This window comes from Macrobrachium rosenbergii, chromosome 24 (genome assembly GCF_040412425.1).
Source record: "Macrobrachium rosenbergii isolate ZJJX-2024 chromosome 24, ASM4041242v1, whole genome shotgun sequence".
In the NCBI taxonomy this organism is placed as follows: Eukaryota; Metazoa; Arthropoda; class Malacostraca; order Decapoda; family Palaemonidae; genus Macrobrachium; species Macrobrachium rosenbergii.
The window spans coordinates 37,885,997-37,958,085 of NC_089764.1; the positions used below are offsets into that span (position 1 = coordinate 37,885,997).

At 42.1% G+C, this 72,089-nt stretch overlaps 2 protein-coding genes across 2 annotated transcripts; one reads left to right on the forward strand and one right to left on the reverse strand.

The window, feature by feature from the left end:
• Positions 1-22,038: 22,038 nt before the first annotated feature.
• Positions 22,039-40,372, forward strand: LOC136852031 (gastrula zinc finger protein XlCGF57.1-like). Its single transcript, XM_067126510.1, has 2 exons — positions 22,039-22,178; positions 36,466-40,372. Exon 2 carries the CDS (start codon positions 36,523-36,525, stop codon positions 37,702-37,704), a length of 1,182 nt encoding a protein of 393 aa, XP_066982611.1. The 5' UTR covers positions 22,039-22,178; positions 36,466-36,522; the 3' UTR covers positions 37,705-40,372.
• Positions 26,193-29,377, reverse strand: LOC136851857 (uncharacterized). The gene is made up of 4 exons (XM_067126170.1): positions 28,637-29,377; positions 27,500-28,550; positions 26,515-27,235; positions 26,193-26,403 (listed from the first exon to the last, which is right to left on the reverse strand). Exons 1-4 carry the CDS (start codon positions 29,375-29,377, stop codon positions 26,193-26,195), a joined length of 2,724 nt encoding a protein of 907 aa, XP_066982271.1.
• Positions 40,373-72,089: the final 31,717 nt, after the last annotated feature.

Consider the following 72,089-nt stretch of genomic DNA (forward strand, 5'->3'; position numbering starts at 1 on the left):
TTCTCGAGGGCAGCACTCCAGGCAGAAGCCACAGCACGCAGCTACTCATAAATCTGCAACCCAGGGGGCAGAAAGCATAATGCCAGGCCTCGAACACCAGTAGAGCCAGGCTATTTTCGAGCACTGGAAATAACACTGACTCATGCTGATAACAATCAGAGAAGACACAGGATCCCGTTCCTCAAATTTCCCCTGTCCTCGGCTCCCGGTAAGCCTCTTGCGCGGAAAGCAACGGGTTCTTTAGATGTAACCGGTACAGATGCCGGAGAGAGCCGTAGGCGCGAACAGGTGGCTGCGGTTCCAGGTGAACCGGTCTGGACGTCGGCGAACTGAACCGACGTAGATCGAGAAGTTCAGGCGAAGATGTAGTGGTCCTATGTCTCCGGGATGCTGTTTTTGTTGTACATTCGTCACCGTTAGAGAAAATGCAATTTATTACCGATGCAATGTTCGGACGATGCGGCTCCTATGATTTTCGGTCTGATGAAGGCGATGGCGCTGGCGGCATCTGGCTCTGTTTGGGCGACTGGCTCATCGCGGCTTCAAATCGAAAGAAAGTCACCGGAAGACTGCGTTGGTGGCAGACTTCTAGTAATTTTCGAAGTCGCTGTCAGTCCATTGGAATCGATGGCGCACGGTACCTTTCCATCCCGGGAGCGATCGGCAGCGCTGCGCCGGGTCGGCCTCACGGAAGGCGTGCTCGGTGAAGAATGGATGGTCTGCTGGTATTTCATTGCTGGAAGATTTGTTTCAGGAAGGTTACGTCTCAGCCCTCCGGGCGGACAGTGAATCTCTCTCTCTGTCAAAGGATCTAGGTGATGGCGATCTGCGGCGATTTCTGCTCTTCGAACGACTAGTGTTCGACGCCGATCTTGTCAGATGAAACAGTGTCGAGCACTGGCGGCATCATCTGAGGCTGGGAGGAATTCTCTTATCTTCGGTTCTTCGAAAATCAGTTATAAACCGAATATTCGAATCAACTCGGACAACATGACCCTGGCGTACCTCAGAAAACAGGAAGTGCTCGTTCTGGTCTATTCGCAAAGTCTGCTGTGAATGCGTCGAGTGCGTTCTCCTTCAAATGGCGGTCGAAAAACATCTGTGAACGGTCTTCGACAGTCAGACTCTGCAACGCGGAAATGATCGAGGCTTTGAAGCGGGGCATCCCCTGATGGTTCCTGCTGCAACGTCGGGTGACAAGGAGCATACTGTGCTGCTGCTCGATCTTGTTCCGAGGGCAATAACAGATGCCCTGCGAGACTGGAAGAATGCTGGTTCTGTGCCTTTACACTTTCAGGCTCGCTTGAGGCATCGGGGAAGTTCAATGACTCCGAAAGAACTTGAGGATATCGCCCCCTTTAACATCAGCGGAGATGATTCTGAGGTCATGACGATAACAGTAGTTTCCCCAGGGCGCTTTCAGTAGTGAATCTTCAGGCAACCTTTTGAGGAAGGTACCACCAAACATCTGCTCTGAGGTATCTTGACTGCATTCAGGTATCGTTGGTGGCAGTTTCAGACCGGTAACTGAAGCGCGCCAGGCTCTGTTGGCGCCGGTGGTGGAGTCGTAGAGGAATTTCACCACAACCTCTGTATCCTGCTATTTTGACTGAGGAGAATTAAAGCTTCATCAAAGGTTTAAACGTAAATCAGCGATTTTAGCAGCGGACAACAGACGCTATGATCTTTCTATGATCTTTGGTAGCTCTCCTAAGTTGCCTTAGTGAAATTTGGTCATTCTAAAATTCCTTATGTCTGAATTCGAGCGCTTGTCTGCATCTTTCAATGTCAGCCTGGCAGTACTGTGTTTCTGAAGGCCGTGATGTGATCTCTCTGACCTATGTTTCTTGTGGCCATTCCCACTGGCGGGTCACCAGTGAGGCTTGGATCTGGACAGGCTGAAGAAACCCTGTGCCTAATCAGAACTCTGTTACTGCAGAGAGACTTGAGGTAATAAGTCCTGGCGTCTGGCCAGAGGCTCACACTAATACAAGCGTTCTGAGCACCATTATAAATGCCCGATGTGTTGCCCTTTAGTATCTTTACACTCGTGTGGCTTTCGAAAAACTCCTGCCAATGGTGCCACTGTGGCTGTTTTTCACGACCACGTGAAACGTCTCTGTTGCTGCGCCAGAACTGCTGGACCTTTCGCAAGCGTCATTTGAGAACGGCGATATCATCCTCTTAATTTTGGTTGGGTGTGTTTTAAATATTTTTGATGGTATTGTTTATGATTTATTGGAATATCACGATGATGATGGGCTGATCATAGTTTATGTTATGACTTCGTAATAACAAACGATTAAGTGTTAACTCATTGCTACCTCAAGTAGATCATATGTCTGTCTGGCTGTAATTACGCTTCTCATCTAGTCACCAGCTTTACTAGTCAACACACTGTGAAACTCTAATCAAGCTGACAGATGAGCAGTAATCACGAATCGCTGTGCTAACAGTCAAGGAACAGGCGTCCAATACTACATATGTTTGTTTCCTAAAATCCTATTCTGTCTCTTCCCACCTCAATGGTCAGGATTCGGCTATATATATATCTGTCGGGTAAAATTATGCATGAACAAAATGATATTTTTATAATAAAATAAAGTTTGTTTCATACTTACCCTGCTTGAGCCTGCTATAATCATAATCACCCACCCTCCCCTCAGGAAACAGTAGCTCTAGAAAATCTGAATAGAAAATGGAATGGTTCTGATGCCTGCCTCCCCATGCCAGAATGAGTACTAACCACCTGGCCCCTTTGCGTTATTTTTAGTAAGTTTTTAATTTCTGTCGGTCCCTTGGAGAGCATACAGCTATATATATATCTGCCAGGTAAGTATGAACAAACTTTATTTTATTATAAAAATATCATTTTGTAGTACAACTGCTTTGAGTTTCCTCTGTTGCACCTTTTAAACACTTTTAACTGCCAATTTCTGTTTCAGTGCTGAATGACCTCATAGGTCCCAACATGGCCTTTCTATATTCTATTCTATTCTATTCTATTTGATACTGTGCTTAACTGCAGTACTTGCAAATCTCCAATCCTGTCACGTAACATATTTGGTTATAAGGTTCTTTGGCACCTGGCAGATTTTGATACAGGTCCTTGTACAAGATACTCCCAGCACATCCAGCATCACTCAAAGCTGACGACACTTCACTCCCGACATTCCATCCTGACACTCTCTCTCTCTCTCTCTCTCTCTCTCTCTCTCTCTCTCTCTCTCTCTCTCTCTCTCTCTCTCTCTCTCTCTCTCTCTCTCTCTCTCTCTCTCTCATTTGTCACTTTCCACCCTCATTCACTGAGGTTCACCTGATGAACCCTCTTTATATATTCCATTTCCCTGGTTCTGTGATCCATTCACTCCACATATAGCTCTTACTTACTATCAACACACTCCCACAAAATGGCCTACAATCCACATGCTTGGCAGCTCACACACAGGCAAATGACCATTCTGTCACAATTTCCACACACTCCCACGGCTCCTTGCATTTCATAATCTCTTGCTCTATGTCCCATCTTCCTGCACTTCCATCCTCAAACTCAAAGTCTTCTTCCATAACTCCAACACCTCATTCCACTTCAACCTCTCATTCTTCCATCTCATCTTTTCCTTCCACTTAGCATTGACAAACACTGCTACACAATCTATATGTGTAGAAACTCCTTCGTAGCATCTTTTTGCCGTTTAATAATAACTCTTCATCACTACTGTTTCCTGTTTCAGGCTGATGGGCATACATTGACACACTTTGGTTCTTTCCCATCTGTACGTCCCCTCAGACTCATTCTTTCTCTTATACTCATTTCCTCTTGCACTTGTCTCACCTGATCGATCCATCCTCTCTTTGTGACTTCATACACTCTTAATCGATCTGAGTGGGTCCAACAACTTGCAACCAATGCAGCTTATTGTATCCTACTTTTGCAAGTGGTATCTTTCTTACTATTTGCAAAGATCACTGATGTCCCTTTCACTCGAAATGGCCTTTTCTGATCTTGGAGTGCTTAGCTCTCTCTCTCTCTCTCTCTCTCTCTCTCTCTCTCCTCTCTCTCTCTCTCTCTCTCTCTCTCTCTCTCTCTCTCTCATTTCATTTACTCACTTCTGTCCTCCTTTTTCAGGTGGATGCAGTGCAGACCCTACTCTCATTTAATTTGTATCTAGTACTGTGTCTGCCATTTCTTGGTCTCCCTTTGCTTTACTCTTTTTTCCTATCCTTCTCTTTCCTATCTTTTAGCCTTCATTCTTCCCTACAACCGTCTTCCTACCGTTTACACCCCTCCTCCCTTCCCATAAAGCACGTTTTCCCCTCTTCATCATCATTCTGGTCAGGGTTGAGAATCTGTACCTGCCACCTTTCCTGTAGAGAGGCGGTTAGGTACATCAGTGCACCTCTTGAAATGCACTGTAGAGCATTACTTGAGGCACGCCGTCCCTTCTATGGCCCCAGCTGCCACTAACCCCTTTCATTTCTTTACTGTACTCTGTTCGTATTCTCCTCTAGTCTTACTTACCCTCTCCTGACAATTGTTTCACAGTGCAACTGCTTTGAGGTTTCCTCATATTGCGCCTTTCAGACACCTCTTACTGTCAACTTTTCCTTTCGGCACGGGTACTGTGATCCAAGCGCGCTGGACGACTCAAATCCTATATGGTATATTGACTAGATCAATCGCAACCAAAAGAGAGCATAAAAGTATTAATATTTTTGCGCAGAAATATTTACCTCAAAAAGTTCAAGCGAAGACACAGTGCATTAGTTCCCTACAGCAATTCTCTTTGTATTTTATATTTTACTTACATTTTTATCTATTTATTCATTTGTTATTTGTTTTTATATATTTTCTGATAACAGCATTCTATCTTATGTATTTCCTGTTATCTTCCTGTTGCTTCTTCAAATAAACCTAATCTTCCCTTCTTTGGAAACCTAGCAATTTCAGTTCTGTAGGATTCTTGTTCCATATGAATGGGTTCTCATCTTCTGAATAATAATAATAATAAACACTACAGGCAGTCCCTGGTTTACAACTGGGGTTCCGTTTTTACGCCGCATCGTAAACTGAAAAATCGTCAAAAATCGTAGGAAAACCTTACTTTTAATGCTTTGGGTGTATTGAAAATGATGTAAACTGCATTTTTTTTAGTTTTTCTTAAAAAAAAAAATCCAAATTTTGATTATTCTGCTGTTTTGGAGCCATATTTCTTCCGTCAGATCGGCATCACGACCAGCATTAAGCCAACCTGGAAACTCGCGTAGTAAACCGGGAAATATTTCCGATGAATATATTTGAAAAGTGCTCGTAACCTGGGCCTCGTAGCTGGACCGTTGTAAACCGGGGACTGCTACATTCAGTATTTATAGTTAATGCAAAAGTAGTGAGGACTGAAACTGTAGCTGTGACCTCCCACGGTGTTGAGAGGAGCACTGTCATGGAGACTTGCATGAACTGTGTTACATGGGATGCTTAGAAAATAGGTTAAAATTTTCTAGCCAACCTTTCATTCCTTTACTGTACCTCCTTTCCTTATTCTCCTCTCTCATCTTACTTTCCTCATCATCTCTAACAATTGATTCCTTAGTGCAACTGATTTTGGGGTTTTCCTTCTGTTGCACCTTGTGACCATTACTCTCAATTTTCCTTTCAGCACTGAATGACCTCTGTAGTCCCAGTGCTTGGCCTTGATCTAAATTGGATATTCTCTGCTATTCTTGGGATCGTGCTTAGTGTTCCCTTGATTATGGGTACAGGATTTCCACAGGCATATCATATCAACCTGTATTTTGATTTTCAGGTCTTGATACTTACTAATTTTTTCTCTTTCTCTCTCATCTACTCTGGTGTCCCATGGTATTGCGACCTCAATGAGTGATGCTTTCTTATTGGTTTTGTCAGTCAACGTCACGTCTGGTCTACTGGCACATGTCACCCTATCTGTTCTGATACCACAGTCCCAGAGGATCTTTACCCAACTGTTTCCTCCTCCCTCAGGTTGGTGTTCATATCATATTACTGCAAACTAGCTGAGTGTTTTCTTGCACAGGCTCCAGTGGAGGGCTTTTGCTACTGAATCATACCTCTTTTGTATTGGTTTGTGCAAGCGCGGACATTAAGCTTGCTATGGTTTAACTAGTCGTCTTTCATACTGCACTTCCTGCATGTGAGTGAGATGTTGTTTCCATATATTGTTCTTTGAATATACGGTTTCTTAGGGTCTGATCTTGTGCCGCTGTGCCCATTCCTTCTGTTTCCTTCTTCCCGTTCTCTCCTCATGCTTCGTACCATGTTTCATCACTGGCCAGTTCTTTAGTCAGTCTCATGTACTGTCCGTGCATTGGTTTGTTGTGCCATTCCTCTGCTCTGTTTTTCATTCTCCTGTCTCGTATATTTCTGGGTCTTTGTCTACTTTTATTGGTCCTTCTTCCCATGCGCTCCTCAGCCACTTGTTTTTCACTACTATTATTTCTGTTCAGGGGTCCGTGTCACCGGTGAAATAGATTACTGGTAAATTCCGTTGCTAGAATGCAGAGAAAGCTAAGTATAGATTACTACCCCCATAAGCAGCTCCACTAGATGGAGTGGGCGTGTATGGAAAAAGGAGTGAACTACAAAACACGGAACCTTATCTATAAATTCCCAATGTCCAAAAGTCCCCGCGAGAGAGGTGCGATACAGCCCCATGCACTACTACTTCGGACTGTATACAAACAACACTAGCCGCATTCCATGTGCTTTTACCTCACTAGAATGAGTTTATCAAAGAGGGAGAGAATGAAAAACGAGGGTGGGTCACCGGGTGACCACCGGGCCCCTCTCCAGAAATAGATTTTTCCCTTTGTCAAAAATCCTTTTTCTGGATCGGAATCCCGTGTCACCCGATAATGTAACAGAGAAATAAACATCATTCTTATCTAATAAAGACTAAATAGAAATGTTGAAACTAGAGAGAATTACCTGAACATAGTAGGAGTCCTCTAAGTTCATGTAATGAAAATAATGTAAGTGGTCACCGTCTAAGATCATGAGCTTAGAATAGCACCTGAATAGGCTTGTATTAAGAAAATACTTCCTGCCTAATAGCAGACCCAAAAGGATGGCTGTATTATGCAAATTTATCTTATATAGTGTCTTTTCTATCTTTACTATGATTCGCTTTTCAGAGCTCCATGATGTAGTCAACCCAGTTGGCGATATTCGTGTTGGAAGGATAGTGTCGCGGAATGTAAGGAAGTCTTTATTAAGATATCAATCAGAAATCGTTCGTCTAGATTCCAGGTTCTATTTTAGGTACCCGTCGACATGTTTGACCAGCTCGTTGGTCATCCTCTGGGCGTGGTTGCTCATTGACCGGTACTCATGCCCGATCGAGGATGGTAGTTCTTACATCGATTATGACCACGCGCATTTCTCAGAGGATTTCCTGCCACGCCCAAGAGGCTATCTTTAATCATGCCAGGACAGTCGTAACGAAATATGAAAAACATAATCACGAACATCGAAATAATTGGCCAACTACCGACCACCGCCATCTCGCCTCTTGGAAGCATTGCACATTGGGAACGAGAAACCAGCCCTCAATATTACGCAGGAAACCTTTCTCCTCCCACGGCCTTGGGAGACATGCACGAAAGCGATCCCCATAGCGAACATGCGAATCAAGTCGGCATCCGAGGATCAAAATTATGCCATTCATCCCAACACTACAAGCGCCGCTTCATACGCAAGACAAGTCTAGAAATGATGAACTGGGAAAAATAGGCTCCGCCCGAATTTTGTCTTGACAGCCAATCATAATTCAGCACCCGATCAAGACCAACGAGCTCGTTTCTTCAGACCTTCTGCAACCCGTCCAGGGATGACCAACGAGCTGGTCGAAACTATCGGCAATTTACCTAAAATGAAACCTGAATCTAGGCAGGCGATTTCTGATTGGATATTTTAATAAAAAAGACTTTATATTCGCACACTATCCTTTTCCAGCATGAATATTCGGCCAGTTGCTGACTAACATTGCTGAGCCTGAAAAAATCATAAGAGAGATAGAAAAGACACTATATGAGATAAATTCGCATAATACAGCCATCTTCAATAGAACTTGTTTAAAGAGGTCTACTCCCTTCATATATTATTATTATTATTATTATTATTATTATTATTATTATTATTATTCAGAAGATGACCCCATTCATATGGAACAAGCCACCTGGGGCCAATGACATGAAATTCAAGCTTCCAAAGAATATTATGGTGTTCATTGAAAGAAGTAACAGAAGGTAAAAATGGGAAATACGGAAGAGGAAGAGATCAGTTATTAGAAAAACAGATAAAGTAATAAATTAAGAAATAAATAAAGATATAAGTAAAATATCAAAATAAAAGTTGAATTGTATTGGGGTTGTCAATTCTCAGCAGGGAGGCTGTTGTTCCACAGTCATAGCTAACGATGTATATTTACTGTCCCAAGAAACTCGTATTAATTATGATAATTCCACAGGTAGTCGACTGAACCTGTTGCAGATGGCCCCCAAGGATGCCACCCCTGAAGTCCTTCAAGATGGCGACCCAGCAGAGTCTATGAGGACATTAACAATATCTTCAGGAAGGTCTTGGGAGAGTACACCAAGACCTGAGGTCATTCTGTAAGTATGGGACATTAAATTAAGTTTATTGACATCATGCAGCATTTGTCAGAGTTTTGGGATCTTTCATAGCACTGAATTAAAGTTAAAATGATCAGGATCTTTCATAGCACTGAATTAAAGCTAAGGTTATTTTGGCATTCCTGAAACTTCATGAAATAGTATACTGATTTTGCAAGGCATCTAATGCAGTACAGTACATCAGTCTAGTTCCTATAATGCTCTGGATGTTATCATTGGTAAATTATTATTGTTATTTTACTATTATAATCAGAATGAAGGCATCCTAGACTGACACATTATTATTTCTCACTTAAATCAACCAAATTAGCTGAAAATCACCTGTCTGATGTAGAATTTGTGTAAAAAATTTATTTTGAACTAACTAACAATTTGAAGTTCATTTCAATGAGTAATAAACAATTTGAAATCATTAAGCTTCATACATGTTTATTAGGTGGATGGGTATTGACAAAACTTTCTGCAGATGTTTAATAGTAAAATACTTTCAGGAATAATCGAAATAACTCTAATATTACTCTAAAGACAAGAAAATTAGATTTTATTATTGGCTCAAAAAGTCCTTGTAGATCTCATGTTCTTCATGGACTTGTCAGGCCAACTAGCCCAGTATTCAAATACAAGAACCGTGTAAAACATTTAAAATTAAGTTAGAAGACTGGATAATTGACCCGGTAGCTTTGCTAAAAAGCGATTTGAATAACATGTCTAAAATCTTAAGATTGGTTAAGGTTTACCATTATCACTTTTAAGTTTTAAGGTTGAGCCTCTGGAACTATCATTACTCCTGCAAGGCCCGCTTTGAAACAATGGGAAATGTGTGAATCTAGATGCAGTGGATGTGGGGTTAGATACCATTAGCACAAACAAAATAGGGGATCATTAAATGTTTAAGCGTGACTTTTATTCAGCAAAACACAGATCTGGATGATTTAGCTGAAATTCTTGAATGTCATGACTGCTGTGCCTCATAAGTAATGCTTGTGGCCAAGTGCTTGTACTGTTATGCTGTATAGCAAAATGAGTTTGCATTGAAGGCAAGATCGTTGCTTACACTGATGATGCCAATCTATCTGTGCCAATCCCATCTCTGGAGTGTAGACCTCTTGCTGCTGAATGAGTTTTAGTCGTCGTTTGCGTACCCTCCTTCAAAGCTGTCGAAAAGGAGACAAAATTATTACAGCACAGGAGCTTCTCCTTCACTGGGATCCGTAATTTCAGCACAGGGGGACTTCGGCTCCCTGGTGGACCCCTCAAGACGCATTTCATTTGAGGCAGCCAAGACCTTCTTTTCTGCCTAGACGTGAACATTTTTCAGGAACCTCTTCAAGCTCCTAGAGATTGTGGCTTTATCGATTGGTCAATGGGAGCTGTTTTCAAACAGGTGGAGCAGGCTAATCTCGCGAAAGGCGTCTTGGAAAAAATCACGGGATTCTGTCCTGCACCCGATGCTCGCTATCATGATGCGGCCGGCGAGAATTTCCTCTTCGCCATGGCCGCTCTGAAGAAGAGCTTGGTGCTACGTTCTTGTCTAAGGCTGTGACTTCCATGAGGCACGACTTTGATGTTAGCACCCCCTTTGACAAGGAGGGCCTCTTCCCAGAAGCAGTAGTGAAGAGCGTCCTGTCAGCCATGGATAAGAGGCGTCGTCATCACAATATATCTTCCACAAGACCGAGGAGCCTGCTCCGGCTCCTTTGACCAAGACGATTATCTCCTCTTAACAGGCATCCGTTTAGTAACTCCAGGTCAAACCTTACTCAAGGTCCGCTACAACTCTAGGGTCTAGGATTCTCCTCAAAGCCACAAGGTCGTCATGGTAAAAAAGTAGGATCCCTGTCCTCCATGCGCGGTGGGGCCAGACTCAACCTCTTTTGGGAGGAATGGAGAGACAGAGGGTGCGAATCAGTGGAGTAGTGCAAGTGCTCCAGCTAGGCTACGATCTGCGTTCGCCCAGCCCCTCCTCCTCTCTCCAATTCTCCCATTTCCTTGACAGCATACTCAAGAGGCTCAGTCAGGGATTTCGGCCCTAGAGATTGAAAGTCCGGTCTCTCTTAGGGAAGCGGTCATCAGTAGTGGAACGATATCAACCCCAGGGTTCTGGCCGCCTGTTGTAGTCCCCAAGTCATCAGGGTTGGAGGCCAGTTCGGCGTAAAGTGCTCTCAATATGTACTTAGTGAAAACCAAGTTCTCCATGGAAAACGAACCGCTCAGTTCTTCAGGCACTAGCTCGGGATTGGATGGTGACCCTGCGACATGGAAGGCGCTACTTCACATTCCAGTACATCAGGACTCCAGGAGGTATCTTCGCTTTGTTTTTAAGGACAGAGTTTACCAGTTCGGGCCCTCTGCTTCGGCCTGTCATGGCCCATAAGTGTTCTGAGATTCTTGCCCCGATAGGTCGTGGCTCCCACCTGGAGGAGTTCGGATCTCCTTCTGCCTAGACGACTGGCTACTCCGTTCATCATCAAGGGACTGCTGCATGGAGGACCTTCACAGAACCCTAAGGTTAGCTCGGGACTTAGGGATTCTGATAAACACGGAAAAGTGAGCTTGGTTCCTTCACAGAGGATTCTTTGTTTAGAGATGACTGGACAGTCTAGCTTTTAGGACTTTTCTGTCTCCCAAAGGGTCTCCTCCTGCCTTCAGGCGGTGGAGAGTTTCTTCTCTGGACAGTTGCTCCGCCCGTCAGTGGATGGCTCTCCTGGGAACTCTGTAGTCAATGGAGCAATTTGGGATTAGGCGCCTGCACATGAGGCCCTTACAGTTTTTCCTCAGAGACTCTTAGGACCAGAAGGACCGCGGACTCCATGAGGGTCTTCTTATTCCCCACGCCGTCAAGGGGCATCTTCTCTGGTGGAAGTCGCCGGAAAGACTTCCCGGAGGTCTGGATCTCCTCCCAAGACAACCATCCCTGCAGATGTTTTCAGGCAACGTCAAGTTGGGTGGGGAGCACATCTAGCCAACCTCAGGACGTCAGGAGTTTGGTTGGACGAACAGAAGAAGCTCCACATCAATGTCAAGGAACTGTTGGCATTCACCTCGCTCTCCAGGAATTTTCGACCCACGTCTCAGGCCAAGCAGTAGCTGTTCACGCCCGACAACTCGGACGGCTCTAGCCTACATCCGGAAACAGGGAGGTACCCATTCCTTCGCCCTGTTCAAAGCTGCGAGGACCTTCTTCTGTGGGCGGACAGCAACAGGGTGGCCCTGTTCCCTCGGTTTGTGCAGGAAAACTGAACGTCCTGGTGGACCAACTCAGCCGTCGGAACCAGACTCTCCCACGGAGTGGACCCTGCACCCGCAAGTGTGCCTAGATCTGTGGAATCTGTGGGGCACTCCCATAATAGATCTCTTCGCTACCTCCAGGAACCATCGTCTCCCAGTGTTCTGCTCACCAGTTCCAGACCCACTGACTCACTTGGTGGGACGCCATGCTCCTAGACTGGACGAACCTGTTTGCCTATGCCTTCCCTCCTTTCGGGCTCATCAGGCAGGTGATAAACAAAGTGAAATTCCATCAGCAGGTCGAGCTGATCCTCGTTGCCCCGTTCTGGCCAAGGAAGGAGTGGTTCCCGGACCTGCTAGATCTCCTGATAGACTTCCCGAGGCTTCTCCCTCAAAAGAAGTCGCTTCTCAGACAACCCCACCTGATGAAGTTCCACCAGGGATTGTCCACTCTCGCTCTGACAGGCTTCAGACTGTCAGGAAGCTCATCAGAGCGCGAGATTTTTCAAGAAAGGCTGCAGAGGCTATTGCGAGGTGCAGAAGGGACTCCTCGAGCAAATTATACCAATCCAAGTGGACAGTCTTCAGGAACTGGTGTAGAAAAAATAGTATCTCCTCTTCTTCGACGTCTATAACTCAACTTGTCGATTTTTCATTTACTTGAGGGATTCAAGAAAATTGATGCCATCAACCATCAGGGCTACAGAGCTATGCTGTCCTCCGTCTTCTACCATAGGGGTTAGACCTATCAAATAACCGAGACTTGTCAGACCTCCTCAAGTCCTTAGACACAGCTAAGGCCCCAAAACCTGCCCTTGCCTGGAATTTAGATGTAGTTTTGAGGTGGTTAATGTCTCCAAGGTACGAACCTTTAGATAGAAGGTCTTTCTCTTAGAGACCTCACTAAGAAATCCCTTTTTCTGGTTACTTTAGCAACGGCAAAGAGGGTTAGTGAAATACAAGCCATTGACAAGGAAGTGGGTTTTTCACAAGGTAATGCTGTTTGCTCGTTCACCTTGAATTTTCCAGCCAAGAACGAGTCTCCTTCCAACCCGTGGCCTCAGTCCTTTACCATTCAGAACCTCTCCGAAGTGGCTGGCCCTCAAGAATTGGAGGCTTCTTTGTGCCCAGTTAGAGCTATCAAAACTTACTTGGCCAGAACGGCCAGCATCAGAGGACGTTCCTCTAACCTGTGGTGTTCAGTGAAAGATCCAACCAGACCTTTATCCAAGAATGCCCTGGCTTTCTTCGTCAAGGAACTCATCTTAGAGGCGCACAAGCACATCAACGAAGAGGGACGACGCCTAGTCAAGTCTCACATTCACGAAGTGCGCTCAATAGCAACTTCAGTGGCCTTTCGTCATAATAAGTCACTTTCGCAGATCACACAGAGCACCTTCTGGAGGTCGGAAGTCGGTGTTTGCGTCTCACTACCTTAGGGAGGTTGAAGTTGCGTATCAGGACCTGTTTGCGTTAGGTCCCGTATCGGTAGCAGGCTTGGTTTTAGGGGAACACACTAGGGGTAGGTTTCTTATCTTTCCTTCCCCCTGTGGTTTTATGGTTGCTGAGTTAATGGGAAGCCAGGGGTGCTCAGTTCACCTGGAGTACCCTCCATTCTAGTTGAGCTGCCGAGGGTATAGGGAAGGGGGATGTATTTAACTATTTTTAGTTTTTTCAGTCTGGTTGCTTTCCAATTGCTCAGGGCAAGAGCAAAAGGAAGTCACCCCTTGTCTCAGTCAGCGGTGTACTTCCCTGACTGCTTGGGTTGTTATGGAGCAGAGTGGCTAGCAGTAGGCCTCTGCAGGTAATGGAGCTTCAACCAGCAGCAGTAACTCCCTGCAAAAGCCCATCTACCAGGTAAGGTGACTCCTGCCCTTTTGTTGGTATGGATCCTTAAGTTACCCATGGTTAGAGTTTGTTCTTTTTCTTTTTTTTTTTTGTGTATGTGTAACCTTTCAATAACTGGTACCTCATCCCCTGCCCTTCCACCTTAAATGTGGAATCAGCTTTTACAGTGTTTTGGTAAGTCATTATAATGAAAATGACATTTTATGATAAAATGATGTTTCATTATACTTACCAAAACACTGTAACGTAAAACCTCCTCCTCCCCGCAGGGGAGACATTATCTCAGGTTTTCACTAATTGTGTATACCGAGAATGAAACTGACCTGGGTTTATGGGTATGTCTCCTGCCACGCTACCCCCACCGGCATCCGGTGGGGTTGGATCTCCGCCAATTGTATCAGCGTTCCAAACAAAGTTTGAAAATTTATATCTCGGACGTGTCGATTTTAAAGAGATAAAAGCTTTTACAGTGTTTTGGTAAGTATAATGAAACATCATTTTATCATAAAAATGTCATTTTTTTTCATTCGTTAATCGCCCTTCAATTCTTAGAGGGCCTATTTCTACTCTTATTTTATTCATCTTTTTTGCATATGAATAAAAAATTTTAGGGTTTTGCTTGATATTTTGTAGGGTCTTTTCTTCAAGGTTCCATTTCTCATTTTCTTTTGATTGTATAATCTGTTCTGCATTTTCTATCTTACTTTTTAGTTCCATCACTTTCCATGCATTCTTTTCTTTTGCAAGACCTTTTTTCCACTTTCTAATTTTCTGGAACAAGATCCTTCTGTCTCTTGGAATTCGTGACTGATGTTTACTTTTTTTCTTGGTATATATTTTCCACTCTTTTCCTCTAATATTTTATATAATATATCGGTATTTACCTGTATATTATCACTTACAAATATGTTTTCCCATTCTTTGTTTAATTCTTCATTTATTTTTGACCAGTTTATATTCTTACTATAGAAATTGTATTTTCCAAATCCTTCCCATTTTTTCGTCTCTTGCTTTTCTCTGTTTTCATCTGTGTTGGAACGGACTGTTAGTTCTATGACATTATGGTCCGAAATACTCATGTTATAAACTATTATTTCTTTAATACAGTTCACCTCATTCACAAATACTAGGTCTAAAATATTATCCTTTCTTGTTGGCAGGTGATTTATTTGCTGAATTTTATGTTCTAGTAGCATATGTAATAGCTTTTCAAATTGCCTCTTATCCTGTGCGCTACTATTGCTCTCTTTTTTATATGTATAAATACAACCACAGTCTCCTATTCGTTCTTTCCATTCTACAAAAGGAAAGTTAAAGTCTCCGGATAGGAGTATAGTCCAGTCCTTGTGATTTTTACATATTTCATCCAATTTTCAATTATTATGTCAAACTCTTTAGTATTAGGGGGTCTGTATATTACAATGTTCACTAATTTTTCAGATTCAAATTCTACCGCTATTAATTCACATTCTGTGTTACTATATTTCTCACAGATTTTTCCTTGATTGACATCTCTCCCATATATCGCAGTTCCCCCTTGATTTCTATTTTTTCTATCTGATCTATAAGTTTGGAAACCCTTTATCTGGTCATCATTACCAGTCTCTTGGGAATACCAGGTTTCACTTATATTTAATATTTCTATTTTTTCATTTTGGGTTAGTTCTTCTAAGAACTCTATCTTTCTTTTTGAGTTACTCGAAACTAAACCCTGCGCGTTCATTATCTCCATTATCTAATATGGGTAATAATATGGATTTTCCCATGTCTCTTTCCTGTTCTGATATGTTGATCTTTTTTTCATTTCCAGAAATTCATACATTAAAAAATCCAACTTTTCCATTATATTTGATCTTCCAGCTTCATAATTATTCATTTTGTGCATAAACCTGCATTTATCTCCAAATCCGCACCATCCCCTAGCATCATAGATACATTGCTTGTTCCTTGTGCTATATCTAGGTGCTGATGCCTCATATCGTGGTGCTGACTTTTCATAATGTGTTGTTGGCTTGCTTTTTGCCTTCATCACATGATCTTTGTTCCTTCCTTTATTTGTTTCATTTTTACCTTGATTTTTTATATGTATTTGATTTTCATTTTGGTTTTTCATGGCTACAGGATGCATGTACCTACATTTCTTATTAAACCTACATCCATTTCCTTCTTTCCAGTTTCTACATATTTTTGGATGTAGATTGCTGCATTCCTCCTCATAGCTGTCTAGATATGCACATTTGCCATAGATCTCATAATTGTGGCATATCTTGGGATGTTTATAATGACATCTTTCACCAAACCTGCAATTCCCTCTTTTCAAAAGGGTGCATACTGTGTCTTTCTTTTCTTTTTTTTCTTGTTCTTTCCCATCAGTATGAAGATCCGGTACAACCTCTTTGGGATTTTTATTTTGATTTATCATGTCATAATTTATTTCTTCATATGTATGTTGCTGTATTGCCTCATATGTAGAATCTATGAGTTTCTCTGCATCCATACTCTTATCATGTTCTTTGTTTTCATTACTCTTTTCTCTCTCTTCAGTCTTATTTTCTTCTTTTCTATTTTCCTCTTCTCCGTCTTCTTCATCTTCTTCATCCTCCACAATCTGTAGATTAAGTCTTGATTTAATAACCTTGTCTATCCATACTAGACATGTTGAGCAAAATATTTTTGTGTCCTTATTTTTATTTTGCATTACTTCAGCACATGAAGGATGCATAGGCACATGGCAAGCATAGCATTTCCTAATCAGGTTTTGTGGATTTACAATGCTATACCACACTATACATAGTTTACATACTTTAGGCATCCGTTTGCCTATTGCATCAATCAATATATTCACTAATTTCACCATACTTATTTTCTTTGATGGTATGTGTTGATTTTTGTAGATTTTCTTTATAAGTCTTTTGATAACTTGAAGTTTCACTGGTATCCCTTCCATTATTTTCATTATATTTTCTACAGATTTGCTCCAGTTTGAAGGATCGTATCCTTTCAATATGTCTGTGAATGCTTTCGCATCTTTTTGGTCGACATAGCTATTCATCTCCACGATAAGCAGACCGAGTTCCCTGCCTGCCAATTCATCATACTGAATGTCACCGATGCAAGCAAGGTTTCTCCATCTTTTGCCACTGTTAGTTGACTCCTCCATGATTTTCAGATTTTAATAATTCACTCGAAAAAACAACTTATTAGACTGTTTATCACTCTAATCTGATATTAAGCTAATCACCGATAGTTCACGAACACTTTTAGCTATATTTCATTTGCTAATTGTATGTTAGACGCGTAATATCGGGTAGATTATTCAGATCAAGAACGACTACGTCTCACCGAGAGAATGTCACATCACAGGCAGAGAGAAGGAAAACACGTCAGCAACACATGACGGCCGAAAGCAAACTGGAATGTATACATCCGGGCAGGCGGGTATCCCCGCCTACCTGGAGGTAGTTACTGCCTAACCACCTTGCTCAAGAGTTTAACGGCCGTTTCCAGCCTACGCCTGAAAGCTATCCTAATGTAAAGGACCGAGGGTTTGTATATTGTGTCGGAACAATGGAATGTTTACATCCGGGCAGGCGGTACTCCCGCCTCCCGGACAGTAGTTAACTGCCTAACCACCTTGTTTGAAGTTCAACGGCCGTTTCCAGCCTATGCCTGAAAGTAATCCTAATGTAAAGGACCTCGGGTTTGTATAGTTAGGAAAAATACATTTGTTCATGAGACTTACCTGACACATATATATATAGCTGTATTCTCCGAAGGACCGACAGAAATTCAAAAACTTACGGCACACGCAGTGGGGCCAGGTGGTTAGTACCCATTCCCGCCGCTGGGAGGCCGGTATCAGGAACCATTCCCATTTTCTATTCAGATTTTCTCTGTCACCGGTACTGTCAACACCCGTTGTCAATACCTCCGTCGTTGGATTTCGAAAACTTTTGCCACTTGAGTATTCTGATTGTCTTTTGGTTTTTTGACTTTGGATTTGTGGATAGGCATACACTTTTGTGGACTGTTTTGATTTTGGCTTTGACTTTTCTTTGACTACGATGTCTGGATCTAGTTCGGCTAGTTTCAGGGTATGTGGTGTGAAGGAGTGTAAGGTGAGGCTACCGAAAGCTTCGGTAGATCCTCACACAGTATGCATGAGATGTAGAGGGCATGCTTGTTTGTTTGATGATCGCTGCAAGGAGTGTGAGTCTTTGCCTGATGCCTATTGGAAGGTTTATGATTCGTATGTGCGCAAGTTAGAGTGTGACAGAATCAGGAGGTCTTCCTCCAGGAGTGTGTCTGCTGGTGGGAGTCAGGGTAATATTTTGTCTCCTGTTCCTTCTGTAGACTTTGCTTCACCTATCCCTGTAGTGTTGCCTTCGGGCCCTGAGGTTGCGTCTGTGGAAGGTAATGCCCTTGCGGAGATTTTGAACTCCATACGTGCCTTGGAGTCAAAAGTGCTTGCAATAGAAAGTGTTGTGAAGTGCAGAGATCCCCCTAGTGTTGTGGAGGGGGCGTCAGATCGGCCCTATAATGCCTCTAGGCCTGGAAACTCTGCCGGACTCCCAGGACTCAGGGAGTGGGCAAGTCGAAAGCTGCAAGAGGGTTACGGGGACTCCCCACCGATCTGGCGTCCCTTCGGCAGGACCTGTTGTCGATTCCCAGGCTGCCAAGGATTGTGCTCGCGCACGCATCCTTAAGGATTGCTTCTCGTCCTCTGTAGCTTCTCCCCGCGCAAGGGGTTGAGCTCTCGGAAGGACTCTCGCGCTTGGAAGAGAAGCTTCGGAGAGGAGGACGCTTCACGTCCTCTTTCTCGGGGTGCGCTTGTTTCTTTGCCTGAGTGGTTCGACGTGTTGCCGCCGCAGAAGAGTTGTTTTCCGACGCGTCCACGTCGGGATGGGGAGCAACACTAGGGGGGGAGGAAGTGTCAGGCACCTGGAGAGGGGAACAGGTGTCATGGCACATCAATCTAAAAGAATTGGGAGCGATTCAGTTAGCCCTCCAATTCTTCGAAGATCAGGTTTCAGGCCGAGTGGTTCAGATCAACTCGGACAACACCACAGCCCTGGCGTACCTCAAGAAACAGGGAGGTACTCACTCTTGATCCCTGTTCTTGCTTGCAAGAGAGATCCTGCTATGGGCCCATTCTAGGCAGATTACGCTTCTCACAAGATTCGTGGCAGGAGTCGAGAACGTACACGCGGATCTTCTCAGTCGGCAGCGACAACTTCTTCTGACTGAGTGGACCCTGCACGAAGAGGTATGTCAGGAGCTCTGGAAGCTTTGGGGACGTCCCTTGGTAGACCTGTTTGCGACGTCGAGGACGAAAAGGCTGCCTCTGTACTGCTCTCCTGTGCTCGACCCAGGGGGCAGTAGCAGTAGATGCCCTCCTCTGGGACTGGAAGGGTCTGGACCTTTATGCCTTTCCCCCCTTCAAGATCCTGGGGGAAGTCATCAGGAAGTTTGCGGCTTCGGAAGGGTCAAGGATGACGTTAATCGCCCCTTTTTGGCCGTCGACAGAATGGTTCACAGAGGTCATGACATTCCTAGTGGACTTCCCAAGGATGCTTCCCATGAGAGTCGATCATCTCAGACAGCCCCACTTCGAGAGGTACCACAAAAACCTCCCCGCTCTGAGTCTGACTGCATTCAGACTATCGAAAAGTTGGTCAGAGTGAAGGGTTTTTCATGACCAGTGGCTAAGGCTATCGCCAGCGCCAGGAGAGCCTCCTCCAATGCGGTGTACCAGTCGAAGTGGGCCATCTTCAGGAGATGGTGTAAGGTCAAGGGGATTTCCTCAACCATGACCTCTGTGTCCCAGATAGCCGACTTCCTTTTTTATTTAAGGAAGGAACTAAAGCTGGCAGTACCTGCCATCAAAGATTATAGAAGTATGCTGTCAGCGGTCTTTAGGCATAGAGGCCTCGACCTAACAGACAACAAGGACCTTCACGATCTTTTAAGGTCTTTCGAAACCACTAAGGTGGCTCAGCCAAGGCTGCCTTCCTGGAATTTAGATGTAGTTCTGAAATTCCTTATGTCCAGTCGGTTCGAGCCTCTACATTCTGCAACCTTCAAGGACGTGTCTAGAAAAACTATTTTCCTAACTGCTCTGGCGACGGCGAAGAGAGTTAGTGAACTTCAGGCTATCAGTAAGCATATAGGTTTTAGAGGCCATAATGCAGTATGTTCTCTAAGCCCTATGTTTCTTGCAAAAAACGAGAACCCGTCTACCCCTTGGCCCAGGACCTTCGAGATTAAGGGTATGACGGAAATCCTTGGACAAGAACCAGAGAGAACCCTGTGTCCTGTCAGGGCTCTAAAATTTTACTTGCAGAAGACTCAGGAAAGTCGAGGTCCTTCGGACAATCTGTGGTGCTCTGTCAAGAGGCCAGATTTGCCTCTGTCCAAGAATGCACTGGCGTTCTTTTTAAGAAGCACCATTTTAGACGCACATTCCGACGTTCTAGACAGTGATTTGAGTCTTTTGAAAGTCAAGGCTCACGAAGTGAGAGCCATTGCTACCTCAGTGGCTTTCAGAGGAATATGTCTCTCAATGACATTCTGGGGCCACTTTTTGGCAAAGCAATTCGGTGTTGGCCAAGACTACCTTACTGACGTGAAGACGTCTTACGAGAATTGCTGTGCGCTAGGGCCTTACGTTTCTGCAAATACGATTTTGGGGCAGAGAGCGACACTCATCCTATCCTGTAGTAAATGGTTAGGTGTGTTTTTTATTTTGGTTATGGTGTTTTTTATGGTTGTTGGGTCGGCCACCGGGGGTGGACATCCCAGTCCTTAGCTTATGTTATGGCTTCATGACGTAGCTAGGCTTGGTCAGGTGGTTGTTTTTGTGTCGTTTGCCCTCATAGTAAGGTCATATGGTCTAATCACATTGTGGTCTCACCCCCGTTGACAGATCATCTAGAACTCACCAGCTATATAGGTCGCTACCTCGCTGGAGAGACTAGTAAAGCAGAAGCAGGCTTGGGTGACAGTAATCACAAAGTCAGCTATGCTAACAGGTAAGGAACCAAGGCATCAATCGCCTACATATGTTTGTTTTCCTAAATCCTATTCTGTCTCTTCCCACCTCCAATGGTGGGATTCAGCTATATATATATATCTGTCAGGTAAGTCTCATGAACAAAATGATATTTTAATAATAAAATAAAGTTTGTTCATACTTACCTGGCAGATATATATAATCATAGTGCCCACCCACCTCCCCTCAGGAGACAGTAGCACTAGAAAATCTGAATAGAAAATGGGAATGGTTTCTGATACCGCCTCCCAGCGGTGGGAATGGGTACTAACCACCTGCCCCCACTCGTGTGCCGTAAGTTTTGAAATTCTGTCGGTCCTTCAGAGAATACAGCTATATATATATCTGCCAGGTAAGTATGAACAAACTTTATTTTATTATTAAAATATCACATTTACTTTTAAAAATTGTTATGTTTCTGATGTTCGGTGTTACTTGGGGCCCCAGATTTTATGTATCCCTTGGTCAGTCACTCAATGCCGATGTTCGGGCCGGGAATATCGAGACGCCTCTTTACTGCTGATGCCTCCTGAACTTTGGGTGTAATGGTTTAGTTTCTGTTCCTCATATTTTTGTATTTGTCACGTTTTTCTGTAACTCTCTCTCTCTCTCTCTCTCTCTCTCTCTCTCTCTCTCTCTCTCTCTCTCTCTCTCTCTCTCTCTCTCTCTCTCTCTCCAGGTTGATTTCCCTTTTAGCGCCCTCTTGGGTTTATTAACACCTGTTGACTCTGTCCGTAATGAGGGTTTTCAGCCTGAAGTTTGAATGGAAGGGAAAAGGAAAATGGTATCCCTTCAGCAGCCCTGGTATTAAAATGCCTTCTTTAATTTTTTTTTACCAAATGTCCTTGACAAATGTTTCTCTTTGGGCCAGCACCACACTTCACTGCCCATATGACAGACTTCTTGTTGACCACAATGCTCTATGCAGCATCCCATTATAGGAAGCAGGGTATACAGTTAGGTCAGTTGGACTGTTCATTTGTCCTTAAAGATGGTCTGAAATAGAAGGACAGTTAAACAGGTTTAAAGGAGACCTGTAGTTATATGAAACATCAATTATTTTACTTCAACAGCCTGAGCAACGTTTGAAGTAGCGACTTATGGAAATACAGTGTGTTTGCTTTAGTCTGTAGGACATTATATATTGATAGATACTGAGGAAAACATTAATTCCTGTATAGTGATGTAAGCCTGATACACTTCCTGTATATTTATAATGATGTTTCTTTATCTTGCAGATACAGTAATTTGTGACGCACCAAATGCAGACTAGGTCAGAGGTCCTCAGAAAGTGAAGTTGAAGTACTTGATCATCAAGAAGGAAGTGTGTCTCTTGGTTTTGTTGGGAACGTGTTAGGACTGCTGTCTATTTTATTTTTCTGTAAGTATTTAAAAGATTATTTGTACGTTTACGAGTACTGTCGTTCATGTATGGTTTAAAGTTTAACTCTTGAGGTTAGGGAGATTCTAATTATTTAGGCTTAGCTCTCTTGGCATCAGAATTGAAAAAAGGAAATCATTTGTTCCCAAGGATACGAACCTTCGTATGTTATGTGGGAGTACAGACAGAACCAGAAATTTTTTACCATAGTGAATTTGAGAACTCTAACAGGGAATAAACCAATTACTTGCTCTTTATGTCAAAGTAGTTTTCTCATTCTGAAAGTCTCAAAATACACATCAGACATCATACTGGAGAGAAGCCATTCACTTTTTCAGATTGTCCAAAAAGTTATGCACGTTTGAATAGCCTGAAATTACACATGAAAATTCATACTGGAGAGACTGTGGCCTTTCATTTCCACTTAATGCCAAAAAGGTTTTGTTCCGACATGATATGCAAACCCTCGGTCCTTTACATTAGGAATTACTTTCAGCATAGGCTGGAAACGGCCATTAAACTCTTAAGCAAGGTGGTTAGGCAGTAACTACTGCCAGGTAGGCGGGAATACCCGCCTGCCCGGATGTAAACATTCCAGTTTGCTTTGGGCCGTCATGCGTTGCAGACGTGGTTTCGGATCTCCTTGCCTGACTGTCGTTAAGCTCTTATTATCCCAGTGGGATCTTAATGTATTTTTGTGTATATATTACGTATGTTTGATATTTATTAATTCAAACCCAAGATTTGTGATAACCTTGCATAGCTGTCGTTCCCCTGCACTGTGTCTTGGGTTGACAGCCAAGGATGTATTTAAAGGAGCGTAACCGAGTGGTAATGCTTCTCTCCAGTAGCCCTTTATTTAGATACCGAAGGCGTTCCCCTGTACAATCAGGAATATTAGATTGGGACGTAATATCTTCGCTCCCCTACATTGATTGGGACGTAAGAGTTTGCTTCCCTTCTTGGGCTTCCGCCCTCTGTGTACAAGGGCATGACTACTTCCTTCCTACATGTACTGAGTGTTGTTTTCGCCGCCTGCGGGGAGGGTGGGAGGTTGCAGGAGCTGTCTGTAAGTTAGACTTCCACGGCGCCCTTGGTGGCCTCCCCTCTGTCCTTTTCTCTCCCCGTAGGTTCTTCCTTTCTCTTCTTCGGCATAGATCTCTCTCCTTCACCCTCTTTGCTCACTCGTCCGGCGAAGACCACAAGGGGGGGCCATTGGGCCACCTCTTCTTGAGTACCTCCTCTCGCTGCGTAGGGCAATTCCATTTCCAGCGAGAGGAGTTTCCCTCTCTAATCATTTTTGCTTTTTCTTTCAGGTTGACAGTGAGCATCGCAGACACAGCAGTAGTTGGCTGGATATCTCGCATGAAGGAGTCCCGACGTTCATTAGTGTTGCTTCGGGATTGACCACAATACCTGGCTGGATGACATAATTCCATGTCGGGATAGTTCAGACTCAGTTCCCGCTGATGTGGATCGATTGCTGTCATTGCTGGCCTTCGTGTATGCTGTGACGATGCCTCTGGCATATCTGTGGTCCATCTGCTCCTGCTGTTCCCTGTATTACGCTCCTGTTAACACAACAACAGTCTCTGGGCAGCTCTTCCTGGTCTCCTGCCGCAGCCGTCCTTATCGTTCCTGTTGCTGCTGGTGACTTTCATGTGACGATCCTGGCTGTTGCAGTAGCTCCTGCCTTCCGAACCGCTTCCGTAGTATAATATCCAAGGAGGTGAAGGAGACGTCAGTTCTTCAAGCAGGAGTTTTATTAACTAAAACATACACAGCAGCACCGTAACCGTGCTTAGCAGTTACCGGCCACTAGAGCAATTCCAAAGCTCGAGTCTTAAGACAGGAAGACGAGGGAACAAGTAATTAGGATTGTTATCTGTTATTCCCCCCGCCCTCCTTTTTTGTTTTACTTCGTTAAACAAACAGTGATCTATACAAGTTACTGAGTATAACAAGATAAAAAATATAGCAAATATAAAATTGTTATCAAACCTATATGATACTATAAATAAAAACAATAGAATTTCACAATAAAAGAACCATAATAGTCTTAATAAAAGAACCACAATAGTCCACATCATATATAATATTCCATTGTATAAATATCTAAGAATTGCAAAAGAGATTACATATAGTACATTTAAAACCTGTTCCCCGTCTCTTTAATTTTAACATTTTCTAACCTGAACTCATCGTTTTTAAAATGAACAAGATTGTCTTCATTTAAAGCCATTCTAAATTTTCCCCTAACTAAGACATCCGCCAGGTCATCGCTCTCTTTATTTTCCTTTGTTAATATGTCTGCTATCATTTCTTTAGTATGCAGCCAACTATATGATTCTACTTCTTTACAAATTAGTTTCTCCTTCAGGTCTGCTACTGCGTTTCTTAACAATTTTCTTTCCACCTGTTTTGATGAGGCTATACTTTCCAGCGTTGGTCTGCTGTCCTTGAACAGTTTTACTGGGATGTTTCCTCCTTTTTCTCCAAACATAAGTTGTTCAATACTTTTGGCTAAATACACACTGTCATCTACCAATTTAGTCAAGTTCCTCGTTTCGGTGTCTTTGGCAGAATGGCAGACTTGTTTGATGGTTTTTGTTTTCGAATATATAGGAGCTACTGTATCAGTTTTCTTGTTTCCCATTAAAATCAAATTACCTCCAATTGATTTTGTGTCACATCTGTAACTCGCATCGCCGAGGCCATAAATTTTCAGGTCTTCTTTCTTCCCTATTTTACCGAACTTTATTTTGCTCTCTCTTGATTTAATTTTCTTCACTATCTTGTTCACCCTCTTTAGATCACCAATCGTAGCATTTTTATTTTTCATAGACATATTCAATCCAACAATAGCCAAGTCGGGTCGGACATTTTCCGCCAACCACTGGATTTTTCCTGCATACTTCCTGAAAACTTTATATTCAGTTTTTGTTAGCGGTTCGTCATTTCCAATTTTCCTTATTTCTTTAATTTCCTCAATAGATTGAGCATAATCCTCCATGCTTACTTCTATTCCTTTTCTTGTTTTAACTATATCAATACCTGTAAATCTGAATTCGGAGGCCTCCACCTTAGAAATCGTGAAATTCTTCATTAAAAGATCTTTGATCATATCCACAAATTCTCTCTTCCCTGAAATCGAAAAATCATCAACATGACATAAAATCATACCAAGTAATGATCTGCCGTCATGGAGGTAGTAGAAAGCACTATCTCCATGCAGTGTTTTCATTCCTCTTGCTTTAAAAATCTTGTCCACTTTAAGCCAAAATTTCCTACCTGCGTCTTCAAGCCCATAGATTGGCTTTTTCAGTTTCCAAATGATTCCTTCCTTTTTGACATCTTTGGGTGGTTCGACAAACACATCACGCTCCAGTTTTTCGGCCTGTAAGAAAGCTGCCGAAATGTCAACGCTCTCCAGTTCAAATCAATCATTAGCTGATACTGCAATGAAAGTCTTGAAAGACTCCCTCAAGGCGGTTGGGGAATCTGACTTTGGTTTCTCCGTTTCCTGGAATCCCCTAGCAACTAATCTTGCTTTTATTTTGGTCTTCTGCCCATCTTGCCTCTCTTTTTCAGTTATGACCCATCTTGATCCAATTTTCTCCTGTCCTGTATCTTTTACTTCTTCAAATGCTTCATAATACTGAAAATTTTCAAGTTCTTTTTCTTTAGCGTTTATAACTTCAGCCTCATGATGACGACTTTTTGGGACTTCTACTACATAAGTGGTTATTTCCTCTACCAAGCACTCATCATTTGACATTTTCATCCAGTAAGTGCCAATGTTATCTAGTTCGACATTTTCCTTCGTCTCTCTCACTTCAGTTTCTTCTTTTTCATTAATCAGATATTTCCATTCTTTTATTTCATTTTCGAAGTCAACTTCAACAATTTTACCTCCCTCTAGTTTTATCAAGCACACAAATTTGCGCTTTGAGTTAGGTTTGTTCACTTCAGTTACTTTTCCTTTGTGTTCCTCGCCATTCTTGAAGGTCATAATTATTCTTTTGCTTTTCTTGGTCTTACTTCAGACGGGAGGTGATCTTTCACGGTCATTTTGTCATAGTTCTCCTCTGCCAAATTATGTCCACCAACAACTGTTACTTCTTCTCTCTTTTCTAAGTTAATTTCCTCCCTCTCGGACTGGTCAGGAAGTGCTGCTTCATCCTTCGGTTCAATCTCATCTTCATTTTTCTCATTAGCTGAAGTCCTTAATGTTCCGTAAGGTTATAAATGACAAGAAGCTACTTTTTTCATATCTCCATTTGCTAAGATCCATACGCTTCTCCCTTCCATCTTTTCCACCGTAGCGGGACCAAACCATTGTTTTCCACCTTTGTGCTGGTAAAATACTTTCTCCCCAGGTGTATATAGGTAATCATTAAAAGACGCATTTCTTGAGTTTAAGGCAATTTTCAGCTTCTCGCCATATTCAATTTCTCTATACTTCTTATTCACTTCTTTTTGATTTTCAATATGTCTTCTGACTGCTTCTGACTCCGAGATTAAAGATTCGGTTGCAACATTTCCACTTGTGATACCAGGAACTACTACAGCTCTCCCAGTGAGTAACTGCAATGGGGCATATCCTTTCACTGTTATGTTAGTATTATGACACCAGGCCGCTTTTGAAACTGCTTCATCCAATGTAATTCTATTATTCTCTTCCATCACTTTCTTCACAGTTAGATCAGCGCTGTAATGATTTCGTTCGTTCACACCATTGCTCCAAGGGGAATATGTTGGGCCAAACCCGATAGTAATTCCCATTGCAGAAGCCAAACTTTCCATCTCCTTATTTTGAAATTCTGATCCGTTGTCTGCCCAGAATCCCTCAGTTGGATATCCGTATTTCTCGCACCAGTTCTGGGTGATGGCATGCAAAACAGTGACTGCTTCTTTGTTCTTTAGAACAACTCCACTTATTAATTTTGTGAAGGCGTCTACCATCCACAGAATGTAATCCTCCTTCACTTGCTTTAGGTCAACTGTGACCTTTTGATTAAATTCCGTCACTGTGGGAATGGCAACTTTTGGTATTCCTAATGATTTTTATACTTTTGGCAGGGTATACATTCACTAACAACTTTCTTAATAATCTTTTTGGTTCGGTTGGTTACTACTCTTGCCAGTGTGAACAAATGGAGGAGTTGAGTTTCTCCTTTATGACCAGATACCAGATGCACCCTTTTTACTCTTTTGTACTCTGATATCTCTTTATTGCTTTCCAGTTTTTTTAACAAACATTACAATCTCTTCTTCGCTACATTCTTTATTGGTTTCCAATACAACAGCAAGATGGTTACCTTTAGTGGTTATCAAATCTATTTCTAAGTTTGGAACCAAGCTCCTGATAACTAGTTTTTCCTTCCCTCTCTCATAATCCTGAGAGGCACTCCATTTCTGGAGTTGTTCTTTCGAGCACAAAAAAGGAATATTAGCTTCAACAGCATGAATTTGTACTCGTAGTCTACTGAACTCTGTTCCATTTTTCTTTCCTTTAATTATCAATGGAACTTCAAACACTTTGTAGCATTCATAAACTTTGCTTGGTCCAAATTTGAACTTTTTAGTTTCTATTCTTTTCACATTAACTTGCCCTTTTCCAAATTGATTTTTCTTCAGATATTCTTCTATCCATTTAATTCCTGCCACATTTTTGGGTGCACCATTGTCAATAATCATCTCGGTTTCATTTATTTCATCCGTAAAGTAAATTTCGGGCATTTCTACTTCTCTCTCATCTTCAACACTCACAAATCTAATATTACTTAATTTATTCAGACAGCATTCATTTCTGCACCTTTTCTCTCTCGATTCTGATCTCGGCCTCCTGCCGCCCTCCATTGGACGATTTTGCTGATTTCTTTCGAACTCTTCAGGATCCTCACTTCCCCTTTCCGGAGGTTCTCTTTGTTTGAAGGAGTCACTTCTGTTTCGACTTCTATCTCCTGATCGAGAGTTATATCTTCTACTCTGATATCTGCTTCTTGACTCTCTCATTCTTTGGCTTCTGTCACTTGAACGAGAGTATGGTCTCCTATTTCTTTCCATATCATTTGATCTAAATGTAGATCTTTGTCTATTTGTATAAAATACGCCCAATTCCTTTTCGGGTCTTTGGTTTTCTATCTTTAGTTCCTTGAACTCCTTTTTACATATTTCTATTGTTTCTTTATCTTCTACATTTTTTAGTAGTTTCATAATTGAAATTTTTTCTGTTGTTTCCAATTTAGACTTATCTAAAAACAAAACAGAAGTCCATAATTTCCACTGTGATCCAAAGTTTGCTCTATCCATTTTTACTAAAAGATTTTCAAATCTATTCAGATACTCTTCACCTGTTTCTTTATCTTTCTGTTCAAAATTTTGTATTTCAGAAACCAATTCAGACATTTTTTCCAAGATTGTTTTTCATATTTATATTTTAGCAAGTTTATCACGTCTTCAATGATAGTCACACTGTTTGTGTCTACTTTTTCTATAACTTCTCTTGATACAAATTCTGATAGTCCTATTATCTCTTTGTTTGTCTTTAAACTATCCACCAATTCGAAAAACTTTTGAATTGGAGGAATGGTTGTCTGTGCATTCCAAAGTCTTAATTGGTGGCAATAACTTTCAAAATCCTGGCCATTCGTCCAGATTGGTGCTTTCTGATTTTTAATTAAATTAACATGGTTATTTCCACTTCCAAAATGGTGTACCTCAAAATTTTTTTCAATGATTTTCAATAACTTGTCTAGTCTTTCATCTAAATCACTCTTTTCATACATTATCCTGTTTGTTTCTTTACCGAAATCCCAATTTTTGTGAAAATTTTTCTGATGCGAAATATTGGTCACTCTGTTTTTAAATAGCTTATTGCACTGTCTACAAATTCTAGCCTCATACCTTTGGTCCAACTGATTTTTCGCCACCTCAAAAAGTTCATTTGTTTCTAGCCACCGTTTTACCTGTTCCACTTCATCTAAATTCAACTCCCTATTTTCACACTTGCTCTCATCTCCATTTTCTTTATGTCCCAATACCGGGCCTTTACATTTATGACAAAATTTGAAAATAAAGTTTCCAGCATTGTCAATGGTTCCAAATTTAGCCAATCGGGTCAACTGGTTCATAAGCTCACTTTCATCTTCAATGTATCCTGGTAAGGTTACTGCAGAGTATTGTGAACTTTCCATCTTTTCCAAAAATGTATATCAACAATGTCCGACTATAAATGCTTTTCGCTTTCTAGTAGGTATTAACATCAGGGTTGAAGGTTTCTTCCAGAAGATCCCCAAACACTCTCAAACACTCCAAGCAACTGCAAATACTCGTAATTACCACTCTTCGGCTCACACAAGCCCTTTAGGCTCAGGTCGTCCGCCTCACCACGTATCACAGTTCAGCATCATCATAACAAATTTGGTTTCTTTCTTCTGTCCACGATATCTGCACCTTGAGACACTCTGGTCGACAGAACCACTACGCCCTTTTCAGTTCGTAAGTCGAAATCCGTTGGTTTTCCTTCTCACATACGGCTTCACACTTGCGGCAACCTCCTCACACGTAGAACTTCCGGAATACTCCCCATCCCCGATGTTCGGGAACTTTTTAGCTGCTCATCATTTTCTTTTATCTTTCCAAGTAAAATTCAGATCTCCAACACGATCGCCGCAGTCCCTTAAACCACGCTCTGCTACCATATAATATCCAAGGAGGTGAAGGAGACGTCAGTTCTTCAAGCAGGAGTTTTATTAACTAAAACATACACAGCAGCACCGTAACCGTGTTAAGCAGTTACCGGCCACTAGAGCAATTCCAAAGCTCGAGTCTTAAGACAGGAAGACGAGGGAACAAGTAATTAGGATTGTTATCTGTTACGTAGCTCCTGCATCGGCTGTCCTGATCATGCCGGCTGCCTCTCCTGGTGGTTGTGCCCGGGGCCACTTCCATTGTTTCCCTGCCAGCTGCCCTGGAGGTTACAATGTCCACAATCCTGTAGAAGATGTCGGCGTGAAGGTGAATGAAGTCGCCCTGTGGAAAATGATGTTCCTGGCCGTTGCAGTAGCTACTGCCTTCCGAACCGCTGCCGTAGCTCCTGCATCAGCTGTCCTGATCATGCCTGCTGCTTCTCCTGGTGGTCGTGTCCTGGGCCGCTTCCGTTGTGTTTCTGCCTGACTGCCCTGGAGCTTACCATGTTTTGTGTCCACCATCCTGTAGAAGATGTCGGAGTGGAGGTAAAGGAAGCCGTCCTGTAGAAGTAGCTTCCGTCTTCTTCATCTTATCTTCAGTTTTGTCTACTGCAGCGTCTTCCCTTCCTCTCCCGAGGTCCAATGGGGTCCCAGGAATCAGACAGACCTCCGTTGGCCAAAGGAGAGGAAGGCTGCTTCTTCCCCTTGATGCCCTTGGACGTCTAAGGACTGCCTCCTTTCGAGGAGCAGTGGGTCTCTCGTTGGCTCTTCCCGACCTTCGGGTAAGGAAACGGATTCGCATAGCCCTGTGTTTTGTGTTTTGGGAGCTGCGGGCGCGCAGACCTCAGTCTGCAATCCCGTTCCCAGTCCTAGAGGTTCTGCCTCTTAAGACGGGCTGCTTCGGATGCTCGTTCGTGAGCCACTCCAAGTGCTTGAGATTCTATGGAATATCGAGTATCCCGATCTTGTCTGGAGAATATTTCCTCGGCCCAGTTTGGGAGCAGTGCGAGAGAAAGGGCCAAGGTACCCAGGTGTCTCAGCCCTTCCCACCAGCACCACAAGCACTCCAAGTGCTTACCAGTGCTCGGTCGGGTTCCCAGCCTGGTGTCTCAGTCCTGGCGGTTCGAACACCAGAAGAAGAAGGGAAGAGATTCCCTTCGGGAGTCCTGTGGGACTTCTAAGGGACTGACTCTCTTCCAGAAGACAAGTCTCTCATTGGCTCTTGCCGCCCTTGGGCGGGAACCGATTCGCATTCTCCTGTGGGGTCTGGCGTTTCGGGGGTCGCGAGAGCATGGCCTCAAGAGGCCGCGCCCTCGTTGCCAGTCTTGGAAGTCTGCGTCTAAGACTGGTTCTGTGCCTGGCTCTTTCGATCTCTTAGGAAACTGAAAGCAGCCGCTCCCAATTTTTGGGAGTCTTGTGGGTAGCTCGAATTCTGTGAATCATGAGCGCTCTCCTGACGAGAGGTATGGGACAAGAGAAAGTGTCAAGACACCCAGGTGTCTGGGTGCCGAGATGCCAGGTGTCTGGGTACCGAGACACCAGGTGTTTCGATACTGCCCGCCAGCTGCTTCTGTTGCTCGGCCGGGTTTCATTCTTGTGTCTTGAACCTTAGGGTTCAAGCATGTGAGATAGCAGACACAGAATTCTCCTTTGAACCTTCTTCTCAAGGGACCTCGGCCTCGGAGTTTAGAGTTCGGGAAACTAGCAATAGTTCACGGCAGACGAGTTCCGCCCTGTGCAGTTCCGATTGTGTTCGCGCGATCAGCTTCCCCCCTGGTCGCCCTTACAAGACTGGCTCGGCTCGGCTTGCCTGCCTCGCCCAGCCCTTGGTTGCGCTTGCGAGACTGGCTCAGCTCAGCTCGACTCGCCCTGCCTGTCTCCTGTCCATCGCATACCTCCCAGGCTGGATCGCGTTTGCGCGATCGTCTTGGCTCGGTGCGGCTCCACTCAGCCCAACTCGGTTTTTTTCCAAATCGGGTTCTCAGCTCTGTTCGAGTGAACTTTTTTGCTCTTCCCAAGAAAGCACTTTGCCACGGTACAAGCGCTCTTCTTCCCTCGTGTAGCAGTAATCTCCTTTGGTCGGTTGATAATCGCTCATGGTCTGCCTCTCCTGATGGTTTTACTGGCAGGACAGGTAGGGGTACTCTTTCTCCTCACCTGTTCTCTTTTTCTCTCGGTTGTTCCAAGAGGCATGAGACAGACAGAGAGAGCTCTTCGGAGTTCGGCTTCCTGGTGTGCTCTGGGTGTCGGTCTCCCGATTGTCTTGTAGTACAGCCAGGTAGCTGAGGAGGGTTTCATGGGATCTGTCAAGGCTCCCTCCAAGGGCAGAGGCACAGGAGTTTCACGCTTCGGAAGCAGCGAGGGTCTGTCAAGTTGCGATCGCCCTCGTTTTTGGAGAACTTCACGCCGATTCATCAGTGCAAGGATTCCTGGGACAGGACCGCTACTCCCCCAATGAATAATCTTCATCACTCGCAGCCCTTGCAGTTTCCGAGGGGGCAAGAGTGTCGGGGGCCACCGCGGTCCTTATTTCCGAGAGCGTTCTCAACCAGATGAACTCGTTTCTTCAGAGAAGGAGTTCATTCAGGTCGACACACCAAGCTTCTCCCCTGCCTTGACAGAATACGAATTCTTCTTGCCTCAAATTGTCTGGCCGACTGCAGTTCTGTGGACAATTCTGGTGCTAAGAAGGATTTTGTCCCAATTCAGATCTCCGGTTTCATAAGTCCCGAGTTGGCTCGGCCCTTAGGAACAAACCTTACTTGGTTCTGCCTTTATCTTGCAGAGATTTGCCAGATACCTCGGTAATCAAGGTTCGTACCAGGGCACTGCCTTGTCCTTTGGACAGTGGCCAAGACCTTGGGGTCTTATTCATCTCGACTCAACCTCGAGTTCAAGCCAGCACCCCCCTCAACTCCTAAGAAGTCCCAGGCTTCGATAGAAGGTTGCGGAACATAGCCCCTCCTGCCCTTCTAGGAAAATGCGCATAACTGCGTCTCTTTCCACCCTCTTTCCCATAAGGGAGGAGGGAAGAAGGGAAGAGAGAAAAAGTATCGACCGGGAAGAAGTTCTCCTACTGCAGATTCCTGGATGAAATGATACTTATCAAGTCTCTGGAGCTGGCAGCGACATTGCCGAGACCTGGGAATGGTTTCCTTCAGGAGAAGTATCTATTTCCCTTAGGTCTCGGCAATTCTTTTCATCCCGCTTCCTCTTCCGTGCTCCCGATTCAGGAAATGCCAGCTCGGCTAGAGCTAATTGTCTCGGTATCCTGTCATCTTGTAGAAGCTTCCCCATGGCGGAGAATGGAAGTCTGCTTCCATTCCTCCTTCCTTCTTTCCTCTTCGAAGTATGAGGAAGAAGTTAGGCTAATGCTTGATTGAAGGAACCTTCGAATATGCTTGCATATTCCCCTCACATCGTGTGTCTACTTACGGATTCACCGATTGAGGAATAGGCACACACCTGTAAGACTTTGTCTTGAAGGTGTGGGACCAAGACGATTAGTACCTTCTCATCACCATCCTGGGCTCGAGGCAGCCTTCTGGCCTTCCGAGATTTCAGGATGAGTTTTGCGACACTCAGTGGTTTGTTGAACAAAAAACCACAGTAGCGGCATTTGTCGACAAACAAGAGGCAATCGTTTTTTCCTCCTGTTCCATCTGTTGACATTTGCAGGTACTCTAGTGTTCTATTGCACACTCGACATCTCAATTAGCCAGATGCATCCACGGTGGGGATGTATTGGCAGGCGAGCTTGGCCTCGGGTTTGAGTGATCGGGACGGAATGTGCTGCTCACTCGAAGATTCATGAAGAGATTGCTTGACTGAGAAATCCCTACCGTCTTTCAGTTGCCTCCCTACACAAGTCAGTAAGTTTTTCTTGCTCCTTCATACCAGACCCAGGGGCCACTATGGCGAGGCATGCTGTCTTTCTGGGAAACTTGATATCTACTTTTTTCCCTCTGTATTTGTCTGTTTCACTAGGGGTTCTCAAGCATTGCTCACCCCGAGTTACAGGCAAATGCCGGAAGACTTCGCCTCTTGCCCAACATGATAGCCATGGCATAGAGGAGAGTTCTGCTTGACCCAACCTCCTGTGGCAGCTACACAAGAAGCGGTTCTTCGGAAAGTACATCCCTGTGTGTTTGGGAGTGGGAGACCTTCCAGCTTCCCTTGCAAGCAAAGGCTTTCTCGCCGAGTGGCAGCGGCTATAGCTGGATGTCTCTTGAAGTTCTCTGCAACACTCACAGGGACTGGAGCCGTCTTCGCTGGTGGGTGTCGTTACAGAACTCCTTCTTGGGTCAGAGTCACTCCTCAAGTCTGGACTTCCTCATCTTCTCTGCCGAGGGTTGCTTCTTTCCCTTTCATTTGTGAGGAACATAGGCCCTTGCGACCTAGTCTTCTATCTGAAGTAGCCTCTCCTTAGTCAAGATTTAGCTACGGATGAGAAGCTTCTTCGGTCTTGCTGTCCCAGGGAGCTGTTCCCTGGGTGGCATGTGACTCTCATTTAGGGTCCCTGTCCCATGCTGCATGCACCCTTACGAGAGTCGTTGGATAGAGATGTGCCCTCGTAGGACCATCTCTCATCTTGCTCCACCCTTGGCGTAGAAAATGGAAAAGTAGGTGAAGGGGATCAGTACCTCGACTCCTCTGATGTCGTAGGTGGACTCCGAATCCTTCGGCATCTATTGTTGGGTTCGAGTTCTCCTTGTTCCCCTCCTCCTTGGACTTTGTATCGAAGATCCAGATCATTCGTTACTTTGTCCTTTTGGCAGCTGTGGTACTTTCTGAAAAGGCTCGACACTCCTAACCTGCATGTCGTCGACATTTTCGCTAGTATTCTCTCTCTCCCAAGGAAGAAGTGTCTAAGGACACATCTTCCTCTTGACTTCATGAAGCGATTGAAGGAGGTACTCAGCAGCTGACGACAACGATACTGGTACCTTCCACCCGAGAGCTCACGAAGCCGATGGCTTGGTCCATCCCTCGCATTCTGGAAGTTTCTGTTGGGCTGGAAGCAAGACGTGGTCTCATAGACCACACTCTTGTCTTCCTATGGTCTTGCCCACAGCCCCTTGGAACTTTTTTTCCTTGGCCCTGTGGTGGCTGCTCAACAAGTTGTGTTTTCTTACCTGGCTCCTTCAAGAGGACGAGTAGCATCTCACCTGTGTTTTCTTACCTGGCTCCTTCAAGAGGACGAGTAGCATCTCACCTAAGGTGTTGGTTCTGGAAGTGAGAAGGATTCCAAGAGTGACTGGCCTCTCTTCCTACTCCTTCCCCGTCCTCCAGCTTCTCCTTCGGGATGAGAATGACTCGAACCAACATGTGCTGGACATGGCGCTGATGCGGTAAGACTGCACATCGAGCACCCATTCTATTTTTCTCCTAGAATCATAGAAGCAATTCCGCTCCTTCCTCTAGCAAGGGGAGGAAGGAGAGTCTGGCAATAAGGGAAACCCTATCTCATCTTTTCCTCGCTGCCTCCGACTCTAAGATTCTTCCAGCCTATCTGACATTTGATCTTGCAGTTCCTACACTCTGATCAATACGTCAGAGGCTCAGGTACTCTTCCTCACCCTTTTGGCCAGGAGGAGTAGCCCAGGTGTGTAGAACTCCAGTCAGTTCAGGAGACTCACTCAGATTCCTCCCTCCAACCAGTGAGTTTTCCTAATGTAAAGGACTGAGGGTTTGTATATTGTGTCGGAACAAATCACAATTTGAAAGTAAATTGCATTTATTCCTAACTATACAAACATGAGGTCCTTTACATTACATATAGTGCCCAACTCATGCCACCCCTCAATCTGAACCTGGACCGAAAGGCAAACTGGAACGTTTACATCTGGGCAGGCGGGTATTCCCACCTACCTGGAGGTAGTTACTGCCTAACCACCCTGCTCAAGAGTTTAGCGGCCTTTTACAGCCTACGCTGAAAGTAATTCCTAATGTAAAGGACCTCAGGTTTGTATAGTTAGGAAAATTATAATTTACTTTAAAAAATTGTAATTTCATCATTCCTCTCCTCTCAAAATACAAATGAGAACCCATACTGGAGAGAAGCAGCCATTCACCTAGCCGAAGGAGTTTTTCTCTATCCCATTCTTAAAAGGCACATGGACGCTCATACTAGACAGAAATGATTTATATGCACTGGGTGTCCAAGTAGCCTTTTCATTAGAACCACCTCAAAATGCATATGCAATTCATATAAGCAAAAGGTCATTCTTCTGTAGACAGATTTATAATACTCCCAATTCATGAAGGAAAGATGCTGTTCATTTGATTGTCAAAATTAGAGTAAGTCGGGAATTTGTGGGAAAGGCAGAAGCTGTTGGTTGAATGTAAACCAACGTTGGCCCAAATAACATTGATTCCAAACAGAATCCAAGGATGCCATTTTATTTCTCGTGAGACAAATTGTGTCCAGATGATCATTGCATTGTGATATTTGTTTTCCCAGAGGATACGTATTTTAGAGTTGAAATGAGCATACTGTAAAACATGAAATTATTTTGAATTTCAAATTCTGTTTTTGTTATGAATGGTGCTATTCAGAACAAGTTTTTATCAGATTTTTTATTTTATTTCAGAGTATTCCAAGCAAAGGAAAATTTCAAGAGATCCTAACTAGGATTTGAGTATTGTAAATGGAACAGCCTGTGGAAATGTCATTAATCATAGAAGAGATGCAGAATTTGGAGGAGGATCTTCTTGAAAACACAGATGAAGACCCTTTATGTGCAGATCCCTTCTTAGAAGTCAAGGCAGAAGCAGAATTTTTTGACCATAGTATATTTGATGTGAACTGTTCACCCCAATCTATTAAGTACGAGGACAGCTCTCCAAGCTGTGATGGTGAAAGTGGAAAGGTCTGTATTGAAGAAGAAAATAGGCATTTGGTTGGAACAAAAGAATTTTCAAAGAGAAGCAACACAGTAGGAAAGCAAGTAACTTGTGCTGAATGCCAAAGGACATTTTCAAAGATGTGCCACCTGAAATCCCACATGAGAATTCACACAGGTGAGAAACCATATACTTGCTCTATATGTCAAAAGAGTTTTTCTCGTCAAAGTACTCTAAAAAGACACATGAGAACTCATACAGGTGAGAAACCATATACTTGCTCTATATGTCAAAGAACATTTTCTGGTCAAGATAATCTCAAAATACACATGATAACTCATACGGGAGAGAAGCCTTATACTTGTTCTATATGTCAAAGAAGTTTTTCTCGTCAAGGTTCCCTCAGAACACACATGATAACTCATACAGGAGAGAAACCATTCACTTGTTCTATATGTCAAGGAAGATTTTCTCATCAACAGAGTCTCAAAAATCACATGAAAACTCATACAGGAGAGAAACCTTATACTTGCTCTATGTGTCAAAGAAGATTTTCTCGTCAAGGTGATCTCAAAACACACACGAGAACTCATACGGGAGAGAAACCTTACACTTGCTCTTTATGTCCAAGAAGTTTTTCTCGTCGAAGTCGCCTCAGAATACACATGGTAACTCATACAGGAGAAAAACTTTTTACTTGCCCTATATGTCAGAGAAAATTTTCTTGTCAAAGTAATCTCAAATCACACTTAAAAACTCATACAGGAGAGAAACCTTATACTTGCTCTATGTGTCAAAGAAGATTTTCTCGTCAAGGTGATCTCAAAAACACACGAGAACTCATACGGGAGAGAAACCTTACACTTGCTCTTTATGTCCAAGAAGTTTTCTCGTCAAAGTCGCCTCAGAATACACATGGTAACTCATACAGGAGAAAAACTTTTTACTTGCCCTATATGTCAGAGAAAATTTTCTTGTCAAAGTAATCTCAAATCACACTTAAAAACTCATACAGGAGAGAAACCTTATACTTGCTCTATATGTCAAAAAAGTTTTTCTCATCTAAGCTATCTCAAAACACACATGAGAATTCATACAGGAGAGAAACCTTATACTTGCTCTGTATGTCAAAGAAGCTTTGCTCATCGAACTGGACTCAGAACACACATGAGAACTCATACAGGATAGAAACCTTATACTTGCTCTGTATGTCAAAGAAGATTTTCTCAATCAAGTCATTTCAAAGCACACGAGAATTCACACTAGACAGAAACGGTATACTTGATCTTTGTCCAGGTAGTTTTTCTAATTCTGAAATTCTCAAAGTACACACTGGAAGTCATTGTAGAGAGAGGACATTCTCCAGTCCTAATGTCAAAAATGTTGGACAATTTCAAGTGCTTTGAGATTACTCATGAAAATTCATAATATTTAGAGGGCAATTTAATGTACTGAATGCCAAAAAGGTTTTTAGTATTCCTCTGCTCTCAAAAACCTTATGTGAACCCTTACTGGAGAGAAGCCATTTACGTCTCATGAGTGCTAAAGGAGATATTGTGAATCGATGTCTCAAAAAATGTGTGAAAACTCATACTAGAAAGAAATCATATACACTATATGCACTTGGTTCCCAAGAGTTTTTTTTCATTAGGTCCATCTTAAAATGAATGTGTTAACTCGGAAGAAAGATGTCAGTCATTCTTCCACACAATGTTCAAGCAGTTTTTCGCATGTAGATTCATAACATATGTGAGAAATCACAGAGGACAGACACTGTTCTTTTACACTGCGTGTGATATTTTTGTCTTGTAATCTCCAGATCACAGTCATTGTTAATCTCCAAATCATAGCCATTGGTTCTGAATGCCAAAATAGTGTTTTCAAGTGTCAAAATGCACAAGCAAAGCCATTCGTCAGAGGTGATGTTCAGTTCTACTGACAGATTTATTAAGGTTTGCATCCCAAAGTAAGTTGCGGTGGGTATGGCAATAATTATTGTGAACTTAACTGCAAAATCCATAAAAAAAGGAACAGCAGCCTAAGGGACTATAAAAAGTAAAATCCTTATTTATATTTTTAGGATCCAATTAGTTTTTACAGGGAAGTTATTCTGATTCTGTGTTGTAGACAGTGCTATTGAGAGCATTTGTTTACTCTTTTTTTTTATATATTTTATTTCTGAGTATTCCAAACAGGAAAATTTGATCAGATCCTAATTAGGATTGAGTATTGTATATAGAACTTCCTGTGAAAGTGGAAGCTGAAAAATCATTACCGTTGCTCTTAATCAAAGAGCAGAAGGAGAATTTGGAGGAGAAGCTACTGAAAACACAAATGAGGGCTCTTTGTTTGCAGACCCTTTCTTAGAAGTCAAGGCAGAACCAGAATATTTTGACCATAGCGAATTTGATGCGACATTGTACTCATTGAACAACGTACAGTGCCAGGTGAAGAAATTTTGTGGTGCCTACTTCACTTTTCTTGTTCTTGCCTACTTTTTGTATGATTTCTAAATTAAGAATTAGTTTTGTCATTGGCTGGCATGAACTTTTCTTCCTTTTGTTATTAGGCATTATGCATATGCTCTTGTATATGTAGTTGTAAGCATGAATATTTCCGTGAAATGCCAGTCTTAGTGGAAGTAAAAAGATTGATTTCTTCATTAAACATCAATGAAAATTAGGTGCAGTTTTATTTGATTATTTTCTATATGTTCTTGGTTTTAATATTCTACAAAGAATGAGATAAAGCTTTAGGAAAATCTGGACACAGTAGACTGTATTACTTTTTTTTGCTTTAAGCTAACCAGTCAGAAGTGTGGAGCCAGGACTTGCTTTGTAAATGACTAAAGTACTGTATCATTCTGATTAAATTAAACCTCTTTTTTGCTTATTTTGGCCCTCTGGTAACATTACCAAAGAACTCTAGTCTTGCGATGTATTTGAGACTTCTATCAGTCATAATGTGAGATTAGGGTCAATGAAACGCTTTGCCAAAGATGGCCTTCACCCTCTGAATGAGTTAGATAGAAAGTCGTCAGTTCCTTCGGTCATCAGTTCATGAGGCAATTTTGCTTTCTTGTTAGTGAACTTTGAGAGAGAAAGAGAGTTTAGTTATGAGCGAGATTCGAGACCTTTCTCTCAAGGCCTTTTTTTGTGTCAGATTCAATCCTCTGGATATACTGTACATCAAGCTTTTTCAGAGATTATTTCAACGAACGTTAAGCAAACGGACGATGTCTTAAAAGCGTCCAGTCAGGAGACGGTTGTCGAATACCACATAGGCTTACTATGTAGATTTTCTGTATATATGAGTACCACATAGGCTTACTACGTAGACCTGCTATATATATGAATACCACATAGGCTTAATTGTAGACCTTCTATATATATGAATACCACATAGGCTTACTATGTAGACCTTCTACATATATGAATACCACATAGGCTTAATATGTAGACCTTCTACATATATGAATACCACATAGGATGCTATAAAATATAAAATAAAATAAAATGAAGTGTAAATTGTTTTTATTTATAACTTGATTGTACTGATTTGTTCGTTGGGAAAAAAAAGCATTTTTGTAATATGTTTTCATTGGTTGTAGTCTCCTTAAATGTACAAGGCATCAATGTACATTATAAATATACAGTTACTGTACTTAGTGTATTTTCATTATAAATATTACTCAATTTGAATGTATTTTTATACAATGATACAAAAGATCCTGTAATACTGTACAAGTATAGCAATTCATTGTATAATTGGAATCATATTACATAATATATAATTGAAATCATTATATTACATAATATACACCATTAAGACTCCAATATACAACTGTTATAATTTCTCTCGCACACTCCATAATCTTATATTAGCTGATTTTTACCTTTTCTTCTTCTTCATAATAAGAAGAATAACGGAGTAATGAGAGAGAGAGAGAGAGAGATCAGGGAATATTTATTCAAAGACTTCACAGACTTCTTATTACATAAAACCGATACAGAAAACAGAAAGACTTAGAAATCAGTCTGTTTAACAGACAGCTTAATGATTAATATATATATATATATATATATATATATATATATATATATATATATATATATATATATATATATATATATATATATATATATATATATATATATATATATATATATATATATATATATATATATATATATATATATATATATATAATATTTTCAATGTTGCCTTGTAATAAAACACTATTTATGATTTTGAAACCATATATTTACAGGGCACTTGTTTCTGTGTTCCCTGTTCACTGGTAGAATATGGACAGGTGAAAAGTTCAATGGAAAATCATCAAAAATCATGAAGGTGTGGCCTTGGGCTTTTAATGTTGGAGGTGGCGTTTCTTAAGAATTATTGAGTTTTACATCAAAAACCTTCAAAGTGGTTATTCTGCCATTTTTAGCATATTTTTGGCGATGGATCGGCGCGATCGACGCGTTTCTTGGTCATCTTCTTCAAAGCGGGTGAAATAATTGAATAGGTGTCAATGGCGTCCGTAATTTCAACGTCCTCCTGAACAGGTTCATATTGTTGGTTTGATTGCCTGATAGCAGATTCCAGCATGTGTTGTTTGTAATGATAATGATTGAAAAGTATCATATTTAGTTTGGCAGTTAATGAAAAGAACCTGTATTCTAATATAATAGTGTAATTTAGAACTTGATAATACAGTTTTTTGTGCTCTGTTATTCTTAGCAAGAATATCTACCTTTCGCGACATTTACATAAATGTCATGACAATTACTACACGGTATCTTGTAAAGATTTGTTTCCTTTTGTTATTTCAGTTGAGATAAGAGACAACTCTTTGTTTTGGGATAATGGAAAATGAAAGGTTTAAAACAAATGAGGTGCGCCCGGTGGGCTTTTGGATGTTTTCATGTTGGAAGCTTTATTTTGTTGTTGAAATCTATTTGTCTGTTTGAGAGGACCTCTGTGTATATTAATTTTGCATGTTTTGTAATAGCCCTCTCAAATAATGTGTGGTGCTAGGCAGACGTCATTTAGGTGTTAGCAGTTTCTCCATTGTAAATTCTTGATCCAAAATGCATTTAAACATATCCTAAGTCCTCTGACTTTTGTAGGTTGCACCCTACCAAAATGATTTTTAATGACATCATAGTAATTGTTTGAATGTTACTGGAACTAAAATCTGGTTTTTCTGATTACTGTAAATGCAGTTAATTTGTTCTGTTTTCTTATTAAAATCAGTACATCTAATGTAGTGTTTTCCGTCCTTTTCCCATTCTGTTTTAGATCTTTTATGGTTATTTAGCGAATTTAGCCTATTAAAAATTGTGTAAAGTCCCCAGCTATTGTCCCAGAAAGTGAAAGATATTTTCTACAAGTTTGTCTAAGTAACGTGAGATCATGTTATGGGGTTTGATAAGACGACAAAAGTTCTGTTTGAAATATTCCATGATAAAGTTTGCTTTTTGGGGTGATAGGGGTTTCTTCATATTTGCACATTTGTTTTTGTTTGTAAAATGTAACATTGAAAGAAAACACGTTGTTAGTTAAATAGGTTTAGTTTTAAGTTTTATCTATGCCAACTTGAAAATATTTCATTTATTATGGTTGTAATTTCAAATCTTCTAAGAAAAACAACACGTCGGCAATCGGGACTTTATTAATTTAAATGAATAACGTTTAGACTGAGCAGTTTGATTTTGTTTCATGGGGATGTTTAAACTATTAAATTTTTGTGTTGAAATTTTCTGCATGTTTAAATTTGGGAGGATGAGAAGGTTCTAATTATAAATAACAAGTTTAGAAAGCCATTTTGATAATTTTCTGAAAGAGTGTTTCATTTATTGATCATTAGTGATTAGGAATTGATCTTTATGTGTTTCGGGAGCATAAGGCAAAATGGGAAGATGGGTTGATTCTTTTATGTCTCTAGTAATTTTATGACCAGGGAAACAGTTATGGTTCTTTGATTTGTTAAACTGAGCAGCAATACTCTAGGATATTTCTAGTTTAATTTTTGGTCTCCGCATCGTTTAGAAGTTTTGATTTTTATTGATGTATGTCTTTTGTCTAACAGAACTATTTTCCCGTCTTTGTCATAATTTTGTTATGATGATATCCCCCTTTTTCTTAAGCTAACTAATGCATTTTGAATCTTTTAGTTGGAGCGAATTTTTGTTGTTATTTTGCTCCAAGACATTTAGCAAAATGCCTTTGAGACATATATCTTTCTTGTCATAGTTGTTTTTTGCAAAATGTTTATCAAAAGCAACTAGGAAATTAAGATTACTCTCGGGACCAGGTTTTAGATATAATGAAACTCCAAGATTTAAAACGGTCTGTTCTTCTGCAGTGAGGGGATGGTTAGAGAGATTCAGCACATTATTGGGAAGGCCAAGATTATTCCATACGCTGTTCCTAATCAGTCTTTTTAATTTGTAGCACAAATTTCTGGAGTGGGACTCACTGTTTTCAATAGCACCTGATAGCACAAAATATGAAAGATATCTGTACATACCATCATCCCTGCACATGAGGCGAAGTGACGTGGCTAGCTCATATTTTTTCTTCTGATCACATAGATGTCTTAATAAAATATTTAATTATTCTGTCTTGGAGGAATGTGCGGATGGAGTATGAAATGGGTCTGACGCAGCGCGATGTCCATCTGTGAATGCCGTCGGCAGCATACATTTTGGGAGAAACTGAAAATCCTAAAAGAGGCATTCTTGTAAAAATTTCTCTGATTCTTCCTTTTGCAAATAACCAAATGTACTAACAAATTTCGTATTTGATGGCTTGAAGATGTGCTTGACAGCTGGGTTGAAGCTTTTAATTTCAGCAAAACTGGCGAAAAAAACTGTGATGTTCCATAATGGGCAAAATGAATGTCTTTTCCTGTAATACTACAGTGTATTAGGTTATGAAAATATTGTTTCTTAGGCCAGAATCAACAAAAACACTATTTAAAGAAGTTTGAAACCATATTTATATTTATCAAAATTGTTTCTGTGCCCCTGTTCACTGGTAGAATATGGACAGGTGGAAAGTTACAATGGTATATATACAAAAACATGAAGGTGTGGCCTCAGTTTAACAAAAACATTTATAAAGAACCATAGGGGCATGTTAAAAAGATCCATAGAATTACTAGAGACAATCAAGGGTAAAATTCAATAAATCTCTCCCCTATTTTTAACGCCTCTCGAAAACACAGCAACTCAAGAAAGGGATTCCTTATTACGCCCCATAATAAAGCAGGGCTCTTTCATGTACAAATTATCAACTCAACAAGACTTGTTATCATGCCTAAAAGGAACCTTCTCAGGAATTGTCAAACATGCAGAAGATTTGTTACAAAAATTTAATAGTTTAAACATCCCCTCAAACAACATCAAACTGCTCAGTCTTGTTATCCGATTCATTATTTACTAAAGTAGGATTGCCGACGTGTTGTTTTTATTATAAAGTTACAACCATATGAAGACCATTTTCCTCTTGGCATAGATAAAATATTAAAATTTTTATCAACCTCTGTGTAACTAACAACGTGATTTTCTTTCAATGGTAATTTTACAAACAAAAATTTGGCTGTAGATGGTAAGTCCCCTATCACCCCTTCTAGCAAACTTTGTTTTTGGAATATTTCGAAACAGAACTTTTGTCGTCTATCAAACCCCATAACATGATCTGGCTTAGATAAATTTAGATGATATCTTTACTTTCTGGGACAAGGGGATTTTTAGGGGACTTTTTTGTTTTTTAATAGGCTAAATTCAGTAGTTTTAACCATAAAATTTAAAACAGAATGGGAAAAGGACGGAAAACTGCCGTTCCTAGATGTACTGATCATAAGAAAAAAACAGAACAGACAGATGGTTTGCATTTACAGTAAAAATAGAAAACCCAGTAATAAAAGCTGTATTAATCAACATTCATTTCTTAAGCTATTTCGACGTCTCCGTAAAAATCATGGTAGGGTGCAACCTATTCCTCAGAGGACTTAGGATATGTTCAAATGAGTACCTGGATCAAGAATTTAACACGATCCGCCAACACCTAACGCAACTGCTCTATCCACCACACATTATCGAGAGGGCTATTAATAAAGCAAATAAAATATACTACAGAGGTCCCATATCACAACAGACAAATAGATTTCAACAACAAAATAAAGCTTCCATACGATGAAAACATCCAAAAGGCCACCGAGCAACTCAGTTCTGATAATCCTTTCATTTTCCATTATCCCAAATCCATCGGGAGTTATCTCGTTAACGATATACTTAAATAACAAAAGGGAAGAAGCCGGATTTTACAAGATACCGTGTAGTAATTGTCATGACATTTATGTAGGCGAGAGACAGGTAGATCGCTTCTCGCAAAGAATAACAGAGCACAAAAGATCAGTACGTTATATATATCGAGAGTTCGGGAATTTTCCTACATATTAGAAATGTTGGGCATGTCATTAACTGTGAAGTCGGAGTTGGTTTTCAAGAGTTTTTGTCCGTACAAAAGAAAGATGCTGGAATCTGAATCATCAATCAAACCAACAATATGAACCTGTCAGGAGGACATTGGAAATCGGACGCCATTGACACCTTAATCCTCGCACCCGTTTTAAGAAGATGACCCAAGAAACGCTTAAAACCGTTACAAGATCCATCGCCATTTATAAGCTAATGAGGCTAAAAACCACTAGGGAATTTGGTCAATCTCCTCCTTCTTAAGAAACGCCACCTCCTTAACATCGGAGGCCAAAAAAGGCCACACCTTCATGTTTTTGTTTATATACCAAAAAACATATCCACCTGTCCATATTCTACCAGTGAACAGGGGCACAGAAACAAGTGCCCGAAATATATGGTTTCAATGTTTAAATAGTGTTTTATGGGCAGATACTTATTTTCATATTACACTGTAGTATTACATGGAAAAGACATTCATATATATATATATATATATATATATATATATATATATATATATATATATATATATATATATATTTTCAATGTTGCCTTGTAATGCATATATCCTCCTATGATTTTGACATATTTACTTGTTTTCATGTGTTGTATGTAATGATAATGATTGGTGAAGTATCATATTTAGTTTGGCATCAGATCTCAAAAGAACTAATGATTAAGTAACTTAATAGTGTAATTTAGAATTGATAATACAGTTTTAATAGTAACGTAGTTTAGAACGAATAATATCTTTCTCGACATTTAAAAAGCGTAGTATATGAACACGTGTGTGTCCAGCAAAGATTTGTTTCCTTTTCAATTGTCATCAGTTGAGATAAGAGACAACTCTTTGTTTTGGGTCGTGATGAAAGGTTTGGAAAACAAATGCAGGTTCGTCCCATACGGGCTCAAGACGAGTGATTTCATGTTGCTACATGCATTGTTCGAGTCACGTACGCCACTTTGAGAGAAAAAATATGTCTTGATTAATTACACCATGTTTTGTAAGATTGCGTTCAAAACGTTTTGCTAGGATGACGTCATTTTCCTTCTAGCAGTTTCTCCATTGTATCTCGCGCCCAAAATGCTTTAATGACGTCACCTCCCTGCTTCTAGAACTTTTGTATCTTGCACCCAAAATGCTTTAATGACATCATGTAATTGTTTCACGTGTTACTGGAATTCTAAAATCTGTTTCATTCTGATTTCTGAGACCAATTAATTTGGTTCTCTCTCAATCTCGTTATTAAAATGAGATTACTTTTAATGTAGTGTTTTGTGGTCAGGCCTTCAGTAGCATTAACTTTTGAGATCTGATTTAGCAAAGTTATTTAGTTTGTAATGGTGCCTGGTAAAAGTGTGTTTTGTGGTAATGCAGCTGCAGCAAGTGATTTACAGAGGTTTTCACAAGTTTGTGTAAGGTAACGTGAGTTGTACTTATTAATACCATGGTATGATAAGTTAGGAAATTTTGACCGAGTGAAATCATTATTGATAAATCTTAAGTGTATTTTTGTGTTTTCTGTTTGCAGTTTCTTCATATTTTCACATTTGTTTTATGTTTGTGATGTAACATTTATTTGCGTACCATTTTAAATATTTATTGGTAATTTAACATTGCATACTTGATTTAATATTTCATTTATTAAGATTTTCATTTCAAATCTTGAGTAATTCTTGGTAGTTTAAATTTTGCTTGATTAATTTAAATTCCTGATAAAGTTTTTGTGAATTAGTTTTGTTTCATAATTTAATTCAAGAATTAATTAAGTGTTGTGTTATTTTCAAGTAACAATAAATTTTTCAGATTGTGAATTCTAATTATAAACTTTGAATTTAGAAATAAATTTTTGTATTTAACATTTCTGAAAAAGTGTTTCATTTATTGATCACCAGTGATTAGGATTGATTGTGTGTGCATAAGGCAAAATGATGAACATGTTTTGTTCTTTTAGTTTTGCTAAAGTGAATTTAGACCAGGGAAACAGTTAGAGTTTTTTGATGGAGTGATGCCCTTCTACTCTAGAATATTTCTAGTTTAATTTTTGATAGCTCACACATATTCTGATAGACTTAGTTTGATTTTTCAAGTAATAAATAAGTTTTTTTTCTTAGGGGGCCACTGTTACCTTTAGAGTACTCAGTCATAATAATTAATGTTATGAGAGTTCAGGTATCTGGCTGAAGTGAGGTATTTTTTTGAATCTTGAGATTAGTTGTGTAGTAACCAGGTACTTGATATGCCAACGTCGCTGACAATATATATATATATATATATATATATATATATATATATATATATATATATATATATATATATGTATGTATCCTATATATATATATATATATATATATATATGGGCATATATATATATATATATATATATATAGTATCATATATATATATATATATATATATATATATATATATATATATATATATATATATATATATATATATATATATATATATATATATATATATATATATATATATACAGGTAGTCGTTGACTTACGACCTATACACTTGTGAACGACTGACCGACTTTCACGACGGCTATGACAATATAATATATATAATAAAATATTTAATTTTATATTTTGAGAAAATACGTCGAGCGCTCGTATGATACTTTTTCCAGCTACCGGCAGCGCCATCATATCTGAAGATGCTCAGCTTTCGGCAGCATGGAGTGTTTGTGTCGTTCGAAAATGGTAAAAGATTCATATTTTTGTAATGTATTTTGTATTTCTATTTTTTGGAAATAAATCAAATGTAATAACAAATTACCGTATTTGATGGCTTATAATACGCATGTCTGCACAGGACGCACCCCAATTTCAGCAGGACACTGAGGGAAAAAATAAGGTTTCTAGCCTATGCTCATATGATTTTGGTAAGTAAAAACTGTAGTATTAGGTTATCATATGCATATTGTTTCTTACCAACAGAATCAACAAAAACATTAATAAAGAAGTTATTTACCATATTTATATTTATCAAAATATGTATTATACAATCAGCCATTTACTACGATCGAATGTTTCGTCTGCTGCTGAAAGTTACCCATAGGTTTACCAATAGATTGAACACATTCATTTGTAAACATTGTTTCTTACTACCAGAATCAACAAAAACATTAATAAAGATGTTACCTACGGTAATATATGTTATATATATCCATCATATATTATAAAAGTATGCAATCAAGGGTAAAATTCAATAAATAAAAATGTTTCTATGTAAGTCAGCTCGAGTCTCGTGAGCAACTGAACAAAGCCATGTTATTATTCTTAAAGAGAATGCTAGCACTGAGTTACGAAGTATCAACTCAACGAAGCCTTGTTATTATGCCTAAAGAGAATGTTAGCAGGAATTGTCAACCACCAATTGATCGAAGCCATGTTGTTATGCGTAAAGAGAATGTTAGCAGGAATTGCCAACTACCAACTGAACAAAGCCTTGTTATCCGTAAAGCTCTCGAGATAATCACCAATAGGTGGCAGCACACGTACTGTTTATATCTATAAATGTGGAATGCGGCGATCCGCTGTAGACAACGATAATGATATTAACATTTTAATGAAAATATCAGGGGATGATAATAACGTAGATATTGATTATAATACAAATGCCAGTAGTAATTGCGGTGATGGTAAGTGTGATAATGATAAATAATTATAATAAACTTTGTTTTTAAGGAGGTTATTAGGATAACACCGAATTTCTCGCAACATCTACGTGACGTTTCATGTATAATTTCGGCCAAAATTCTTAAATTTTGAGCCTATCATTATGTACATAGGACGCAGGGGGATTTTTAGGCCATTTTTTTGTTAAAAAGTGCGTCTTATACGCTGTCAAATACGGTATGTATTTAATTCAAACCTATAAATAAACAAAAGTAAATAATACATCATACGTGTAGCTGATTGGCAATGTCCAAATGGCGGATAAGAAAATGTAAACAGACCAGACAGATGGTTTGAATGCCTACAATAAAAATGTTAAATACAGTAATAAAAGTAAGTATTAATCAAGGAGTTCAAGCATGATAAGATTTCATATGCTAAACGTATATGTAGGCTAGTCATACTTAGGGTATATGATGGATAATATCCGGTAGGTACAGAATACATGTACATATGTGGTTGGTCGACGTCCCGACGAGATCGACTTCCGACCGCTCTGTCAGAACCTAATGCCGTCGTAAGTCGACGACTACCTGATATATATATATATATATATATATATATATATATATATATATATATATATATATATATATATATATATATATATATATATATATATATATATATGACATTTTTATCATGTTTGATTTATATCAATTATCAATGTCTACAAATACGCATAATATCACGCCACGCTTACCTGGGAATATCCGCTTAATGGTGAATTATCACCGATGGGGAATTTATAAGTGATAAATGGACGGGCACTGCCGTATCTGTCCATTTATCACTTATAAATTTTCATGATGGGTGATAATTCCATCAAAACTATTTGTCACATAATGGATTTGATATTGGCTCGAGATATTTTCCTTTCATGATCATATATATAGGTTGTATAAATATATATATATATATATATATATATATATATATATATATAAATATATATATATATATAAAATATGATGTGATCTGTTGAGCACAGACATAAGCTGTGAAGTCCTTGAATGGGCTATATTTTTGATAAGTCACAGAGTCTGTTAAATAACAAAAACATTATATTACAGACAGCACTTAAATGTTTTCAAGATTTGTGGAATAACTGAGTAAATGTAATAATAATAATAATAATAATATTAATAATAATAATAATAATAATAATAATAATAATAATAATAACAATAATAATAATAATAAAGCCACTCAATAAAGTGGAAAAAGTTACAAAATATTAATATTTATAAAATCCTGAGGCTAATTTACCCCAGCCTCTGGGTAACGGGTATTCATGGGCATTACTGCCGGCACTGACTGGCAAAGTAACCATTACTGGCTGTTACCTGCTCGGTTCCTTACAACCATACCAGGATTCAAGCCTAAGTAAGTAAGTATACCTTAGTTTTACCAAACCACTGAGCTGATTAACAGCTCTCCTAGGGCTGGCCCGAAGGATTAGACTTATTTTACGTGGCTAAGAACCAATTGGTTACGTAGCAACGGGACCTACAGCTTATTGTGGAATCCGAACCACATTATAGCGAGAAATGAATTTCTATCACCAGAAATAAATTCCTCTAACTCTTCATCAGCCGGCCGGGGGAATTGAACTCCGGCCCATCGAGTGACAGTCTGAAGCTCAACCGACTCAGCCAACGAAGGGCTGGATTCAAGCCTAGGGTAACAGTTTGGGAGTAGCACCCCAACTTGAACAAACACTCATAGCATTGAAAGATCGCTCAAGACCGTTTCCCTGAGGACATTCTCTCTCTCTCTCTCTCTCTCTCTCTCTGATGTGACATTCTCTCGGTGAGATGCATTCGATCTCGGTCTGAATAATGTTTGTGAACTGTCGGTGATAGATTAATGTCAGAATAGCATGATAAAGTGTCGACTAAGTTGTTTTTTCGAGTGAATTATTAAAAACTGATCATCATGGAAGTGTCTAACAACAGTGGCAAGTGCTGGAGAAATCTTGTGTGCCTAAGCGATATACAATATGATGACTTGGCAGGCAAGGAACTAGGCTTGCTTATTGTTGAGATTAACAACAACGCCAACGAAAAAGATGCAAAAACATTCACAGACATATTGAAAGGATATGATTCTTCAAACTGGAGCAAGTCTGCAGAAAATATAATGAAAATAATTGAAGGAATACCAAAGAAAGTTCAAGTTATCAAAAGACATAAAGAAAATCTACATCAATCAACACATTCCAACAAAGAAAATGAATAAGGTTAATATAGTGAATATATTGATTGATGCAATAGGAAAACAAATGCCTAAAGCATGTAAACTATGTAGTGTGTGGTATAGCATTGTAAATCCACAAAACCTGATTAGGAAATGCTATGTGTGCCATGTACCTACTCATCCTACATGTGCAGAAGTACAGCAAAAAAAAATAAGGACACAAGAGTATTTTGCTCAACATGTCTAGTATGGGTAGACAAGGTTATTAAAACAAGACTTAATGTACAAATTGTGGATGATGAAGAAGAGGAAAATGGAAAAGAAGAAAATAAAATTGAAGAGATAGAAAAATATAATGAAAACAAAGAACAGGATAAGAGTATGGATGCAGAGAAACTCATAGATTCTACATATGAGGCAATACAGCAGCATACATATGAAGAAATAAATTATGACATGACAACCCAAAATAAAATCCCAAAGAGGTTGTACCTGGATCTTCATACTGATGGGAAAGAGCAAGGAAAAAAAAGGGAAAGAAAGACACAATATGCACCCTTTTGAAAAGAGGGAATTGCAGGTTCGGTGAAAGATATTATTACAAGCATCCCAAGATATGTCACAATTACGAGATCTATGGCAAATGTGCATATCTAGACAGCTATGAGGAGGAATGCAGCGATCTACATCCAAAAATATGTAAAAACTGGAGAGAAGGAAATGGATGTAGGTTTAATAAAAAATGTAGGTCTATGCATCCTGTAACCATGAACAATAAAAAACAAAATCAGATACATATAAAAAATCAAGGTAGAGATGAAGCAAATAAAGAAAGGAACAAAGAACATGTGATGAAGGAAAAAAGCAAGCCAACAACACGTTACGAAATGTCAGCACCACAATAAGAGGCATCAGCACCTAGATATAGTGCAAGGAACAAGCAATGTATCTATGATGCTAGGGGATGGTGCAGATATAGAAATAAAAGCAGGTATATGCACAAAATGAATAAATGTGAAGATGGAAGATCAAATATAATGGAAAAGTTGGATTTTTTAATGTACGAATTTCTGGAAATGAAGAAAAGAACAACATATCAGAACAGGAAAGAGACACTGGAAAATCCTTATTATAACCCATATTAGCTAATGCAGAACACGCAAACCATCACAGTCATGAATGCGCAGGGTTTAGTTTCGAATAACTCAAAAAGAAAGATAGAGTTCTTAGAAGAACTAACCCAAAATGAAAAATAGAAATAATGAATATAAGTGAAACCTGGTATTCCCAAGAGACTGGAAATGATGGTCAGATAAAGGGTTTCTAAACTTATAGATCAGATAGCAAAAATAGGAATCAAGGGGGAACTGCAATATATGTGAGAGATGTCAATCAAGGAAAAATCTGTGAGAAATATAGTAACACAGAATGTGAATTAATAGCGGTAGAATTTGAATCTGAAAAATTAGTGAACATTGTAATATACAGACCCCCTAATTCTAAAGAGTTTGACATAATAATTGACAAATTGGATGATATATGTAGAAATCACAAAGACTGGACTATACTCCTATCCGGAGACTTTATCTTTCCTTTCGTAGAATGGAAAGAACGAATAGGAGACTGTGGTTGTATTTATACATATAAAAAAGAGAGCAATAGTAGCGCAGAAAATAAGAGGCAATTTGAAAAGCTATTAGATATGCTACTAGAACATAACATTCAGCAAATAAATCACCTGCCAACAAGAAAGGATACTATTTTAGACCTAGTATTTGTGAACGAGGTGAACTATGTTAAAGAAATAATAGTGTATAATACGAGTATTTCGGACCATAATGTTATAGAACTAACAGTCCGTTCCAAAGCGCATGAAAACAGAGATAAGCAAGAGACGAAAAAATGGGAAGGATATGGAAAATACAATTTCTATAGTAAGAATATAAAATGGTCAGAAATAAATGAAGAATTAAACAAAGACTGGCAAAATATATTTGTAAGTGATAATATACAGAAAGATACAGATATATATATTATATAAAATATTAGAGGAAATAGTGGAAAAATATATACTGAAGAAGAAAAGTAAACATCAGTCACGCATACCAGGAGACAGAAGGATCTTGTTCCAGAAAATCAGAAAGTGAAAAAAAGCTCTTGCAAAAGAAAAGAATGCATGGAAAGTGATGAAACTAAAAAGTAACATAGAAAATGCAGAACAAAAGATTATACAATCAAAAGGAAATGAAAAACGGGACTTAGAAGAAAAGATCCTAAAAAATATCAAGCAAAACTCCAAAATATTTTACTCACATGCGAAAAAGATGAATAAAATAAGATTAGAAATAGGCCCTCTAAGAATTGAAGGGCAATTAACGAATGAAAAAAAGGAAATATACAACATATTAGCAGAAAGATATAAGAGAGAATTTACACCTAGAATTGATAATGAAGATAATGATACAGAAATAAGAGATGAAAATAGTGAATATCTATTGGACATGGATATTAATGAAGCCATATTGTGCGGGCTATTAATGAAATTAAAAATGGATCAGCAGCCGGACAAGATGGCATCCCTGCTATTTTGTTAAAGAAAGTAGTTTATTCTATCGCAAAGCCACTCGCAATATCATTAAGACAAAGTGTAGATACAGGCAAGATTTATGATGAACATAAATTAGCCTATATTACCCTATTTTCAAAAGTGGATCAAGACTAGAGGCAAGAAATTATAGGCCTATGAGTCTACCATCACATATTATGAAAGTGTATGAAAGGGTAATGAAGAAAAATATAATGAAACATTTAATGAAAAATAGTTTGTTTAATATAGAACAACATGGTTTACCTAGACTTTGTGAAAGCTTTTCACAAGGTAGACCATAATATATTAGCAAAAAAAAATTAGAAAACATAATATTTGGACAAAGTAGGAAGATGGATAAAAGAATTTTTGCATAACAGAAAACAGATAGTGATTGCAAACGATGAGAAATCGGATGAAGCTAAGGTAATATCCGGTGTGCCACAAGGTACGGTGTTAGCTGCATTGCTGTTTGTTATTATGATTGCAGACATAGACAGAAATGTTAAGGACTCGGTAGTGAAAAGTTTTGCCGATGACACAAGAATAAGTAGAGAAATTACTTGTGATGAAGATAGAAACTCGCTACAAAGAGACCTAAACAAAATATATGAATGGACAGAGGTAAACAGGATGGTATTTAACTCTGATAAATTTGAATCAATGAACTATGGTGATAAAGAAGGAATGCTATATGCATATAAGGGACCTAATAACGAGACAATCACAAATAAGGAAGCAGTTAAAGACCTTGGTGTGATGCTGAATAGGAATATGCTATGCAATGATCAAATAGCAATACTATTGGCAAAATGCAAAGCAAAAATGGGAATGTTGTTCAGGCACTTCAAAACAAGAAAAGCTGAACACGTGATTATGCTTTATAAAACGTATGTACGTAGTCCACTTGAATATTGCAATTTGATATGGTACCCACACTACCAAAAGGATATTGCACAAATAGAGAGTGTACAAAGGTCATTTACAGCTAGAATAGAAGAAGTTAAAGACCTAGACTACTGGGAAAGACTACAATTCTTAAAATCATAAAGTCTCGAAAGGAGCAGAGAACGCTACATGATAATACAGGCATGGAAACAGATGGAAGGAATTACCGAAAACATCATGGAGCCAAAAATATCAGAAAGAGCAAGCAGAGGTAGATTAATAGTGCCCAAAACTATACCAGGAAAACTAAGGAAAGCACACAGGACATTAATCCACTATGCACCAGCATCAATAATGCAGCGATTATTCAGTGCATTACCAGCTCATCTGAGGAACATATCAGGAGTGAACGTAGATGTGTTTAAGAATAAGCTCAACAAATATCTAAGCTGCATCCCAGACCATCCAAGACTGGAAGATGCAAAATATACTGGAAGATGCATTAGCAATTCTCTGGTAGACATCAAAGGTGCCTCACACTGAGGGACCTGGGGCAACCTGAACGAACTGTAAGGCCTGTAAGGTAAGGTCTCTCTCTCTCTCTCTCTCCCTACTTCCTCATGAAAGCTCCCTGGCATGATGCCGGCGTGCTTCATTATGTGACTCCTCTGCGCAAACACCTTCCCCAGATGCTGCACTCATACAGCCTTTCCCCTGTGTGAACCCTGACGTGAGTCGTGAGGTCAACCTTCCACGGAAAGGCCTTCCCGCAGGCGAACGGCTTCTCCCCTGTGTGGGTGCGGGAGTGCTGCTTGAGTTTGTTGTCTGGGTGAAGGCTGTTTCCGCACTCATAGACAAAGGGCTTTTCCCAGTGGTGTGAGTGTAAAATGTGTTCTATGTGATGCTGTTTGTGGGAGAACGCCTTCCCACAGGTGCCGCAGAAGGGCTTGTTGCCAGTGTGTACCCTCGTGTGCTTGGTCAGGTCGCTCTTGTGGGTACACGCCTTGCCACACAAGTTGCAGGTGAATGGTTTGACCCCACTGTGGCCTTTCAAGTGACTGGTGAGGTAGCTCCTGACGGCGAAGGCTTTCCCTCACTGACCGCAAACAAACGCCTTCTCCCCAGAGTGGATCCTCAACGTGGTTGATGAGGTGACACTTCACGGCAAAGGCCATGCCACACTCCCCGCAGGCGTAAGACTTCTTGCCAGTGTGGGTTCTCACGTGGTTCGTCAGGTCGTTCTTCCTGAAGAAGGCTTTCCCACACTCAGAGCATTTGTACCTCTTCTCCCCAGCGTGAGTTGCAGCATGCAGTTTGAGGGAGTACCTGTCGTCAAAGGAGGAACTTCAAGTTCTTCGCTAGGAAGTCCCTCCTCCTCCTCCACACAGCCGCTGAGAATGTCATTCTCTGTCTCTACTCCGCACAAATACTTCGTGTCAGCCTCAAAGACCTCACTCATTTCTGACTGCACCTTCAATTCCACAAGCGGACCTAAAGACAAGGAGTTGTCGCCGTTTTCGTGACTGACAGGAGAGTGTAATAACGGATCTTGCATCTCACTCTTCCAAGGCAATTCTGACACAAGTTCTGACGTCATGAAGGAGGAATAAGAGGAAAAAAGAAGGAGAAGGAGGAGAACCTGTTGCAAAGGAAAATCCAGCCTATTAATACTACTACTGAAACTTCACCCTTGGTTTGTTTACGTTTCTTCTTCTCCCTTAATTGAGGGACGTTGACATTTCTTCTCTCTTATTTGAAGGAAAACGTCTTATTTCCGCCTCGTTTTCGTCGCAACGACGTATGTTGACCATCTATAATTATCCCTTGACCTCTTTGCAACAAAAGCCGTCGGTTTAGCGTCGTGGGACGGAAATAAATAAGGGGTTTTCAGACGTAAGTGACGGCGCACATGTTCTCCACCTCGTGATGTACAACGAAGCTTCCCTCAGGGGATCGATGTAGGGTGCTTATTTAACCCCAATTTAGGTGTTTTAGGGAACTAGATAGGTATCATGGGTCCAAGGGGCCGGATACCCTCTTATATAACCGAAATTGCCCTAATTCCACCATAGGCTGGTCAGGCTAGGCTAGGCTGTGAGAATGGTATAGAGTGACATACTGGCTGGGTGGTTCCTTACTGAATGAATGTACAGAATCTTCAAAGCTGTTATTGGCTGGTGCAAGCCGCGAAGTAGTTTCTACACACGTACATGTCAAAACAGAGATTATTTTTTTGGGGCGATTACAGTTTCGTATGCTGTGGGTTTTCGTCTGCAAATTTTCTAGCCGTGACCCACCACCAGGTGGCAATGGGTACCGTGTAGAGAATCGGCGGACGAATACTAAAAAGATGGCGACCTAAGGTTGACGAAACCAATTTTGAACACAATCATTGCAATCCCTTTCACCTGGCAGGGTGGGGTTAGCCGCCCGAAAACCAGAAGGGGGAAACATAATTAGTGTATCATAAACTATTCGAAATAGCGCGACCTCAGGAAGTCAGAATCATCGGAGAAATCCGAAATGGCTGGTGGTAACCTCATTTCTTCTTCGTTTTGGGGCTGGAACACATGGGTTTAGCTGGGATCACTGACAACTGGAACTGGGGAACAAGACCAAGTGGAATTGACCAATCCGTTTGATGAAACAGAAGAGCCCATACGTGATTGTTGAGATTAAGTAGAAATTAGACCACATTTTGAACGGGTGTTGGATAGTGCTTCTATTTAGGATATGCACGTTTAATTAATTCTAGAAAAGCTTTAATGCCTTTGGGCAAAGGGACATTTGTTATAACGTTTTTTTAATGCAATACACAGAGAAATATGAATTATACATGGTTGTTCCGACACAATATACAAACCCTCGGTCCTTTACATTAGGGGATTACTTTCAGTTGGAAGGCTGAAATGTTGATTTGAACTTCAAACAAGAAGGTTAGGCAGTTAACTACTGTAAATAGGCGGGAATACCGCCTGCCCAGTTTTAAACATTCCAATTTGCTTTCACCGTTTAGTGCTCGGACGTTGTTCTTCGTCGCTCTCTGCCTGACAGCTATACTTCTTCTTTTTAGCAATTTTGGAAATTCTTTCTTTATAATTTTCATTATCATGGAGAAATCAGCTAAATCCTCCTATCCCCAGCGTGTGTGTATGGGTAGGGGTAAGAAATATAATTCATTTAGATCTCAAGTCGTGGCGTGGACCCACACACCCTCTGTACATCTTGCAGGGGGCGTGTGTATATATATATACGATCCCTATAGTGAGTGTTGTTGTGGTCCTCCAGCAATGGGGCAATTTTGAAGGGAGGAGACGTTATTTGTAATTTACTTAGGAGTTGTCCGAGGAAATATGCCCTGCCTTTAACTCCATTGGTGGCGAAAGTGTGTGTTTCTTCTTTCTCCCTACAATCAACTTCCCTTGCTTGCTCCCTCCTTCTCCCCTTCCTCTTATGTTTCATAAACGTTTGTGGAATAATTTGTATTAGACATCTGGAAGTTCGAAATAATCTCTGAAGTCTCTTCCAGTTGTATTCAAATTTTTATCACCATTTTTAGGCTTGCAAGTACAACCAATGTTTTTGCTTCAGGTCCTGGACTGGATAGCCAGACATCCGATTCCAAGCTCATCCTTTATCACCTGGGCCTACCTGGCTAGTCACTGGAGGATTGGCTCCTTTTGCCCCCAGATTCCAGTCACGCCACCCATTTTTTCGGCAATGACAGTCACCACTACATCCATTAGTCACCATTTCGAGGTTTGCAAAGTTGCGGTGTTATATTTGCATTTCATCTGGACAATAAGTGTGTATTTTCATTTTCTTGCGGTGCAGCACACTGTTCCGCTGCCTCCTGGCTTCCTGGCTTTCTGTTCAAAAGCATGGCCCTTGGTTTAACATGTTGTCACTCATCAGTACCAATATTTGAGGGTTCTTCAATGCCCCTAGGGTTGCTGACCCTGGCCTGTGATAAGAATGCTGTTCCTTGTCTGACTTTCCAGCCCGGCCCTTTGTCTGCTTCCGTCCCTATTCCATCGACCCTGGCAAAACAGCGGCCCGAATGAATCTTCACGCGGGATTTTTGGGCGGCACCTGCATTTGGCCCTGCCCACTTTTGTTCCTGGCTGAAACGCGGCTCTCTCACCCAGGCAAATGCTGGCTCAAGCTCCACGGTGAGTTCCGGGATGTGCCTTCTGCTGCAGCCCCCTCCTGCTGTTCCTGAGAGCATCGGCCTCGATTTTCTTCATGGCTTAAAGGGATTTTGTTGGTGTTCCTAAAGCAGATGGTGAAGAAGAAGAAGAAGAGGTTAGGAAGGTGTAGTGTTCTTCATCATCTTGTTCTCATCTGGTATCTTGTCTGCTGCTTCTTTTCTCCTTCCGAGGCTATGGCAGTTCGAAGAAGAAGTCTGCCTCTCCCCTAAGAAATCTTTCTTTGCACCGAGACTTCGAAATGGTCTGCCTCCTTCCACAGGAAGGCATGGGATAACTCACTGCTCTTCCCAATCCTCGGATCAGGAACCGCTTCTAGGCCTCCGGGCCAGGGGCTTGGGAGAAAATATTTTGGGTGTGCAGACCAAGGTGCACTCCCTGCTGCACCTAAGAAACTTCCTGCATCTAAGGCCAGAAAGTCATTTCGGACATCCTCGCTTTTGCCAGTTGCTATATATACCGGGTCCCCCAATGTATGGGTTGTTTGTACAGTATTTCCCCAAGTCTTTGCCGGGAGAAATTACATCACCCAACAGACCAGGGCGTGGGGAGAGAAAGAGCCGGGCATGCAGGTATTTTTTTATATTCCTGCTGGCAATCCTTCAGGTGCCAAGTCAGGTTCCCAGGATAGCATATTTAAGTCAGGAGGGGGCCAGGGGAACGCAAGGAGAGGTAGGAAGAACTCCCCTACTCAGTCTTCCCGAGAGGCTCCTGCCTAAAAGAAGAATGGAAAACGCCCAAATATAGCGCAAAGCTCACGCCAGTCAGCCACGCGTTAACTCCTCCCAGTCCCCGGCCATGTCATGGCCAGCCTGGCTTGGGAGGCGAGTGCGTGGCTCGGCTCTCTCGAGCTGCTCCGCTCTCCTCGGGAGATCACTTCACCTGGGCTTAGCAGTCTCCTCGAGGGGGCTCGTCATCACTGTGGGGTGGTGACCTACCGGGCCTACTGCCTCTGCTGGTTCTGCCAGTAAAGCCAGTGGGAGCGCCTGATCTTCCTCGCCTGTCCCCTCCGTCCCCTTTGGCTTCTTCCAGGGGCGTGAGTGATTTCAGGAGCTCTGGGGAGTCTTCTCCTCACAGTTAAGATTTCGTGATGGGCACGCACCTGGCTACGGTTCTTGGCTTGACCAGGAAACGCCTGCGTAGTTCAGGAAGATCCATTGGGTCTGAAAAGGTTCTCCCTCCTGAGGTGGGAGAGTAGTTCAGGAGTTCTGCACTCTGGAAGGACTCGAATTCATCTGTCCCCAGGATGCAAGGACACCAAAGAAATACAGAGGGCTTTTGCAGAGGTTGTTGCGTTGTTATTCAGGTCTCAGCACAATGACCTTGGGGAAGGACCATGGACATTGTGGATAAATCCGTGGTGCCTCGAATCCTTCTGGGGACAGAGAAGGAACCCAAGGCTTTCAATTCTGGCTGCCGTGGTCCACGCTTGCTGAGGGGGTCCTTCACCAGGTTCCAGTCTTGTGTCTTGGCAAGACAGCGAATGCCGTATTTGAGCATGGTTTCGGACAAGCTTCTTCACTCCTCCTCTGCCTACAACAGAAGCGTTTTACGCTCCAGTGGATTTCTGCGTTACTGACCAAACAGGTTGACCGGACCTGATTCGTTTGGATCCGGGTCTGTTAATTATATGCAGCAATTGACTGCAGAGAGCATTTTTCTCTCAGCAGAAGTGCTTTGGTTAAAAAGCCACCGCCATGGCGGCCGGTTCCAAGTCATTTCAGTCTCCTTAATTCGATTCTGTGGTCATTCACAGTATCGAAGGAGATGCTTCCTCAGGCACTATTGTACCTGGGAGGACTCCTCCTTTGGGAGACTGTGCCAGTCTGGCGGTAGGGCTATTTCCTACCTCGCCCACCAGACTGCAAACCTGTGGGCAAAACCTTGTGCTAAAGCGGAGGTATGCCGTTCTCTCTTGCTTTGCCAGGTCTGCAGGTTTTTAATAGTCAGCATTTTCTATTTTTTCGGAATGGACGTTGCTTTTTCTTACCTCTCTTCCCAAAAAAAAAGAGTTGGTGGATGATCTTTTTCAGGTCAGAATCGCCATGCCCGATGAAAGCGACCGGCTTGTTCACCAGGCAGTGGCCAAGACCTCCGGTTTTACCCCACTGCGGCCAGGTTTTGGGCCATTTTTATTGGCCCCTAATAAGTCCCAGTTTTTTTAAAGGGGTCAAACACCCAGCCTTGATTTCTGCCCCGCTTGGGGGTCCTCCCACCCTTTTCAGCCCACTTTCCAATCCGGTAGAGGGGCAAGGGAGAGAGAGAGAGAGAAGAAGAAGGGGAAGGGAGGGATGGAGGAGTTCCCCCAAAAGCTGAGAGAGAGGTTGGGAGGTCCCTGTCGAGCCATTGGGCAACTTGAGAAGCGACACAAAGCCGAGACCTGGATAGTGGATGTGAGAGAGAGAGAGGAAGGATATCTACTACCCTTCGAGTCTCGGCCTCCCCTCACCTACTGTCCGGTCCATCTCCAAACATATCTTCCAGGTTGAGAGAGAAGGAATTGCACTACAGCAAGAGAGTGCAAGAGATGCTGAGCAAGGGTGCTGTAAACCATTTTGTGTAAAACGGAACCAGTCACAGGTTTTTACAGCCAGGGTCTTTCACGAGAGAAAGCCTCAGGATTGGATGGAGATCGGTCAAGACCTCTTTCCTTGAACTCCTTGGGCGAAGGAACTCGGTTCATAGATGGAAACAGCACAAACTGTGCTGGCCTCCATCAGGGAGAATTTAACTTCGGATTTTATGTGGACTTGAAGGGCGTGTTGACAGATACCCATTGTTCCGCCCTGTATATTATGTTACCTCCACTTTGTCCTTGGGAGTTGGTCTTCCAATTTCAGGGCACTTTGCTTAACGGGCTCTTGACTGATCCCCAGGTGTTTAACTGTGAAGTCTCTCTGAGTGTCTGGTTAGGTCCACTCTTTTGGGATATGTCTTCATGAGGTATCTCGACCGATTTTGGCTAGTCCTGCATGTTTTATCGCCGGAAGTTGCTACAGGACTGGAATCGATTTCCTCAAGTTTTGCCGGGATCTAGGGACTTGGTAAATCTGGAGAAGTCAGATCTCACCCCCAAGCAGAGGAGAAAGTACCTGGGCATGCTGATAGATATGGTGGCAGCAAAAGTCTTTCCCTCGGACTAAATTCCTATCAGCAAGTTCAGGCAGGCAGCACAGCTGTTCCTGTGTTATTTAGCAACCAGCTCAGCAATGGCAAGTGGTCATTGGTCACCTGTCGTCTTTGGATTTATGCTAGTAACCTCATGGGCGTCTTCACCTGAAGACGTCTCTCCAGTGGAGACTGGATTATGGTCCCAGTCCCAAGACCCTATCCTTCCTCATTCCTCTTTGAGGAGGTGATTAACGGACCTTCACTGGTGGTTAGATGACAGGAACCTCTTGATATGCTATCCCTTGCATACTCCCCCTGCCGACATTGCTTTGTTCTCGGATGACTGATCGATGGGATGACTCTGCACACCTGGGGAGTTGCTGACTTAGGGAGTGTGGCACCGGGCTATGGAAAGATCTGTTCACATCAACATCCTTGAACCTTTTTGAAACAGTTTGTACACTCCAAGAGTTTAATCCAATGTTTTGGGACAATTTGACTGATGAGCGACAAACCAAAAATTGTAGTGGCATCGTCAACAAGCAGGGGACTGGTGTCCCACCAGCTTAATATTCTTTTTGACGATGCAGGTCAAAGTGATAAGTGGCTCATTCGGTAAGCTATTAGCCAGGTACATTCCAGGCAAGAGGAATGTCGTGGGCAGACAAGCTCAGCCGCCAGAGCCAGGTGGTAGGGACCGAATGGTCCCTCCATCAGGAAGTTAGTAAAGGCTGTTCGACCTGTGGGGCGTCCAGCCATCGATCTGTTAACAGCCACCTGGCACAACAGAAAGCTCCAGGTCTTCTGTTCTGTCGTGGCTAAGGACCCATTGGCCGCAACGGAGGACCGTTCCAACACCCTTGGGACAATCCACGCAAGAACGAATTTCCCCATTCTGAAATGATTCCTCTATCGTGATCAGCCGAAAGTGATGATCACTCCGAATCTCAGAATGACTCTGGTGGCAACTGATTGGCCCAAAGGGGCCGTTTGGACCCAGATTGGTAGCTCTCTCTCTGAGGCACCTGAGTTTATTCCCCTAGGCCTTACCTTCTGTGTCAACCTCACGAAGAGTGGTTCCACCTGGCAGTGCATTCCCTGTGTCTTCACAGCTGGAGGTTATCCACCATCTCTTCGGCAGACTAACAGATGGCGATTGTGAGAGAGCAACAGAGATGGCAGGATAAAGAAGATCCTCAGTGGATACCAGGAAAGTGGTCTGTCTTCTGTGGTTTGCATGAGATTCGAGACAGATTATGAATACAATGCAGTAGCTACTGTTCAGAAAGGGGAGACTTCCTCGTCTTCTTCACAAACAGAAAGCTTCTCTCCGTTTCAGCTGTACAAAGATTCGGCGGAACATTGAGTACATGATTAGGATCTTGCATGGATTGAAAGGAGTAGACATCTCCTCCTCCTTCAATTTCTCAATGGTTGAGAAGCAGACGAAATTGCCCACCCAGGGATCTCAGGCCCCCTGCATTTGGGATGTGACTGTGTCTGAAGGAGCCTGACAACTCTCACTGACATGAGCCAACAATATTGTAAAGACAAGGGATCTGAAAATAAAGAAAATTGTTTTCTTATTTACCCTGGCATGCGAAGTCAGTTGGCGAGCTTCCAGACTTTCCTTTGATGTTAAACACTCGAGGGGATGGGGATCAGTTACTGACCCATTTCATCCTGGATTTGTAGCAAAGACTCAGGTTGAAAACCGGTAGTGGCTAGGCTGTCCCTCTTCGCATTGTTCGAAGTAGGCCTTCACAATCCCATCCCTAGAGGACTCTGTAGGTAATGAACCAGAGCAAGATATCACTGTGTCCTGTTAGAGTGCATTTGCGCTCTCTGAAGAGAACTCATAGCGCCTCCGTCCTGAGTGTGGGCTACTAGTGTTAGCACTGGTTTCACCAAAAAATTGGGGAAAGTGTCCAAGAACACCATCTCTTTTTGGCCAGTGAGGCGATAAGGAGAGTGTACTCTGCTGCAGGAGAACGCTGTTCTGCTGGGCTGTTTAGGCTACTTTGAATTTGTTTCATTTTGTTTGGTCTTGAGTTTTTTTTTGGTCCAGGCCTGAGGTTTAAAATTGCATTCGGTAAGAATAGGGTTAGTGTCACAGGTGGTTTTAGTGGCTGGTAATGGTCCCAGCAGAACCTTCACCTCCTTCTACCTCTGGGATGTTGGAACAAAGTCCTGGACACTTTTTCCTTGGGTCCTGTGGTGGCTGTTCAACAAGTTGTGGGCTTATGCTCCTCTAACAGGACAGGTTTCATCTTGCATTGTTTTGTATGGTTTGATTGGGAGATTGAATGTCAAATGTGTTCTCTTCTTTCTCTCCCCTATCCTGGCTTTTTAGTACTAGCCCTGGGAGCGTTTCACTGTATTTACAAGCTGGATCTGGCGTGTTTGCTGTGTTTAGGTACTAGCCCCAAGGAGTCAAATTTTTTGTTCAGGTTTAGAAGCACCCCCTCCTTCCTCAAATGTGGGAGGAAGGAGACCATGACTATAAGACAAACCCAATGCTTGTTTGTTCCGACACAATATACAAACCCTCGGTCCTTTACATTAGGGATTACTTTTAGGCGTAGGCTGGAAACGGCCGTTAAACTCTTGAACAAGGTGGTTAGGCAGTAACTACCTCCAGGTAGGCGTGGATACCCGCCTGCCCGGATGTAAACATTCCAGTTTTGCTTTCGGCCGTCAACCGTTGCTGACGTGTTTTTCGTTCTCTCCTGACTGTCGTTAAGCTCTTATTTTCCCGGTGGGATCTTTCTGTATTTTTGTTTATATATGCGTGTGTTTGATATTTGGTAATATAAACCCACGATTTGTGATAACCTTGCGTAAGCCGTCGTTCCCTGCCTGTGTCTTGGTTTTGACGGCCAAGGGCATAACTGGAGTAGCGTAACCAAGTGGTAATGCTTCTCTCCAGCGGCCCCTCACGTAAATACTGGCAGCGACCCTGTACTTTCGGGATATAGTTTGGGACGCTTTATCTTCACTCCCCTACATCCATCGGGACGTAAGATTAGTCCCTTCTTGGGCTTCCGCCCTCCGTGTGTAAGGGCATCACTAATTTCTTCCTACTTATGCTGAGTGTTACTCGCCGCCGCGCTTAGAGATTTTTGCGGGCTGAGTGGGAGGTGACGGGCGTCGTCGATAAGTTGCGCTTCCACGGCGCCCTTGGTGGCCTCCCCTCTGTCCTTTTTTTCTCTTCCTGTAGGTTCTTCCTTCTCTCTCCTTCGCCATCTTTGCTCGCTCGTCGGGTGAAGACACGGGGGAGGGGGAGCGATCGAGCGACCTCGTCTCAGAGTACCTCCCTAACGCTGCGTAGGGCTGTTCCCCTTGTAGCGGAGGTGCCTCCCCTCTAATCATCTTTGTTTTTCTTTCAGGTTGACAGTGAGCATTGCAGAGACAGCAGTAGTTGGCTGGATATATCAAGAATATCTTGCACGAAGCAGTCCCGACATTCATTCAGTGTTGCTTCGGGATCGACCACAATACCTGATTAGATGACATATTTCTACATCGGGATCGCTCTGACTCTGTTCCCGCCGATGTAGATCGATCGCTGTCATTGCTGGTTTTCATGTATGCTGTTGCAATGCTTCCTGCGTATCTGTGGTCCATCTACTCCTGCTGTTGCCTGTGTTATGCTCTTGTCAACTCGACGACAGTCTGTGGGCTGCTCTCCTGCTGCAGCCACCCTGATCGTTCCTGTCTCTGCTGGTGACTTTCAAATGACATTCTGTCGTTGCAGTAGCTCCTGCCTTCCAAACAGCTAACGTAGCTCCTGCATCGAATGTCCTGATCGTGCCGCTTCTTCTCCTAGTGGTCGTGCCGGGGCCACTTCCGTTGTGTTTGCCAGCTGCCTGCGATGTCAGCCATCCTGTAGAAGATGTTGGTGTGAAGGGAAGGAAGTGGCCTTGTGGAAGTGACGTTCCTGGCCGTTGCACAGCTCCTGCTCGCCGAACCTTTGCCGTAGCTCCTGCATGGGCTGTCCTGATCATTCCTGCCGCTTCTGTACGTTCCTGCCAGCTGCCCCAGAGGTTACGATTTCCGCCATCCTGTAGAAGATGTAGGAAGTGGTCCTGTTGAGGTGATGTTCCTGGCCATTGCAGTAGCTCCTGCCTTCTGAATTGCTGCCGTAGCTCCTGCATCGGCTGTCCTGATGATGCTTCTCCTGGTGGTGGTGTCCTGGCTGCGTCCGTTGTGTTCCTGCTGGACTACCCTGGAGGTTACGATGTTTCGTGTCGACCATCCTGTAGAAGATGTCGGAGTGGAGGTGAAGGAAGCCGTCCTGTGAAAGTAACCGCCGTCTTCTTCATCTTATCTTCGATTTCGTCTTCTGCTGCGTCTTCCCTTCCTCTCCCGAGGTCCAAGGGGGTCCCGAGAATCGGACAGACCTCCATCGGCTGAAGGAAAGGAATGCTTCTTCTTCCCCTTGATGCCCTTGGACGTCTAGGGACTGCCTCCTTCCGAGGAGGCAGTGGGTCTCTCGTTGGCTCTTCCCGACCTTCGGGTTAGGAAACCGATTCGCATAGCCGTGGGTTTTGTGTTTCGGAAGCCGTGGGCGCGCAGACCTCAGTTTGTGATCCCGTTCCCGAGTCTTAGAGGTTCCGCCTCTAAGATGGGGGCTGCTTCGGGCGCTCGTTCGCGAGCCGCTTTGAGTGCTCGAGATTCTATGGAAATCGAGTATCCCGATCTGGTCTGGAGAAATTTTCCTGGGCCCAGTTCGGGAGCAGTTGCACCCAGGTGCCTGGTTCCTCTTCCTGCCAGCCCTAGCGCTCCCGGTTTTTCGAGTTTGGGTGGGTTCTCGGCCTGATGTCTTGATCCTCTCAGTTCGAACACCAGAAGGGAACTTTTTGAGTCCTCTTCCCAGGGGACGCTCTTCCGGAAGACAAGTTGGGCACATTTTCCTGTGGGATCTTCTTTCCCCGTGTGGCAGCCATTCTCCTTGCCAGTCTTGATTATCCGATTTTCACGGTCTAGCCTCTCCTGCTTATCATTCTGGCAGGACAGGTAGGGATACTCTTTTCTCCTCACCTGTTCTCTTCTCCTCTCAGGTGTTGTTCCAAGAGGTGTCTGGTATGGGTCCCCATGATTCTGGTTGTATTATAACCAGGTAGCTGAGGAGGGTTTCTGGGGATCAGGTGTCTGGTCTCCTCCAAGGGAGAGGTACAGGAGTTTCACCAGCTCGGTTGCAGCGGGGTCTTCTTCTTCTTTGGGGTTATGATCGCCCCTGTGTTCTCGGGGCCTCGGCGCCGAAGGAGTTTAGAGTTTGGGCGCAATTGATCACAGCAGACAGGCCTGCCCAGTTATGAGTCTGGCTCTGGCCCCAATGAATAACCTTCATCACCTGCAACCCTTGCAGTTTCCGAGGGCCGGAGTGTCAGGGCCCGTCTCGCCTGCCTCCCAGTCATGACTACCGACCAGCTGGAGTGTTCTCGACCTGATGAATTCTTTTCTTCGATGCTCAAGTTAATTTTGGTCGAGACAGGAAAACTTGCCACCCCTGCCTCGACAGAATATGAATTCTTCTTGCTCACGGAGGGTCTTGCTTATCGACTGCAGTTTTTTGGGCAATTCTGGTGTTACGAAGAAGGACTTTGTCCTGCCTGGCGTGCTTTGGGTATCTCCGGTTTCGTAAGTAACCAGGTTGGCTCAGGATCTGTCAGGTCTGGGAGAAGTACAGGGGTTTTTACTTGGTTCTGCCTCTTCTCTTTCAGAAATTTGCCAGATACCCTGGTAATCAAGGTTCCCACCTTCATCACTGACTTGTCAGTTTTGGACAATGGCCAAGAACTTTGGGTCTTAGTCATCTCCTGATGGATTCTTTCTTGAGTTAATCCAGGCCAGCCCCCTCGGCAACTTCTTAGCTAAGAAGTGCTAGGCTTCTAAGAAGAAGGAAGATTGCAACTCCAGCTGATGCCTGCCTGGGCAAACTTGATGCTTATCAGAGTCTCTGGAACTGGCAGTGACACTGCCTTGTCCTTTGGGCAATGGGGAATGGATTCCTTTGGGGAGCCAGTATCTATTTCCTTAGCTAAGAAGTCTCAGAAGAAGATTGCAACTGCTGATGCCTGGATGAAATGATGCTTATCGAGTCTCTGGAACTGGCAGCGACATTGCCGAGACCTGGGAATGGATTCCTTCGGGAGAAGTATCTATTTCCCTTAGGTCTCGGCAATTCTTTCCATCGAACTTTCATCCCACCACCTCTCCCATGCTCCCGATTCGGGAAATGCCAGCTGGCTAGAGCTAATTGCCTCGGTACCCTGTCATCTTGCAGAAGCTTCCCCATGGTGGAAAATGGAAGTCTGCTTCCTTTTCCCCGTTCTTTCTTCTTCGATGTATAAGGAAAGAGTTAGGCTAATGCTTGATTGTAGGAACTTTCGAATATGCTTGCATATTCCCTTCACATCTTGTGTCTACTTACAGATTCACAGATTGAGGAATAGGCGCACATTGGTAAGACCTTGTCTTGAATTTGTATGACCGAGACGATTAGTACCTTCTCGTCACCGTCCTGGGCTCAGGGCAGCCTTTTGGCCGTCCGAGAATTCAGGATGGGTTTTTGCACTCACTGGTTTCGTTGAACAACAAAACCACAGTAGTGGCATTTGTCGACAAACAGGAGGCAATCGTTTTTCCCCGTTTCATCTCGACATTTGAAGGTACTCGATTGTTGTTCTATTGCACACTCGACAGCTCAATTAACCAGATGCATTCATGGTGGGGATGTATTGGTAGGCAAGCCTGGCCTTGGGTTTGAGTGATCGGGACGGAACATGCTGCTCACTCTTTCTTCATGAAGATTCATGCAGAGACTGCTGGACTGAGAAATCCCTACCGTCCTTCTGTTGCCTCCTGCACACAAGTCAGTAGTGTTTTCTCACTCCCTCATACCAGACCAGGGCCGCTCTGTTGAGGCATCCTGTCTTTTGGTGAAAACTCGATATCAACGTTTTTTCCCTCTGTATTTGTCCGTTTAAGCTAGGGGTTCACAAACATTGCTCACCCCGAGTTACAGACAAATACTTGAAGACTTCCCCTTCATCCGACCTGATTGCGAGGCATCGAGAAGAATTCGCTTGACCCATCCTCCTGTGCAGCTACACAAGAAGCGGTTCTTGAGGCAGTACATCCCTGTGTGTTCAGGACTGGGAGAGACAGCTTTCCTTGCATCCAGCTTTTTCCGGCAACGGATATAGCTGGATATCGCTTGCGTCCTCTGCAACACAGGGACTGGATTCTCGCTGGTGGTGGCAACTTCTTCCCGGGTCAGATATAACTGGATATCCCCTTGAAGTCTCTCCCTTTCAGCAACATTGTCCCAGGGAACTGTTTCTAGCTGAAGTAGCCATGCGTCTCCTTTGTTTAGGGTTCCTGTCCCAGGAATGTTTCCTGGGTGGCATGCGACTCTCGCCCTGTCCGTGCTCTGCACTCGCCCTACGAGTCGTCGGATAGAGATATGCCCTCTTAGGTCCATCTCTCATCTTAACCTGGCCTTGGCGTAGAAGATGGAAGAACAGGGATGGGGATCATCCTTCTCGGATGTCGAGGTGGACTCCAAATCCATTGGCATCGACTGTTGGGTTTTGAGTCCTTCTTTTTCCCCTCCTCCTTGGACTTTGTATCGATGATCCAGATTATTTGTTACTTTGTCCTATTGGGAGCTGTGGTACTTTCAGAAAGGTTTGACATTCCTAACCTGGATGTCTTCAACGTTTTTGCTAGTACTGTCTCTCCCAAGGAAGAAGTGTCTAAGAACACTTCTTCCTCCTGACTTCATGAAGCAATCAAGGAGGTACTTGGCAGCTGATGACGACGATACCGGTACCTTTCGCCCCAGAGCTCACAAAGTCGATGGCTTGGTCCATCCTCGCATTCGGAAGAATATGTCGGTACCACAGGAGCTGAAGGCGGGTGTGTTGTCCCAACAGACTACCTTCACCTCCTTCTACCTCCGGGATGTTGCACACAAGTCCTTGGACACTTTTTCCTTGGGTCCTGTGGTGGCTGCTCAACAAGTTGTGTAGCTTATCCAGCTCCCCTAACGGGACAGGATTGCATCTTGCCTATGTTGTACGGTTGTGATGGGGAGAATGGATGTTGAGTGACTGGCCTCTCTTCTTTCTCCCCATCCTGGCTCTTCCCACTGGCAGGAGCGGACATGCCGTTACAAACTGGACCGGGCGATCAAGGCAGATAATCACATAACAGGAGCTCCCGTTCTATTTCCGTTCAGGTTAACAGAAGCAACCCCACTCCTTCCTCTTGCAAGGGAGGAAGGAGACCATGACTATGAGACAACCCAATGCTTGTATTTGCCTTATTGTCATCCGACGTCAAATTCTTCCTAGCCTACTTTGCATGAACTGACGTTTCCTCTTTCATGCAAAGGGACCCAGAAGTCTGACAACTGATCCTGCATTTCTTACAACCCGATCTTTTGTCAGGGGCAGTTTTTTCCTTCCTCGCTCTCACGACCAGGAAGGGAAGACAAGGTAGTGAACTCCAGTCAGGTCAGAGAGACTTTCTCAGATTCCTCCCTCCAATCAGTGAGTCTCTAATGTAAAGGACCGAGGGTTTGTATATTGTGTCAGAACAAATAACAATTTTTAAAAGTAAATTGTATTTTTCCTAACTATACAAACCCGAGGTCCTTTACACTTTATGCCTACCTCATGCCACCCCTCAGTGTGATAGCTGGGCCGAAAGGCAAACTGGAATGTTTACATCCGGGCAGGCTGGTATCCCCGCCTACCTGGAGGTAGTTACTGCCTAACCACCTTGTTCAAGAGTTTAACGGCCGTTTCCAGCCTACGCCTGAAAGTAATCCCTAATGTAAAGGACCTCGGGTTTGTATAGTTAGGAAAAATACAATTTACTTTTAAAAATTGTTATATTTGCCTTATTGTCATCCGACTTCAAATTCTTCCTAGCCAACTTTGCATGAACTGACGTCTCCTCTTTCATGCAACTGATCCTGCGTTTCTTACAACCCGATCTTTTGTCAGAGGCAGTTTTTCCCTTCCTCGCTCTCACGACCAGGAAGGGAAGACAAGGTGGTGAACTCCAGTCAGTTCAGAGAGACTTTATCAGATTCCTCCCTCCAATCAGTAAGTCTCTAATGAAAAGGACTGAGGGTTTGTATATTGTGTCAGAACAAATAACAATTTTTAAAGTAAATTGTATTTTTCCTAACTATACAAAACCGAGGTCCTTTACACTTTATGCCCACCTCATGCCACCCCTCAATGTGATAGCTGGGCGAAGGCAAATTGAATGTTTACATCCGGGCAGGCGGTACTCCGCCTCCCGGACAGTAGTTAACTGCCTAACCACCTTGTTTGAAGTTCAACGGCCGTTTCCAGCCCTACGCCTGAAAGTAATCCCCTAATGTAAAGGACCGAGGTTTTATAGTTAGGAAAAATACAATTTACTTTTAAAATTATTTTTGAAAGTAAATTGTACTTTTCTAACTATACAACCTAGGTCCTTTACATTTCATTTTCATGCCCACCTCATGCCCCCCTCAATCTGACATGTGGGCTGAAGGCAAGTGGGATGTTTACCTCTGGGCAGGCGGAACTCCCACCTACTGGATGGTAGATAACTGCCTGACCACCTTGTTTGAAAGTTCAACGGCCGTTTCCATCTTCGCTGTAAGTAATTCCTAATGTAAGGGATCTCAGGTTTGTATAATTAGGGAAAATACAATTTACTTTAAAAAACTGTGGTTTTTCTATAGTATTTTGGTTGCTTATCAAGAATTACTGTTATTTTTTGCCAGTTGACACTAATTAACCTCAGAAGTTGTATGCTGGCCATCCTGGAATGCTTTCGCGCATGCACAGTGTTATAGTGGAACATTCAGTAAAAAGTGGTTTCCTTCACCAGGGGTCTGCCACCCAACTAAGGAACACTTCCTGCTACGTTAGGTTAGGTTAGGGTATGATAGGTTAGTATAGTTCCTTTTATAACAGGTTTCCTTAGCCAGTCCCTTCTGAAACATATGGTTCCCTGATGACTTGCACATGCGCGGAACCATTCCGTAACAACAACATGGCGGTGTGGTCTCTCTCATCGTTTCTTTCCCCCACACAAAACCCCACGTTCCCAAAGGGTCCCCAACCATGTTGGGTAGATATGAGGTTAATAATAATTGACCACCAATTGATAATACCTTCTT

Bases quoted from the DNA above. Each gene is read 5' to 3' on its own strand.
- LOC136851857 (XM_067126170.1), bottom strand. From the start codon at position 29,377: ATGGAAAGTTCACAATACTCTGCAGTAACCTTACCAGGATACATTGAA. The intron at 27,236-27,499 runs GTAACCATCTTG...AAAAATCATTAG, and splicing joins AGATTTGATAACCACTAAAG to GAATACCAAAAGTTGCCATT. The intron at 26,404-26,514 runs GTTTGGTCCCGC...CGGAACATTAAG, and splicing joins CACAAAGGTGGAAAACAATG to GACTTCAGCTAATGAGAAAA.
- LOC136852031 (XM_067126510.1), top strand. From the start codon at position 36,523: ATGGAACAGCCTGTGGAAATGTCATTAATCATAGAAGAGATGCAGAAT.